The sequence below is a fragment of the Orbicella faveolata genome, unplaced genomic scaffold (assembly GCF_042242905.1).
Source record: "Orbicella faveolata isolate gen_17 unplaced genomic scaffold, um_ofav_v1 contig_3, whole genome shotgun sequence".
In the NCBI taxonomy this organism is placed as follows: Eukaryota; Metazoa; Cnidaria; class Anthozoa; order Scleractinia; family Merulinidae; genus Orbicella; species Orbicella faveolata.
The window spans coordinates 8827953-8887500 of NW_028301558.1; the positions used below are offsets into that span (position 1 = coordinate 8827953).

The following is a 59548-nucleotide window of genomic DNA, read 5'->3' on the forward strand; positions in this document are numbered from 1 at the left end:
AAGATCTAGATCAAGAACTATGGTCACAAAAATAGCTCATTCATGAGAGAATTCAATGAAATGTCTTAGATTTTAACGGATGTTACATTGCTGAAAATTACATTCCCTGGGGCAAGTCAAAGAAGCAAGGATTTAACTGTTTAAGAAAAATAATTGTGGAATAATTTTTTACCGCTCGTTTCGTCATCAAACTATAACCCAGAAGCGTGAATTCAGTGAATGGTGTGAACTGGTGCCACGCCCCTCCCCTATTTTTTCGTGTGCCATGTTTCGCGCTTTGCCTTAGCTACATGAACTGAACCGCGCGATAATTGTTCCACCACAAAATCACTGTCTGTGCCATCATAAAAAGAAGGACAATAAGGTGAAATGTCTCCATTTTCGGTAACAACGTAGGCATGCAAAATAACTTGTTCTCTAACAGAAACTGAATGTGCGAAAAACACGCGCGTTAACAAATGGGAACGCATAAGAAATTAAATTACACATTATTGTCCTGGCGCTATCGATACCGAAAGAACGAAATCTGGAATGACATGATTGCCTTCTGGTCTTTTCTCACCTTTGACATGGCAAGTCTTTGTATTCCCTTTTTAAATCCCAAAGTACAGCACAATTAGCATTGAACTAGATCAATCAGGTGTGTTGGTCAACAGCTCTTTCAGGGCAAATTTTCGGCGATATCAAAAGGCAGCAATAGGTAATCAACCTTCAGTTATATAAAGAACACGATCGCACTTCAGTAAAGAAACCGATGGAAACAATACTTTCTTACACCGGGAAAAAATAATCATTTCAATATCTCGTCAGTTTGTCCAAGACGCGGCAAATGTGTTTCAATAGCTCATGTTTTAACGTTCGACGCGTTAAAAAGCGGTCATCATCCACTGCAGCACCGGGATCGGATTTTACTGGTCATTAAAATTACACAATTGAAATTACACTTGGAAGTAGGATCACTGTGGATGAATGCACTGACAATTTCGAAAACCCTTCCAAGTTCTGAGACATATTAGGCCTTTTCTCGCTTTCACTGTCTTCACTGAAGCTGCACTTTCCGTTGGGTTTGAAATACAATACAGTGGCGAAAACAGTTTGAAAACCTGCGCCGGCTTTTCCCGCACGCATTGCTTAAACATTATCACTGAATATTAAATGTATAGGCTGATTCAGCTAGTTCAACTCCAAAGTAGTTCTTACCTGAACCTTTGAATTTATGAGTGGAGTCCTCAGAGTTCTCTGGCTGCCAAACCCTCAAACAACTGGTCGGCAAAATCTGATCGCGCTTGAAACCGACCGTTGGACACAAAATTATACGGGAACAATGTTTTAGTTACAAAATATTACGAGGTTACCGCAGTCTCACCGGGCCTCAGGCAAAAATGTGAAAAGACTGCACGAACCAACAAACGTCATCACCAGATAACCAGTTGTCTCAAGGTAGAACATGAAAGCAGAGCAGACGATGATTTTCCGCGACCGGATCAACGGTGATGAAACATGCAACTGAACGTGGGAAAAAGGAGCGTCAAGGGAAAAGAAAACGATCTAATTTCACACTATAAATGACAGCAGAACAGACTTCTATTGTTTGCTGGTAAATAAAACTTTAATAAACAACTAACATTATATTGTAAGCATGTTTTTAAACAAAAGGTCAAGCAGTCAGAGAGTGTCAATTGACACACTTCAGTCAGTGATCGCATCCGGAATGTAATTTCCAGCCAGAACTGATTAGTAAAACCACAATGTAAGCTATTTTAACACCAAAAAAAATTTTCCAGCTAGCTAGCTCTCGATAAGCTAAATTCTCAGCAAGATTCTGTTTAAATGTTAAAATTCCCAGCCAGCTCAACTTTAGTCTGCAGAGCGGATATTTTGCGGAGCGGATCCGACCCCTTACCAAACCTAACACTATTTTAAATGTATTTAAATACTATTTTTAAAAACTGTTTTAAACCTATTTTATGAAATAGATTAAAAACAGGGCGAAAAGTGTATTTTTAACGTAGTTTTCGACTGCTTTTAATGGTGTTTAAACCTGTTTAAAACACTATTGAAACAAAGTTTGAAATGTATTTTGGAAAGCTTTTAAAAATATAGTTAAAATTCCAAAACTCGAAATCCTTTGCTAAGTTTAAAAATATAATTAAAATAGTCTGTAACTACTTTAAAAATCTCTCGAGGAACACAGCATTCGGAATAAAAACAGGGCACAAATCGTTTTAAAAACAGCTTTTAATCTGCAAGACTATTTTTAAACTAGTTTAAATGACAATTTTAAAAGTATTTTGTACAAAATAGGTTTAAAATAGGTGCAAAATTATATTTTTAACATATTTTTCGACTGATTTTAAAGGTGTTAAAACCTGTTTAAAACACTATTGAAATCCACTGTCTCAAAACATATTTCAATAGTACTTTAAACAGTTTAAAAATTAAAGAGGATCATACATGAAAAAAAATATGTCAAATACAGTATAAATATATGAAAATAGCTTTAAAATAGTCTAGAAATGGCATACAGTAATATAGTATAAAACAGCATAAAAATAGCACAAAATAGTATAAAAACAGTATGAAAATACTGTAAAAATAGTATAAAAATAGTATTAAAATAGTTCAAAAATAGTGTCAAAACAGCATAACAATAGTGTCAAAAAATCTTAAACTTACATGTAACTTTGCTCTAGCTGTGAACAACACATGACATGCTAGAAGTAAGTGTAGGGCAAACTCAAGCTTGATGGGGGTGCTTGGCTCTACTTCTTTCTTTACTTGTATAATCAATGTATGTAGCTCTACACTTACTGTATCTGTATATGAAAAGCTGTAATAACACTTGAACCTGCGATAATATTTTTTTTGTCTACTGTACATGTATAAAAGGCTAAAAGTTACTACAGTTTTAAAAACCAAAACATTTTTGAGTGTACGGCCATCATCAGTGGTACATAGTTTCTTTGTTAAGAAGAATTGCAAACAATGTAAAGGAGTCAAAGGAACATGCATGTATCAATACCAATTGAGAACTTGAGGCTAAGGGTCCATTACTTAGTATAAAACATCTTCTATATCACTCATTTTAAGACTAAATACAGGTTATTTACTTGTACTGGTATGCTATGTGTGCAGGGCTGTCATTAAGGGTTGTAAGCCGTAACACCTGTTATGGCTGAGTATGCTTGATTTTCCCTTGATGCTACAGGCGAAATTCCCTATTGTTTAGAGAAATCACCCACAAAGTAACAAATTTGCTATGGGTGTGGAGAATAAGGCTACAGGTGACTAAAAAATTAATGACAACCCTGGTCTGTACATGGGAACTATATACATTGTAAACGTACATGCAGTACATGCATCAATCACTTCTAATCAAGGGAACCCTTAGGCCAATTTAGAGGGTACAACTCATTATGTGTGACTTTTGTAAATTTAGTAGGTGATGATCATGTTGTGCAAAGGTTTTGTTCATCTTACATCACTGAGCAATGTCTGAGGCTGCAACTAAATCCTGCATCATTTATGTGGTCCATGTTACAGTTCCAAGCAAGTTGTGGGTTTGATTTTGAGTCATGGACTTGTTTTATGTACATGTACAAGTGCATGTAGCAATTAAAGCTGTACCATCTTATTGGGCCTACAGATATTCAGACTATGAGTAGTCCCGGTCTCTTTCACTTAGTCTATTGTGTGTGATGCAAATGAAAACAGCGAGAAAAATATGTTGATTTTCTTTTGTGTCACGCATGATACATAGACTAAGGGCCTCTTCGTATGAGCGAGGTAACTGGCCAAGTGCTGTGTTGCAAAAGTGAAGCTATTTTGCCTAAAAAGTTTCGTCCTGGTTACCAGGGCTGGAGCGTTCATATGGGAAAATTTTCATCCTGGTCACTGAGATCTTGGACGCAAAAACTGAGATCTCAGTAACCGGGCCAGCCTGGCTTCTCATACATATATGAACACATCAAAATTTTTACGAAGGAAAGAGTGGCCAGGTGAGATCTCAGAAAATGAGCCAGGCTGGTTGACCGGGCTCATATGAAGAGGCCCTAAGCCAAAGAGGGAATACTCGTAGTCTTAGCAAGCAGGGCAGGGAAAAACCACATCCCATTGCCTGGGGCAAGTAAATTTTGCTCTTGGGCAAGTGAAAATGGAAGTTTGGAGGTCTGGTCAGGTGGGCAAGTAAAATTAGCCTCAGCATATATAATCTTGTGAATGATAATTTCCAATCAAAGCCTATTTCAAAACTTAAGACTGCAAGATGCGCAAAACAGTGAGTTGAAAGCATGGATTAATTTAAAATCCAAGCATACTTTGTATCTGACACAACAATTGTCACTGTTGGTAGTTTCTTTCACCTAGTTTCATAGTGCCAGTAAACTCATTTTGTTATAGTCTATCACTGAATATAGACAGCAACTAGTAAATGATGTAGTTGATAAGGCATGAACCCTACATGCCCATTGGGCATTAGTAATATTTTAGTGGAGCCAACTGAAAACTAAAATATACTGGCCCACTGGGCAGCTAGATTTCATTTTTTTTTTCTGGCCCTGGCAAGATGAAGCTTAAAAAACCAAAACCACTTGCAGTAAGTTATAGGGAACCCAAGCTGTCACAAGTCAAGGTCATGTGCAATTTGAGGTAAAGTTTTACAAAGACCACAGTATTCAATCATGAAAGAATTAATTAATGCATACCATGTTCCCCTTGAAATAAACTTTGTAGCCGCAGTGTATGTAATATATGATCGATAATATTATTATTTACAAGTTAACAAAAATTATCCCATCAAGTTGTAAGGTTCATTCATTTCCAACAAGAAACAACTGTACTTTCACTGATGTGGCATGACTGTAGTAGCTACATATAGCTTCCTTTCTAACCCTAAATTTAGTTATTTCCTCCTTTAAAAATTTACCAACGATTGCAGAATTGCAGCAATAACTTTGTAACCAGAAGGGAGTTGAAAGACCCCTATCAAACTCACAGAGACTTTGGCCCTAACAGGGCAGCACCACTCTCCATCTCCTGTTTCTCAAAGCTGAAAATAAAAACAAAATTATTTACTGCATTGTTTAGTTATTGCAGGGTTTAATATTTTAGCCTCCATGTATGTTTTGTTATCATGTTAAGTCTATAAAGTTGCCTTTCCACTTGAAGAAAAACAAACTGTTTGATTCAACTTCCACAGCTCGCACTTTAATTTCCCTATGAAGAGATCGATCAGTTTATGCCATGTCAAGATAGTAAAATGATCACAATGGATGAGTAATTTACGGCTGCGCAAAAATGGCATACACAGTTGCAAACATATAACTGCCATATAACCGATCATACATGTATATAGAACAGTACCTAATTATGTAGACTGGACGAAGAACAATTCAAAATTCAGATCTATGTTTCACAGGCAATCATCTAATTCGATAAAACAGCTGATGTGGTTACAGATATGTTACATGTATTTACATGTGCATGCATCTTTTCGAATGAAAGACACACCAAGACAGAAGATGGTCGGCTTACCTCCATTTCCTTGAGACATTACCAAGTTGAAGTCTATCAGAAAGATAAATCATGGTCGCTGCACCCACGAGTCATATGATTCGGTTCGGTCCCTTAACTTTTCGTCCAGTAAAAGATAAAAAAACAAACAAATGAACTGTTGCACTGGTTTTAAACGACTGGAACGAAACCTCCGTTTTACACAGCAATTTTGAAATGGAAACAAGTCACGTGGTCATTGACATGATGTTTCATGCAATCACAGCTGACCAAAATGCTCGCATCAGAGTATTGCACCGGCGGGTCAGCGGAAAATCGACCGAAAAATCCGTTTGCGCCAAAAGTTACGACCGCCAAAACGAAGCAAGAGGATCGCATCGATCGCCACATTGGATATAGTTCTTAGCCCAGGATTTTTAACGGTACGGTATCTGTTTATTTTATCTGCTTAAACTTCATTTTTTTGTTTACAACCCTCGTAACTTTTTCAAGCGTATTTTCAGGTATTTTACATTGAGACATACGCGGGTAATGCTTGGCGATTTCTTGGTTGGATGCGCCAAATGTTTATTCATAAAAGAACCTTTCTCTTAGATGCATGGCTTTGCTCCAGACGTAACTAATCACGTACCAAATGGAACGTTCGATTAAACGAACTTTATCGAAATCAATCGAACTGAATCGAACGATTGGGTCCGAACACTCGAAGAACAAAATTGGGACATTCGAATGAATGGAATCGCACTTTGTTGTCGTGCAAGAATGTGTTGTACACATGTTCATGTATTGAGTAATTGCATGCTATAACACATGAAATCCAAGCCTGCCATGGACAGTCGAATCCTTGCATTTTGGTTGCGACTTTAGGTGTCACTCAACCTGTATTCGTCCTATTGTTTCTATCGTTAATTTTACTTTAATTATTTTCATTCTTCTCTATTATGGGTGTAGATTTCTTGGCAAAAATGATATTCACACAAAGGGGCTCTGGAAAATGGTTGAAGGGCCTAGTGATAGGGACTTCTCCCCATGCACATGTTAGTTTTGACCTTCAGTGGGGGATAGACAAGCATTCAGTGTAGTTCAAATTCAACAAATTTTTGATTAGATGAATGCACTTTATTTATGTGGCAGGTTGATATATTTCCAAAAAATATGGCTAAGCACAACCAAGGTTCAGGAAGAAGAAATTACCTGGCAAGAAGAAGAAAAAATAATGAAAGACAAGAGGACAAAGTAATAAGAGAAGGATGAAAACACAGAAAACTACATGTAGCTGAAGTATTTCATTCTTTGCAAGAAACTGAAGCAGATGAAACAATTAAGTTGGGAAAGATTTGCGGAACCAGTGTGATTTACCACCAAGGCATTTTTATGTGGTCCAGTGAGGGTTCTTTATTCGCTTTTGCTTGTAACATTTTCAAGAAACAGAGTAAATTTAACCAGTTACAGAATAGCCCACTAGGACATGAATGAATGGGTAAGTGGATAATGCAGTTGATTCATGTACATAATTAATAATGAAATGTTCCAAGTCTTGGTTTGGTAGTTGTTGTTCGCGAGATCTTGAAGCTTGTGCTCTAGTTTGCAAGATGGCATCCAAGCAAATGTGCAAAGGCCTCTAGGTGTTCTGAAATGTTATTGTTGACAACTGAAAAATAAAACTTTTTATCATTCGGTGCATTTTGTCTTCCTTTTCATTGGCTGAGAACCCACCAAGTGACGTGTAAATAACTGCCTGCAAATAATGATCTGCTCATGCATAGTGCTGTGTAAATGTGTTTGCTGCAAATAATATTGAATTTTCCTCTCATGCGTAATTGAAACCAAGCTCTCAGGTGAAATAATTTAAATGGCAGATCGCTTCGCTGAGCTGTCAGAGAGTGATTTAAATGTGAAACCAAACTGGGTGGTCACAGATCAATTATTTGCCTCAGCCTTCAGCTTCGGGAAATAATTGATCTGCTTGCCACAGACAAATCATGATATTTTGCTCAACCTCATCCAATAATAATTATTATTCACAGTTATTGTGGAACCGGCGCTTTTTGCCAGCTTGCTGTGATGTTGGTAGTGAATGCCTCTTGTTAACAGATCAGAGCACAGACTCTCATAATATTAGCCTGGTCACAGCATCTGTCATTGAAACCAACCACTAAATTCAACATAAGTCTGCCCATAACAGACTGGAACAACAACTTTTATCATTAACAACTGTTTAGACAAAAAAAAATGGATTTCCTACATTGTTAACAATAATGACTAAACTGTTGTACACAAATAGTAGTTCAAACCACTTTTGACTTCAAAATTAAATGACTGTCAAATCTGGAAAACTTTAACTGCTCATATGGGAAACAGGAAAAAAAGAATTGTTTGAGAGAACAAAAAAAAAAAGGAATTTGGTTGTGAGATCTTGATTTTGGTGTACTTTGTGAGTGACAGCACTTTTGCAAGATCTTGAAGTATGTATACCATGATGAGGGACCACAATAAATAACTGGCTGATTACTACAAGCAATTTTCTTTTTCATATTCAGTGGTTGTCATTTCTTGTGATTTGTTTTGAGATCTTTCACATGCACACTGTGAGTGGGACACTTTCTGCCAAAATTACATGTATGTAAATTATGTAATCTTGAAGCACGTACATGATGACTGACCACAATCAATAATTTGCTAATTACTGCAAGCTAGTTACATGTACCTTGAAATTTTCTTTTTAATATTGAGTAGATGTGATTTTTTTGTGATTTGATTGTGAGATCTTAATTCTGGTCTACTTTGTGAGTGATGGCATGTTTTGCCATTAGGAGTAGCCCCAATCAGTAATAAGTAATGTCAACCAATTACTTGGATCAATTTTCCTTGAGTTATTAGTTGCTGCTTTCAGAGATTTGATTACTCCTGGTAAATTTTTAAAGTGATGACACTTTTGATAGAACTTATATATTGTGCATGTACATGCGGCTTAGCACATGCTCTCAACCTGAACCTCACTTGTGAACAAACATGGCATCTGTGACCATGTCCTTTTAGAGAAGACTGGGATTTACTTTAACGCCTGTCGAAAAACTCCTCTGGGAAGTCCTGGAGTTGTTCAGTCTTTGCCTGCCATTTTGGTTATAAACAGTGCTTGATACTTCGAAAAAAAAGAAAGACAGGAATACATGTACATACAGGGCGGCAAGAGAGTGCTATTTTGCGAAAAGGTTTGTTTGTCCACAGATTCATGTTTTTGGCTTGGCTAAATTTTTGATTGATTTTGATATTGAGAGAGTCTTAAAAGCTTACACACTAAAGCAGTTTTCAAAAAGGGGATGCAAATTATGTTGATTGAATTATAAATTTCCATTGGGCTAGATTTATAAATAGTGCAAAAATAGTGTATTTAAAATCTGTTTTTAAGATAGACATTATTGTCATTATTTAAAACTACTATTTAAATAGTATACTCGCCTGATTAAAACTTAAAATATGTTTAAAACAGACTGTTTTGGCTGTATTTTAAAGCTTATAATATGAATTGCTATCTCAAATAGGTTTTAAACTTCCTATTTAAAACATATTTTATGTTCTTGGCATGTCAACTACATTTTAAATATCCTATTTAAAGACTATTTTAACACTGAAAATTTGTAAAATACTTTTTAAACCTACGGCCATTGCCAACATAACTTTCAAAACAGGGTTTAACTAGAATTTTTAAACTGTTTGAACGAAATTTTTGTGGCCGTAGTATTAAAATAGATTTTAAATCCCCTAGTTAAACCCTGTTTTGAGCTCAAACTACGTTAAAAACAGAGTGAAAATCATTCCAATATCATGAAGTAGGTTTTAACTTTACTTGAAATACATTACAAACAAGACGCAAAAGTTTGAATTTTGTACAAAATAGCACAAAAATACCCTATAGTGACTTCAAAATACTGTTTAAATCGTCAAAATACGTTCAAAACAGTTTAAAATCAGTTTAAAAATACAGCTGTTTTGGTAAGGGAGCTGTTAGTTAACAAGTGCTTGGTCGGAGAAGTTCCTCTATACTTTAAAGACTATTTCCTGTTACGCTGCCAGAGCGACAACCAACATGTTTTTAACAGATGCACTAGATCGTCAATCACTGACATTATACTTCCCAAATTTCATTTCATTTCGCTAAAAAGTCTTTTTATTATCATGGTGCATGCACATTTAATAGCCTTCCAACGAACATAAAGATTTTGCCACCTAAGGAACGTTTCAAGGTTATCTCCGATTTTTTTTCTTAGGTTATTTTTTAGAACATTTTCAATTCGATATCCAGTTTTTATGAGAACGCTATTACCTTTTTAAGCTTTTTAATTTTTTAAACATTTCAGCGTATCTTTTAAAGTAGTTAGTTTTTTTTATAGATATATATTATTTATACATGCTCTTTTTATTTTACGTTATACAGGGCCCCCGTTGATACCAGTCCTGCGACTGAAGGGGTCACCCTGTTTAAATATTGATTATTATTATTATTATTAATGTACGTAATTAAATATTCTATGAAACTTGTGAGTCTACAGAAACTGGCGGCGTCACGCAACGTATCAACAAATCGTGACCTCTTCACTAGCATGGACTTTGACACTATGCATGTCTCACCGGTAAAACCTCGGTTGCTGCTGAAAAATGTTGATTTTAGCAATAGACAAAGGTTGAAAGTCAGCTAGTGAAATCGTTCATTTAAGGTATTTATATTAAAGTGAGGGCGTCGAACGCACTTTCATAATCTCTGATTACTATTAGTTTACAGAAATATTTTCACGGACGAGTACTATCCATCCGGGTTTTGTCCTCGGACGGGTACTGTGGGCTGATAGTGTCTCTCCGCGGATGAACACTATCGCGTCACGTGATCAATTTAAACCAAAAAGAATCGGAGAAAATTTAGTGGTGAACTATAATAGCTGATAGTATGTACGAGTACCTCAGCCAATCAGATTGCAGCATTTGCATTGGTATACTAGTAAAATTCTACTAACGGCCAATAGTTTACCATAGCTTAGCCAATCAGATTGAAGTATTTACATTATTTACGACGTATTCTAGTAGAAGTCTACCAAAACTCGATAGAAACACAAAAATGTTGCTCATGAAGATAACGTAAGGTTCTTGTGATTTAAAAACAGTCGAATTAAACATTCTCCAGTAGCTCGATGCTGCACAAGAGTGTTTGGAACAAAATTACACTTATCATAAAGAGTCTCAACAAATGGCATAACAAACCCTGTATGGCCCACTGCTTTTACACCGCATTTATCTGCAAGCATTCCAACATACACATCGTCCATTCTATACGGCTTAATCACATCAAATAAAGGAACCAGACTCTCGACAACATCATATGACATAACAAAGCCAGCACCACTACAGAAATCTGGATAGTGTGTACCATTGTACTCTTCATAACTGACACGCCATTTTCCACTTCGTTGTACAAACGGATTGTGATGAAGTTTACCCATATAAAGGCCTTTCTTGGGTGTTGTTTTTAACTGTAAGACATCTATTAAACGTTTAGGGTTGACGAACACGTCGTCGTCTGCTTTGAGAAGGTAAGAAAACCCACAATATCTGGCTGCCCATTCGAAGGCCATCTGTATCTTCAAACTCTGGTTCCAGTAATGTTCATAATAATCCGCACGAATCATGTCGCCATAGACGCTATCTTCTTTTTTGAGTAAATCTGAATGTGTTTGATCCCTTGTCTGACCAAGGAGAAAGTATGTCTTCCAGTGAGGAACATTGTTGTTATCGGCACCCCATGTTTGACGAATCAAATATCTTCTCTCAAAATTTGCTGGTGAAGACGAGACCAGGATAAGGAGAGGGTAGTGCCGTGTACACACAGTCTTGGTTATCAAAGTTGTTTTGTGCTGGAGCGTTGTTTTCCACAATTTAAACTCAGGATGAATTGCAGGCTGCGCGGTGGAGGGTTTGGGCTTTAAACGGCCTGAAGCCCATTCTAGAGTAGGCAGCACATTCGATAGAGAGGGAGCGCCACTGCCTGAAGATGGCTTGTCGTCAAAACGCCTGAAAGTCGTGCCCAGGTTAAGAGCTTTAATAAGTCGTGAGCGTGTTTCATGATGATAGAAGGACGTCATGTGAAAGCCACTTAAATACGTTATTAAAGCAACTGCCGTTACCGTAACAAGAGAGAGCTGGATTATCTTGAACTTTATCGAGCCATGTTGTCTCCTTCTGAGTAAACACAACCAATTCCAAGGAAACAACAGACAGTGTTGTCGTCGATGAAGCATGTTCCCAGTGGGTGAATTGAAATGACTTCACTCCAAGTGCGAGCCCCTTCTACAAAGGAACAAAATTGTGCTGGTTTGATTAAAGATTTAAAACATCGTAAAAATTTTTATTTATTTTTTTTTATATTGATATTGTATTTGATTGAGGAGGATAAAGAAAAAAATGTAAAAGAAATATACATATGGGTTATTGACCAAGTGTGAGGTCAAGATGGCTGGATATTGGCCAAGTTCTTTTTTTGCCAGTTTATGGACCTCGACTCCGTCTCGGTCCATAAACTCGCAAAAAAAAACGAGGCCAATATCCAGCCATCTTGACCGAACAAGCTTGGTCAATAAAGGATTTATTATATGGCTTTCGGGGACATTTTTCTCGCGGGACACGGCGGGTAGTCCCGAGCGGGCAAGATAGCCCCATCTTGCCCGCTCGGGTAGCCAATCACAGCGCAGGATTTGATTCATCTTGCCCGCTCGCGGAGCTTGCCATATAATAACCTCCATTAACGCCTTCGGCGCCAAAGACTCTAGCCACTAGGGAGGTTTGGGGCACGCCCGATAGAATTAGGGGCAGGGAAATGTCAAAAAGTATTGGGGCTGGGGGCGCGGAGCATTTGAAAGTGTGGTGGATAGAAAACACATGACCCAGCCTTTCCATTTGGTACCAAACTGATTGACCCACCCGGCCCCTCATCGAAGGTTGAAAATTTCATGACCCACCCCTAATAAAACATGACACTTTTGTTGCATAATCCAACAAAATTACATTTTGTATATGAACTAGCTTGTGGTGTTATTGACGTTTTAGGTTTATTTCTTAACAATAGTACAACCGTATCTAAATATAATATTGTTTCCCTTTACTCTAGAAACTTTAAGTCATGGCCGCAACGTATAAACTCTTGTTTTTAGGTCCTCGTAGCTTGATTAAAGATATACCCCAAACAGCAGTGATAAACATTTATTTCAATGCATTTTAATACATAACTTGATGTTTCGTACGCTAGTCAACATACATTTTCAAAAGTGGCTGTTACGAATTTTCGAAAGCTATTTATATCATAAACATTAGAGGTCTGGAACGTAGATTGAAAATTTGATATGCAGCAGTATGTTAACCTCTCTGGACGTCATGAAAAGTAACAGATAGTACGTAAAGCAACAACTGCTCACTATTATGACTCTGACATTTAGTGAAGGCTTAAGCTCTTGAATGAATAATCTCCTTAATGCTGCAATAGAAGTCAGTTTTGATAAAATGCTAAAACGCTAAGATGTCAAAATGATCCCATTTAATGTCGTGACCACTGGTTTTTACATGATTAGCAACGGCTGATGAATGGCCTTAACTGTAAGGGCCTTGAATTGTTGATTTTTTCTGTCATGGAGTCTTCGTTTTGTTTTTTCAACGTAAAATTCGTTACAGTCCCAACAAACGGCCTTATGTCGACTAGCACATGAAACGTCAAGTACTGTTTTTTTTTATAAAAAAAACTGCGTTGGAAGACAATGCTTATCACAGGTGTTTGTGTTGTATTTCTTTTTTTCCAGTGTTGTTCCTGTGGAACAGCGATCCATTTAGAAAAAAGCTGTAGTGAGTCCTGGGACTCGCACAGCCAGCAAATTCAAGAGTGTGAGTCCCAGACCCATGAACACGAGTCCCGTACCCTTGCCGATAAATAGCATGTAGACATAAGTTCGCTAAAAATTCAACAAAATTCATTGTGGTTGCCTTTACCACATGGCACAATACAGCAATGAAGTACAACACGAAAAAAATCTCGTGCATGTATTATAAGTTAAGTTTCATATAAAGACACAAAAGAGGTCTAAGAGTTATTTGTTAATACGTACAAAATTTTAATGCATGTGTGGCCAACTGTTTTAGTAGTTCAAGACTGATTATTTGTTACAAAATAGGATGACCCACCCTCCATGAGTAGCTGAAAACTGAATGACCCACTCCTTACCGAAGGCTTAAAAACTGATGACCCACCCCTCCATAATACTTTTTGACCTTTTCCTTAGTAGCTTATATTGTTTACATGTCAATGTTCGGGATAACTGTTAGTAAGTTAAATAGAAGAGTCTACAGACTGTCAAGCCAACCGAAATGTTTTTTCTCGATTTTCGGAGCCGGTTGGCACATGCGTGTATGGTCGCTACGGGCCTGATTTTAACACGAACAGTGATCCGTACGCGACATTTGTGAGGGGTATAATTTAAACCCTTAAGGACTTGGAATTCACGAGAGCAATCGCTTGGAAAGGAAAAGAACAGCGTGCAAAACAGAGCATAACCTTTTAAACCCTTGACGGTGACAATGGTTTTCACAAACTGTTTTAAAATAACAGTTACCAAACATAAATTATATCTTGCATGACAGCCTTGGGGATAATTGTCAGTAGGTTAAATAGGAGAGTCTACGGACTGTAAAGCCAGCTGCTTTGTTTATTAAAGGCGCTTTTCCATAGTAAAACGAAATATATGTTATTTGCCGGCGGAGAGGTCCGTATGGTGAAAAACTGTGACTGAGGTCTTGAAAATGGTCACTGAGGACGTAGCATTTCTATAGACTGTCAATCTAGCCCATTTGTTTATTAAAGACACTTTCAACCAGTAAATAAACCGGTTGGTACGTGCGTATATGGTCGCTACTGTCCTGATTTTAACGCGAGCAGTTCAATCCGTGGTCGTTACTGTTGGTGAGAAATAATCTTTACCCTTAAAGAATTCGCGACACCAATAGTTCGGACAGGAAAAGAACTGCGTGCAAAATAGAGCGTAACCTTTTCTTTCACCTTTTCTTTGTAGACACTTGGCTGCAGGTTGGTTTTCTGTGAGTCAAAATATATTACACTGCACAAAATGGTCCGTACAAGGACCCTTCCTTAGGTCGTAGACATTCAGCGTATCTATCCGTATAAGACAAATATAAGGATGAGGCAGAATGTATAAGGTCCGCATAATGATAAGTATATTTCAGGGTTGGCCAAGGAAAATACCAGGATCTTCCACACTTGTGGCAGGATTCCTTATATGTCAGCATACATGCCAGTATACGTGATGTATATTGAGTAAAAAAGGACTACTGGAAGGTCTGTGGACGGTGTGTATACGGAATCTTACAGTTGTGGTAGGGTCCCTTCTAGTTCAGGCCGCATGTCAGTATAGTGTGTGTATACTGGGAGAATGAAGGGGTATACTGAATGTGGTGTCGAAGGAATATGTGCTGATTTCGTATATTTCGTGGATAATGACCCTGGTTTTTAGCTAGAATGAAATTTGTTTGCGGGACTCTCAGTGGCAGTGGCAACATTTTTATCGTTTTCTTCTCTGCTATTTTTTGCTTTCATCATTTACAAATTAAAATCTGCTTGATTTCTATCTTAAACTCAACCCAGTGGAAGTTGTCTCGTGCTTCTCTAACACGTACTTTCCAAATGGAGTACGTAAATAAAATTTACGTAAAATGTCCTCTGACGGCATCCGTCTAATAGAAACACAAGGTTAACATGCGGGTTAAGAGTTCCCTTTTCCTTCGCCTCCGTAGCCACGAGTACTTGAAGTTTCTTGACTTGAAATGACTCTCTTCACAAGTTGTCCTGAGAACAGCATTTTGCAGACTGCAATTTAAGTCCTTTGGGATAAAATGTACTTTCAGTTAAGCACGTTTAGAGCACATTTCTGTGTAATCTCTTATACTAAAAACGGTTTGAGGATGTGTATAATTTCAGCAAGGTTTAATGATTTCGAGAGCATGCTGTTGGAAGTAGATAAAAACATCAAGATTATCAAGAGCTTATCTTGCTTACATGAAACTAAGGCTACAGCTTACCTGGACATGGTTAACGTTTTCAGAAGTCATGATTTCTTCTATTGTATAGACCAAAGAGGAAGACTATCCATCTCCCTGTGACTGAGAAACGTTCTTTGTGGCACGATGCCGTGTTCAGTTCCAAGGTGAGTTCCAAAGGAAAGCGAAGACGACTCGATCGATTGCCGCACATAGTGTTCGCTAAATGGAGTTTCCTTCGTCTTATTTTTCTTCAAATTCCACTTCTCACCGTTTGCTGAATTACCGAATTAAGATCCCTTGCCTCAAAAATTAAGGTAAGTTCTAACCGACAACGAAATAAAAAAGTAAACCGTCTTCAACGAATCTGCACGCCTTTCAAATGTGGCGGTAAACCGGCAAAATCAAAGAAATTGGGTCACGTACGTCATGCATGGGTACACATTTGGTCTTCCCTTGGCAAAGCCGCTGACACTCATTGTGCTGTGAACCCAAACCCAACCAGAATCAGAAACTGATCAAGCATATCATATTTAGGTCTCCGGTCTCATTAGTAATCATGGGCTGCACGTAATCGCTCTGGCACTTCATCCTGTCGATTCCTGGGCCTGTTTTTTTTTTTTTTACGAACGCGTTTTACGTCGATACATAGAGATGAGATCAAAAGAAGCATTATTCAGATTATTGATCGATACCTTCAGGTGATCTTAAATACCGTTGAGAAATTAAAGAAGCGTAAATGAAAGATGCGTGATTAAGTCTGTAAAGAGGCGTTGTGTTAGCGTCATACCCGGTTACAAACTATAATAATACCTTATAAAGCAATCCATAAAGAATACTGATATCTTTACGCAACGTGTAAAGGAGTGTACAGATGAGTTAATGATACCTTAACGCGATTCATAAAGAGGCGTAAAGAAGCCTTATTGATATCTTTACGCGCAAAGGATCGTACAGATGCGTTATGGATATCTTTACACAATACGTAAAGAAGCGTATAAATGTGTTATCGCTATCTTTCGTTAATGATACCTGTGCGAAATCCGCAAGGAAGGGTAAAAATGCGTTAATACTGATACCACCGGCGTTTATAACTGTTTATCTAACTTAAAGCTTACTTTACAAGCCCTTTACACGCCGATAAGTTCGCTAAGTAAGTTCTTCTGTACGAAGCACTCATTATCACGGGGTATGATTTTTCACAACAGCACTATTTTCAGCAGCGGAGGCTTTCGTTTCCTTCATTTATGATACAAAATAACAAACGATTTGAATTTACTTTGTCAACTCATATAAGGTTCCCTTACACTAGGTATAAGGTAATCTCCACAAGACAGTATACATTAGTATAAGGATACAGACGTATACTGATAATTACACGGACCTTACACGTATACTTCAGTATACATCAGTATACCTTTCAGTACACATTATATATACGGGTCCATTATACCTCCTTATACATGCCATTTCGTGCAGTGCATGCACAAGGTAGTCTTAATGCTTGAATTTCGCGAATCAAACAGGCTTCTGGGCTGAATTATTCTCTGCCACTCGCTTGGTGCTACTCCAGAGAAATTAAGACAGTAATCAGTTACAGGGGTGGCGAATGGTCCTTCAAAATCTCTGGGTCTCGCAAAATTTTAGTCGAATTTCACGGGTCTCGCTGTCTTGTTTTTTAGCGGTTTTGTGCGTCTCGCATTCTCGCAGTCTCGAGTTTTCGATATTATTCGATATTATTATTGATATTAGAAATGACGTGTTCTCGTCACTTGATATTGAATTTCAATGAAGCAACAGTTTCAACCAGGTCGAAGAAGCACGCTAGAAGGCTGTACAAGCTCATTCTAGCTCTCAACTAAATCTGGGGCTGGAATTTTAAGAGCCTGAACGTCTCGCGCCCGCACTTAAAACACTTTGAAGTCTCGGTTTCTCAACCTAAAAAAACCAAAATGTCTCGGGCTCTCAGAGAAAAACGCTTGTCTCGCCGTCTCGCAAAGTCTCTTACCGTAAGTGTTAGCATTGTAAATTCGTGTGGTTAAAAAAGCGACTTACCGTGCTTGGAGTTTCCTTTAGTAATATTTCTTCGAAAACAATCTAAGCTTCGGTAGTCTCCTCCGCAGCCGTTTTTTGGGATGTGACGCAACACTCCCCCAAAGAAACGGCTGCTCACATCCGAACCACATTCTTTTCCTTTTGTGTTTGTGGTTTGTTTGCGCTCTGTTGAACAGAGCAATCACATAATAGCAAAGTGTGAATGACGTAAGCTTTCGCGCGAAAAGGTCTGCGGTGCGAACACGCGAGGGATTTCTGGCTTTTGTTTCACGCCGCACGTCGCCAAAAATAGGCGGTGTTCGCAGGTTACGATCATGACGGACGAAAAAAATTGTAAATGAAAGTCCTAAGTACAAGTGTTTCATGTGCTCATCGCTATGTTCAGCTATAAATGAGACAATATATATTTTCTCGAAATGACAAATTGTAAGCGTCAATCAAGGGCCAAACGCTTCCTACAGATTGTAATCAGGCCGGAAAGAGCGGCATTCAGAACTCGATGTCAACAAATCGAGCGAAGCTACTTGATTTCCTGGTTCCTTTATTAAGTTAAAATAGATATCTTCCTTCTCGACTGTAATTTTTTGAGTTGAAAGCTTCTAATAATTAACTTGAACTTTGAAGAGTCTTCAGCTACATAGAAAGTTGGTGCAAGCGTCGCCGGTATTTTTCGGCGTCCCTAAACAAAAGCCGGAAATCTGTATGTTTATTTGTGACATCTCCCACGACGGGATACAAAGATAAAAAACATTCCCTGATTGGACAAGTTTCAAAGGGCGAATTTGGCGCGAAAACGTCCTTGAAAATGGAACGGAAACGGTGATTGGCTAATTTCGTGAAAGGAATGTTGTTCGGATGTGAGCAGCCGTTTCTTTGGGGGGAGCGTTGCGTGACATCCCAAAAAACGGCTGCGGAGGAGACTAAAGCTTCGGCGGATAACAGAGTTATTGGTGGGTTTGACGTCCCTTAAATGGGTTTTCAATACTCAAACAATGTTCTTAAAGAATAGCCGTACAGGGGAGTCGTTTTCAGTCCGGAATATCGCGATATATTAGGACAGCTGTGATGCCACGAAACTCACGTTTCAACCAATGAGAGTGCGTGTTTTGGTTGGAGTGTTGTGTTTCACAACAAACCAAAAGATTCAAGATGGCGGACAAAGATAGTCGCGAGTACTTTCCAATGCCATGAATGCGGGCCTTCAGGAGGTATATATTTATCTCGAATTGAGTCAATAGTGTCCAAATTATAAAATAAAAGGAAAAATTGTGTTCGCCTTCCATGTCACAGACAATTCTGCCCAGATAATGATTATCCTCAGACTGAAGGAAGCACTTCGGAACGCAATGCGGGCCAAGTTTGACGAGCTGCAGTTATCATTCTTTGGAAAGAGACCGTACAATCGGTAAGCATCTTTATTCTACATTTTTCTAATCACAGAAATGATCGATATGAGAATTGAGGCTTTCCTCTTATCTGGGGATTATCGAGCCGAAATTGACAGCAGACGCGTGTTCTTATATGCCAGCAAAGATAAATTGATTTTGTCCAAAATGTTATACGAATTTTTGGCTAAATCGAAGAAATGAAATCATTATTAAAACAGAATTTTCAATAACGCATACGACTGAGAAATCCTTGTTCTGTTATACAAAATAAACTGTCATAACAAGTTTTAGTACAATATTTAGAAGATTTGTTTGTTTAAGTTCAAGCACGTTTTTAGTAATTATATTGCTTCGCGCGCAGAAATTTGCGTTGGGTGTTATAGCCACATCCAGTGACGAATATTAAATAGAGATGACTCAGCTTAAAGCAATCAATTGTTAGTGGTTTTAGGATCAGTGTAATCGGATTATACTTGGTAATTATCAAAGAATAATTGTAGCCCACGCTAAGGAAATTCGTATCAACCACAAGCGTTACGCGTTAGGAGATTAGAAAAGACCGCAGAGAAACAATAGTGAGCCTTAGCCAACTTAGGTTTGCGGCCGGACATACGTAGCCAAGGCTTTTACGTCAGTGATAATAAAATGTAGTGAATATTGTAATTTTAAGTCAGAACGATTAGAGCGATAAGATTGATCAGAACGAATGTACGAAAGAAGCTGCAATAAAGTGGAGAAAACGACAGATACAGTCCTAAGTATTTGTTGAACCAGCCACGGCGGGAGATTCCGCAAAATAAACTAAACTAGAAAAATGTATCCAGAATTTTAGTGTCACGGTTGTCAGATGCATGGATAGTCCGTATCAAGAAAACCGGCTCAACATTGATAACAATAGGCATTGTTATAAGACCTAAAATTGGTCTTATATGGTCATTTTGAACAATGGCGGTATAAGCTTCTAAATGCCCGCGGGAGTTTTTGAAATTTCCGATTACCATACGAGCGCGAAATTTAAACGATCGGAAAGACTGAATGGAAGACAAATTCTCCCGAGGGGAGATGGTATTGGTATAATCCTGTCGGTACAAATAGTTGCGGTGGGGTGGCTGGTAGGGTGACGGCAGTACACATGTATTTAAAAGTGAAAGTAAAAGCTGCCGACAAGTAAGGCATCTTTTTGCTTTAAAATTGCTCTAACCTGATAAACTCACCACGCGTGGGAGTGAAAGTGAAGTTCGCATTTGGCTAGATTGCGAACACGCTCTCTTTCGCTCTAAAACCCATAAGATCAGTGTAGGATGAACGCGAAAATAGCGAGCGCGATAATCGAGCGGCAAAGCTGCTCGCTTCGCGCTCCCGCTGTTTCCGCGTTCGACCCACGGATTGAAAAGCAGGAGGAGAGACTGCTTTCAGTCGAGCATTCGGCCACAGATTAATAGCTCTTAACAGCGCTTTGCCCACCCCCAAGTGCAGCTTAATTGTTCTGCCGAAAGTTTTCCGAATAACGGCGACGATTTTGGTTTGGCTTCGGACGAAGTCCCTCAGGGTTACCAAGAACAAAAGGCTATTCATTTTTGGTTAACGTGTGATGTTGAGCCGGAACAATAGACCATTTCTTGATAAGCAAAACTTCTGTTACTTTGTAAATCTGAAATTTCTCCATGTTGGTATTTATTTCAAATACTTTTTGTATCTACTTGTTGCTGTGCTAGTAAGAAGATACCTCTGATTTCTGATTTCCACATTCAAATTATGAAAACTTACATATAATTGCTGACTTTCACAAGTTATTTACCCAAAAATATCAAAATATAATTCCTGGACAGGTTGACAAGGGAGCATTTACAATCCATCCACATGTCCCAAGGTTTTATTATATATTTATTTAAAGTATACAAAGCAAATTCAGTCTTGAAAGTAAAATCCATTTTATTTTATTCACTCTTTAGGTACTCTCAAACTTGAATTTGCCTCTTAGCAGAATGCAGGACCTGAAACAAATCACAAGCACTTAGAGGATTATTACATTGCTTACAGATGTCAGTATTATTACAAATGTATTTTTCGTTTTAACATATGAATTTATTTTGAACGTAGTTACCACATTAGTCTCACTAAATAAGAGATTGCCCTCAAGTGGTCTGATAACTCTTATGTTTTCTATTTTTTATTACATATTCCTAACCAAACTGATATGTTTCCTGTTCACAACCAATTAATGTTTTGCATTAGTTTCACAATTAGTAATGTTCAACACTTGACACTACATTCCAAACTCTTGTACCTTTTCAGTCTTTGCGTTCATAAAAATTATTTTGCAAAAACATTACTTTCTGGTACATGCAAGCTTCATGGGGAGGTGAAAAGAATCATCATCTACTAGGAACAGCTACAGTGTGTATAGTTTTTAAAAAAATGCCAAAAAAAAAAAAAGAGTACAATGCCCCCTACAAACCTTAACTTACATGTTTGCATGGCCCTCAACGTCTGGTAAATGGGCACAAACAATCTTTCTACCCTTTGTGCCATTCCTTGGGATACTGACGGCGTCCATTTACAGGGAATCACTGCACTATCCCTGGCCTGTCTGTTTCGCTGCCACTTCTGTGCCGTAGGTGGTTTTCAACAGGCTGCTGGCTCTCCAGTGATAAAACTGGCGTGCGCATTCGGTGAATCACCACCAAAACAGAGACCTCCCAAATTTGTTTAAGCAGTTTCGTCCGCATACTTAGCGACGTCTTCTTTCCTCTCTTTTCCCTTTGTTTTTTCCCCAAAAATTCGGCAAAGTGCCTCGAGCAGTCGAGTATGCCCTTCCATGTACTTAAGCCGAGAGAGAAATTGAAAACAACTGTCATAAAAATGAAGGAACGATGCATTACTCAAGCCTTACAACAATAGCGGTTCAGATACACTTGTAACGCCTCAAATTCAAAGAGAGTTTACAAAATATCGGCGTTGTTTACAACCGTGTAATTTGGCATGATGAAACTTTAACAACACTAGAACCAGTAAAAAATATACACAGCTCAATGAAAAATACGTGAATACTAGAAAATAACGCGTACTCTTTACTAACCTTAATATTTGGCCACAAAATCGCGTCAACATAGTCGCTTGATACCAAAAAAACTCATTGATTAGAAGACAGTCAACATTCTCCCACTACCAAAATGGCCGCTTATTCTCCTTCTCAACGTTTGGTCGCAAAAAGTCCTGGACAATGCTGACCAGACTCTATGCGAGACTGGAAACAACATATTTTCTTTGTCCGCGTAGAAGGTCCGCCATTTTCCCTGCTAACAATAGCTTCATGACGTCACGACCGTTCTAATTTATCGGGATATTCCGGACTGGTTTTGTGCGGAGTAATGCGTAGTTTGCTGACTCGTGCTGTCGAAGCGTGGATCGTGTTGCTTCAGCTTAAGAATTGTCAAAAACAACAATGGGTATCCAGGCAAAGCACAAGATTGGTTCTGTATGAACCTTTTGCAAGGGGTTTAAAGACTGGTTGGATTTAAAGTGTAATTTGAATGAAATGGTAGAGGTGCATGTAAGTCGGGACCGTTTTAGTCACACTCACTTTGCGCCAACATGTGGCGCTTGTTAACTTTAGATTATAATTCGCAACGCGTCAGAGTAACTTTAGTAAATGGTTTGAGCCCATGAGTATCAGTAGTTCGTATAGTGTGATCGTCCGGTTGAGTGTAGTTCTAAAAAGAACTGTTGTTGGTGACTGACGTATAAGTACTTATAGCGGATCGATCGTGTTTTCGATGGACATGAGAACGTCGCTCTCACCAAGCGCGATCATAGATATGTTGGGAAGCGTACGAAGTCTCTGGTTTCTGTACACGGCGTAACAAGTTAGAAGATTGTCAAAGAAGGCCTCAATATTAATAACGGCATGTTTTCACAATGTGAAAGAGGCGAACTACTTCATGTAAGAACCCCTGACGAGTATATAGGTTATTAATTATTTTTAGTACCAGCCGTTTTCCAGTTATAATTAAATTTCAACCTGCGACCTGCAAAATATACCTGCTGCTTCAGCCCGCACTTCTGCTTAACATCAAAACTTACCTGTTTAAGATCTCCGAGCTTTTGTTCACGTTAAACACGTAAGACATACGTCGCAACGTAATGTTTACCCACGCACGAAATGTCATTTCAACTACTGTTCCTTCGATAACAATAAAGTAGGGATTCAAACAGAAACTCGCGGACTCTCTCTTAATCTCCTAATTGCCCACACTTCTGCTTAAAAGGCGAAGAAATCAAAACCTTTTTAAGAAAAGCGTTGGTTAATTTTCAATCATTAGATTCGTATGTAACCTTCTGACAACAACCCGCAATGTCTACACCCTGCTCGTTCGATTATTCGGTTTAAAGCTACGATCGCGTTTGGCGAAAATACGTATTTATCTCGTGATTTTTAGCCATTTAAGACGTCGTATTTGGGAAAGTGCTTACTTAAATGTTTACATCAACCAATACGGGACTGCGGACCGCGGTAGCAGTAGTTTACAATACTTATCTAATTTCAAAGTCAACCACTACGGGACTGCAGACCGCGGTAGTACGTCAGCTCTTCACATACCCTGTGTTTCGCGGGAAAAAAATTAAAAACCCAGCGCGCGTCAAAAATTATAGCGGAGCTCCGGCGGAGCCCCATACCCATATAGGGGAGAAAAGGAAACCCATGAATTGATTTTCTCATGGTTATCATGGCTAGCGGTATTGCTCGTGGGCGCGTACGCACGACGGCGACGACGACGACGACGACGGAGTCGCGCAAGATGGCGGCCATACTCCAGCTAATAGGTTGACAGAGACATGCACCCTCAGTTGGTAGCGGGTGAATGCCATTTTTCTTGGCGGGATTTTTAAAGAAAAACGATAGCGGAGGTTGATTTAATATTTTTAAGACAGGGTTGCGCTGAAGCAAAAGACAGAAAGCAAGAATTAACAGGCAAAGAAGTAGCGAAGAATATCGCGAAAAAGACTGAGCGGGCCAGCGCTGGGGAAGGAGGCGAAACAGTACTGAACAATGCCGTGAATTATAGCTAGTCAAGGGCTAGAGAAAGGAGGTGAAATAATACCGAACAATGCCGTGAACCAAAGCTAACGAGGGCTATAGAAAGGAGGCGAAAGTACCCGACAAATTGATTCAGAAGACTGCCGAACTCCCCATGGCCAAGTTCAAAATTCGCGCGAACGTGATGCTGTGCAGCCGTGCAAGAAAATTCAAAAGTCACCTGATTTGGTCAGGTGATGAACATTAGAGAAATCAAACGTACCCGAGTGTTTTAGAGAAATTGCAAAACACTAAACGTAGCGGAAAGAAGTGGTTGATTCGTTGATCTATCGAAAATATAACTTCAGTTTAGTCTTCACAACTTTTGCTGCAAGTTTCTGCCTGGAAGATTTACACTGGCCGAACTGAATTGCCAACTTGCGGTAAGTGACTTTTGTTGTTGCGTTTGGTATGAAAATTAACAAGTTTCCTCGGTGATATAAGCTTATTTTCAATTGGAATCCATTAAAAGTCTTCCTTATTTGAAGCCATGCTGTAAGAGATTTTAAAAATTGCATCGTTTTAATTTCGCTCGTCTCTAAACAATAACACGTGGGTCGCTTTGGAGGTTGCTGTAAGTTGTAAACAAATTATGTTTTCTATCGATTTTCGTCGTCAATTTAAGCTTATAACCTCACATCTAAAAATAAGCTTAACCAAAATCGTACTTGTAAACACGGCCGGGCGAGTTTTGAAGTTTTCTCTGATTTAGTTAGCACTGCCGCTTCGTAGACTGCTAAAATTTGTTCTTCTGTTGTTGAAAACTGAACCAAGAAAGGTCTACAAACCATTTTAAGCCGAAACGAACAGGATTTGCTAAATTTACCTTTGTTCCTATGTGAATATTTGCATATTGTGATTACAAAGTATGGAGATTTCCTCGTTTTGTTAGTTCAATTTATTCGGTTTGGCGAAATGCTTTTGTGAATTCCGAGGTTAAATTGGTTGAAGACTGGTAAAGCTACTGCCAATGAAATGACTGCATAGCTAAATTAAGCCGTCGGCAAAAATACAGACTCTCAGTAATATTCAAATTTAAGCGTGAATAATTTTGCAACTTTAACACCGCAAGCTTAAACGAATTTTCTTTACCCTCTCTTTTATTCGGTCACCGTTCATTGAAAAGGGATTTGCTGTTGATACTCGAGCTCAGATGTAGACGATTATGCATGGCAATCCTGTCTGCAAATGAAGCTCTGCTTTGATTTTGATTGGCTATTTCATGTTATTTGTGCCATTGCTTTTGGTTGGGGGTACATGGACCGTATTTTGTTAATAAGAGGTTATTCCCCAATGTGGTATTTACACTTAATATGGAAATGTTCCAAAAAAGTGAGATAGTACTAATTGACTCGGTAAATTGAACAGTGTAATAGAAGTTCTTGCCCTGACCATTTCTCAGTAATAAGAAGAACTTTTACATACATATATACACAATTTAGTTGGAGAGAGTGCTCTCCTATCTCCACTCTCTCTCTCTCTTTACTCTCTTCTTCACACTAATTTTTTATTTACTAACTTATTAAATGAATGTCACTGACTGTTTTCTTTGTTGTGCATGCATACTTTTTTGCTGGTCGAAGAAAGTTTCAGTTTCTTCCTGGCTGTACAGTTTCCTTTCTCCTGTCCTGTACCAATTTGTTTGTGATATAACTTCGTGAATTCTCTATTCTCCTTAAATTTTATCTCATCAGGTTGATAGAATGCACTCTCAGAGTGTTCCATCATTGTCTTCAGTCGCTACAATTTTCCGGAAAAAAGCAATAGTTTTCTTAATTTCCTTTTACTTTGTGTTAGGACTTTTTAGCCTGCCTGTAATTGGCCTATGGGCATTACGGGAGAATAATTTTCAAGTAAAGAATTACATTCGTTTTAGTGTTGAGTATTTTAAATTGTTATGAATTAGGCATTTCTTTTTATTTTTTATATTTTTTATTTTAGTCCCACGCAATGTTTTATGGTTTTACCGAGGTATACCATGTAAATGTAAATAATGCACTGGAATTGGCAAATCAGAGTGTGCATTATATCGGCTTTAAACACAAACCACATCTTATAGATGACTCATGTAAATGATATTTTTATTACAGAGAACTGGACAGGGCAAGAACTTCTCCTTCTTTTGTGAATTTATATATTAATTCCTCTCAGTGCTGTCAAAATGTCTCAGGAACCTTCATTTCTGATAATCTATTATTTTCCACCATACCTACAGCACAGAAGCTCACCAAATCCTAACTGATAACTAACATGTGTGTATCTCTAGCCTTTGCTGTGTGCTACATGTATATTCTGTTATCCTGCCTTAACTGCTAGGAAAAATTTTGGCAGAGCTGTTTCAACAGTTTCACTTAAATTGATTTCCAGTAACAGCGCTACATGTAGCAGTGTTATTGAGTGTGAACTTTATGGGGGATTTTAAATTTTTATTTTTTTATGATTACAGACGACAACAAAATATACATGTGTATACATAACCTGATGTTGGTGTTGGTTACAAACTGTAGTTCATAATAGTCATCCTATTACAGGTAAGGGGGAAAAGTTCAGAGAGTTTAGAACATTTCTTCCCCCAGCACACCTTCTGTCTATAGGTGCAATAATTGAGAGGTTATATATATGTACGAAGAGTAGTGTAAAGTTACTGTATAAACTTAGCATTAAAATCTGACATTTGAATGCCTCCTTTGCTAAAATTAGTCATGATTTAATTGTTATCACTCCCTGTGAATTCATAGAGATTCCAGAGGCAATTATAACCTAATGTGGAAGTCCTGTCTTCAAGTGAGGGAAAATGACACAAAAGAGTTACAATGAAAGTAAAGAGAATTGTGAATGTTGATATGGTGTACATTATACATCTTGTAAAGGCATTTGGTGAGTGCCAAAGGCATAACATTTCATGTATTGCTTTTTCAGGACAAATTATATAACAGTGACGTTTTAAAAGGTGTGATCAGAAAAATAATGAGTACATTGTCCAGGCAGCATCAGTTTATGGACAGCATATGCAGACGGTAAGAGGAACTGTAAGCACTACCATGTAAGTTAGTTTTATGCTTATGACTTCTTGTTCTTAAATTTTGTGTCATTTCATCACAAGAATAGGTAACGAAAGATGCAATAGTTGTTGCAATATATTTTTGAAGGAAAACTTATAAGTCTGCCTATGCTGGATAACAGCCATGTGTAAACTGAATGTGAAGCAAACAATATGTTAAATATGGGGCAACCCTAAAACCCAGAAACCGGAATCCGGAATCTGGAACCAAAAACTGGAATCCAGAAACTGGAAACCGGAATCCGCAAATCAAAGAAAATAAGTTCTTCAAGTACGCGAAAATTGTTTTGCTTAGCTTTTCGACTGTAAAAAGTAAGCTACCAAGTAAAAAGGACCTCAAACTTAACCTTTTTTGAAACAAAAATTCCCTGTCTGTTGAAATTGTGCAACCGTTATTTTTAGTGAGGGCTATGATTATGAGAATCTCAGTAAAGTGCATCTTAATTTTATTCCAAGCACCTTGAGAGTGTCTAAAATAAGCTTGCTGGTAATTGCCATTTTGTTTAATAAGTGATCTTCAATTTACCGGAAGTATAAATTTATCCTTTATGTCTAGTACATACTGAACAAGATAGAAAATGTCATAGAGAACAGGATATCCATCAGTGGCAGCCCCCTGTACATTGATGGTCACGCCCCCCAATTTCGAAGTCCAAGGGCTAACCCGTCTGGTCTAAATATGAAATTTGATTTTTCCAACAGATACGAGACCAATTCCAGATTAACACAATTTCCACACATACTGTGACAAATCAGCATTTCATATTCTTGGCGGCCATCATATTAAAACAATTTGTAGAAATGTTGCACACTTACTTCCGTCTGCTTCTCACTTGCTGACAGATCAGACCACATGCTGTTCAAAGATGCTAAAAGACTGCCAGAAACTCACTGCAATAGCCTATAATAGCTTGTTGTTAATGTGCTGCTCACCAGTCTTCTCAGAGCAATTTGATCTAGACAAGAACCGGGCTCTCACCAGGGCCAGCTTGAACAAAAGATGGGTAACTTAGCCTATGAGCAGGCTCTCGTGTTTGGGCTGGGGGTGTGATTGGCAAAGCCGCATGAAGGCTCTTGGTGACATGCCAATGCAGAAAAACACTAGACACCTATTTAGCCTGCTCAGACAATAGAGACAGATACTAGAGCCTGCTTGCAGGCTATGAGTAACTCTATCCACCCAAAAAATCAGTAACCCTGACTGGATAGTGATGTACCGAATGAATAGCTTTATGCAGCTTTTGAACAACGGGGCCAGATATATAGCTAAGGGTTGTTCAGAACTAGTCAATAATTTTTTAGCAATTACAGTCTGTGGCTGAAGTAAAGCCAAGAAAATAAATAACAACAAAATGATTTTTGCTCATATTTATTTATTAGACATTGCTGAAGTGAATTATTTCTATCATCATTCATAATATCTGGATTCCAGATTCTGGTTTTTGGTTCCGGATTCTGGATTCCAGATTCTGGATTCCGGATTTCGGTTTCCAAATTCAGTGTTTTAGGGTTGCCCCAGATGATGTATGTGCATATGTTAATCTTGAATAATCTGAAATTTCAGAGAGTTTAAAAATATCATATCATATCTGTGATGGTTCTGAGGTGGAGGGCTGTTACATGTACATGCAAATGTCTCATGCACGATTTTTCACTCATTATGATTCAGGTGCAAATAGTTTCTGTATCTGTTCATGTGCAACAATCTACACCAATATTTCAACCTAATAATGTACAGTGTATATTAATTAACCAAATTATGCTGTTTGTTTTTAGTTGGCCAGTGCTACTACATAGTAATGTGATGTTGAAGTGCACAAATTTACAAACATGCCCAGTGTCAACTTGTCAAATACATGTATATGAACTGGCCAGACAGTGTAGATTACAAAATTCTCTGAAAGGTAAGATGTTTCTTAAACATTATTTTGTAATTAATGATTTCTCAGACATTGTTTTCTTCAAGAAAAGATTCATACCCCACATGGAGGTTTTTTCTCTATTAGAGCTCTTGATTCCTGATACTTTAATTTGGAATTTCTAAAGACTGGCCGTGAATGGGTGTTGGGTGTGAATATCTTCTGGAACTGCACATTCATTCATTGAGTAGGCAAGAACATCAGTATTTATCCTGACAAACTCTGATTTTCTTCTGGAAGCTGAACTCATATACAGTTGTACAGTTATATGTACAACCAAACAGCCTGGATGACCCTGTGATTGGGACTGTGCACATTGTTGTAACCCTCAATGTTCCAGTTGCTTGTTTGAAGCAAATTGCATTTGCTCTCGAAAGCAAGTGGCGAAGTTCATAACAGTTATGTAAGTTTGCTTTGTATCTCAGGGCAGAGCCTGCCACAGTGAAAGTTGGAGTACCAACCCCTAGCATTTGATTCACTACTAACACTCAGTAAACAGCTAACAATGAAGTACACTGTATATCAAAGAAAGGAATTACATGCCTGTTCCTGTCAGTCAATATATGAACAGGTTACAGATGGGGAGCCTGTATTAAAACATCAAAGATTTTCAAAGCAACCATGGCCTGGTGAGATATTTCTGAGGTAATATAAATTTAAGGTCCTTATGATTGCTTATAGGCATTGATTTTTATTGTAAACAATATCTTACTGAGTGTATTTTTCTTGTGTGCTAATTGTTGGAGAACACAGAGGTCACTGTTATGACAGAGATATTAATTTGTGAAAAGTTCTATAAACAAATGCATCTGGGAACAAATTAATTTATCATGGATGCAGCTTCTGAGAGATCCCCAATATTAATGGAACATACACTGTTCATACAGTACATGTAAAAGAGTTTAGTAATTCATTACTTATGATTGTAATGCTTTGTTTGGTTTCTCTGTATTTACAGACAACTTGATGGGATTATAAATTCTGCACCAAGTTCATTGAATAAACTGACTTGGAGGTTCAGTTCTGCAACCCATCCTGTGTGTAGTAATATCATAGCTGCAACATTGTGACAGATACACTGCATTACATTATTAAGAAACACATATTAACTAATTATTTTTAAGTGCCTGTTAATTTAATCAGTTTTTCTTAGAGATAATTTACTCATGGTTTATTTAAATAATTGGCTTTTTGGCTTTAAAATGATATTTATTGAGCTTTTAAATCAATTTTGTGATAATCTGCATTGGACATGGCATAAATTGATATTTTGCCAACACGAAATGGAGAACTGGGTCTTAAGCAAAGTTGCAGGATTAGCATTTTTGTAGAAAGAAAGGGTTGAGAAATTTGTGACATTCTACAGACAGCCTTGCCATTCGCAATGTCCGATAAGGTTAATTTGTTCCATTCTGTTGTAGAAATAGTGTTCTCTAATTTATAAATTATTTCAATCTGTTGTTTAAACGATTGCCTTATAACCCCATGTCTGGCTTTGGTGCATGTAGGATATTGATGTATTTTTTATCCATTTTGCTGTAAATTATCTTAATTGATGTGTCAATCAAAACATATCTTGGATATGCTGGGCTCTTCTGACAAATGTACCTATGCCTCATAACCTTTGAGTGCATTTGGTTGTGTAGTGCAGACAAAATACATGTACATAGTATAACTTCCTCTTAGCTCACTGATAATTCTTGGTATAATTTAATCATAGCAAAATTAATCAATGGAACCCAATCGCAGCTTTTGTAGTCCACAATGCCAGTCGAGAAAAAGAACAAATCACATTGAAATTGAATAATAAAATTATTATTAGAAGCCTATGCAAGTATTCATGATCAGCAAAAAAAAAATATCGTAATTACCATTCATGCGAGGGTGATTTTGCTTATTGCAAACCCTTCCAGCAGGAGGAGACTCCATACAATAGTGAAGATGGCTAAATGTATCTTTGGGGACAAGTTAGAAAACAAAACTTTCCAACTTTTCACATATGTATACTGTTTTGGTATTTTTGTGAGATTTCATTTGGTAGAGATTCAGGGACTGAGTATATTGTAACCACTGCATTTCAATCAGTCCCCACAACAAAAAAATGTGTAAACTTCTTTTGTGTGGGAGTCCCCATGTTAACTAAGGAAGAATATAATGATTAATGACAATGCCTTGTCTTTCTGAATAAGGTAGGAAAGAACAAGAAATGCCACCAAAAAGCACAAAAGACAGTTCTGTTATGTGATCAAGATTTTTGGTAGCTTCCCAGAAATCCTTGAAATCGTGGCTCTATATTTCATAATCACACCATCTTACACCTCGATCTGCTGAAGTAATACTAGTTCCGGCTGAAACTATTAAATCATTCGCAATTTACCTAATACATGTTGGATTATTTTCATTAGTAACAACATTCCGAAAAATAACTGAGGAGCTCCGCTTTTAGGCTGGCCTAAATCTATATATTATTTTTTCACCAGAAAGTTAGCTCGGGACATATACATATTTATATTCGTTTGAATCGTCGATGAAATGACCTTTTTGGGGATATTTTTTCCTTTGGGGTCAACAAAATCCTCCGATTACAAAATCACGCCGAACCCACACGTTGCAAAAAAAATCTCTTCAAAACCCTGACTTCGAAGCGATATCTCACTTTAGTGTTAATAGCTACCACACATCGGTACAACGTGAATCTATTCCTTAACAATCCAGCTTTATCGTGTTAAAATTTCAGCGAAATCGAACAAAACCAGAATTAATTAGAATTTTTTTGCGACCTCACTTCCCAGACTTGACCTAACAAAGGACGCTACGGTCGCCCATAGCAACCGAAAAACACGGACATAACAAAGCCGACGTTTCGGCCAAAAAAACTCCAGAATTATCGCCTGAGAGCTTAAACTTGAATGGCAACATCTTTTTCGAACTTTTTTCAACTCATTTAGACGAAAGAATGGCCTCGGCAGGCTTCAAAAAAGACCAAGAGAAAAAACAGAACAGGACAGCATAACAAGCCGATAATATTTCACCGCGTGGCTTTCGGCACGAAAACGAAAATTCAGTTTACTTCTGGATAAATTCAGCCTTAGAAGCCAGCAACTGGTCCCAAATTACGTTCTGTATCCTTACAAATGTCCTGACTTCCATCTCCGAAAGATTTTGCCCCAATTTTGAGCAAATAAACATTTCGCCGAGAGCGACCGCCATTACGTTGGCTTGCATACTTAATTAACTAACTTGACAAAACTCTCCCGAGGGGGGGATATGACGAAAAGAGCTGAAAAATGGCCTGTTATTGGCTAATGATGAGATCATCCCACTGTCCAAATTTGGTGAGAATCGAAAGTAACGCCAATTTTCTGTCACGTTTTAATCTTTAATCTTTAATAAGTATACTCCTTAAACAGTGGAACTATACTAGGAGTTTAAAATAACATAATAAAAGCACGTAATAAATAATTACAATATGTATATATACAATAAAAATTATAAGTTAGTAAAAGATAAGATAAAATAGATTAAGTATAATCTCGTCGAGACAAGTTAGGAGGTCTGGATATACATTATACAAAAAGATTTAATGGCTGCAAGAGCAATAGTCTTAAAATTATTTATATCAACATCTTCATAAATAGGTAAATTGTTCCATGCTACTATTGTCCTTGGATAAAAGGAAAACTTATAGACATCATTTGATACACGGATTTGTTGGAAAGGACGACTGTTCAGTAATCTGGTGGCCCTTGTTATTTCGCGGACTTCACGAGGAAAGCTAATACCAACATGTCCCATCAAGATCTTGTAGAACATAGTAGTTTGAAAGAGGAGTCGACGATCTTCAAGGGAGTCCCAACCAAGATGTTCGATCATTGGAGTAACATGACTAAATCTTGAATAGTCATTTAATACAAATCTTGCTGCTCGGCGTTGAACCATCTCTATTTGAGTGATGTTCTGTTTGGTGAAAGGATTCCAAGCGCAACACGCATATTCGAGTTTTGGGCGGACTAGCGTGCGATACGCCGTATCTTTGACTTTAGTATCACAACCACTTAGAATACGACGCAGTAGCCCAAGAGTAGAATTTGCCTTTTTACAGATCTGATTGATGTGCTCGTTCCAGGACAGATTGTCTGTCACGGTGACTCCAAGGTACTGGGCTGAGGAAACTCTAGAAATGGGCTGGCCAGCCAATGAATATTGGAACATAGTTGGAATTTTCTTACGCGTTATACCAAGTTGATAACACTTCTTGACGTTAAAGTTAAGTTGCCAGGTGTTTGACCAGAGTGACAATTGTTCAAGATCATCCTGCAGAGCCCAACAGTCCTGTACTTCACGGATTTCACTATAGAGGATGCAATCATCTGCAAAAAGGCGTAGACGTGACTTTACAGAAGAAGAGATGTCATTTATATACAGTAAAAATAATACAGGGCCCAAAATTGAGCCTTGCGGGACCCCGGAGAGCACTGGTTTGGAAGAAGACTGAATGCCATTTACTGAAACTGATTGGGAGCGGTTTGACAGAAAAGCTTTAATCCACATAAGCATGTTCCCACGAATACCGTAGAAGTCGAGCTTCATTAGAAGTCTTTGGTGGGGGACAGAATCAAATGCTTTAGAGAAATCAAGCAGTATGACGTCGGTTTGGCTGCAAGTGTTGATTGACTTGGCCCAATCGTGTATAGCTGATATCAGTTGAGTTTCACAAGAAAACCGCTGTCTGAAACCATGTTGCTCGTTTATCAAAATGTTGTTACTAGATAAGTGTTTAGCCATATGACTAAGAACAATGTGTTCCATTACTTTACAGCAGATAGAAGTCAGCGAAATTGAGCGATAGTTGGATGGATCTGATTTATTTTCTTTCTTAAAGACTGCAGTAATGAGGGCTTTGGACCAATCTGATGGGACGACATTAAGATCAAATGATTGTTGAAAGATGAAAGCGAGCCACGTAGAGGCTGTTTGTGAGATCTCTTTGAGTACTCTTGCAGGTAGTTTGTCTGGCCCACAAGCTTTGTGAGGATTCAGCTGGGCTAGCTGTTTTGCAACTCCATCAGGCGAGAAAAGCAAATCTTCAATCGAGGTGAATGGTGACAGGCCAATTTGAGGAAGAGGCTTCTGCTCATGGGTAAAAACCGAAAAGAAATGGGAGTTCAAAGTTTCTGCTTTGTCTTTGTCTGTAATACTCACCCCATTTTCGGTTTTGAGTGGGGGGATTCCAAGGCTTTCAGATTTGCTATGTTTAACATACGACCAGAACTTTTTGGGGTTTTCGGTCAGGTTATCACCAATAACTTCGTTTAAATAGCGATTGTGAGATTCTTTGACCAGTTTTGCCACTCGATTTCGTTGATACTTGAAAGCTTTCCAATGTTGCTGGTTTTTAGAGCGAATAGCTTTTTTGTGGAGGCGATCCTTTTTGCGCATCTCTCTTTTAATATCAGTAGTAATCCATGGCAGCTTGTACTTTGGCATGGACAATTTTTGTGGAACATACTGGGAAATACCTTTAATTACAGCATTTTTGAATGCATTCCAGTTATGCTCCACAGAGTTTTCCCATGGGTTTGATGCGAAGAATTCAGCCGATGACTTTGCTATAAATTCGTTCAGGCCATCAAAGTTCGCTTTCTTGTACAGGTAGACTCTATGAGGAGACTTGGAAAAGCGCGTTGCTTTCAGGTTGATCTCGAAACTTACAATGTCGTGGTCACTTAACCCAGAAGAAGTAGACACGCCAGAAATAGAGTTAGGATAAGTAGACAATAATAAATCCAAAGTTTTCTCTGAAACAGGTCTCGTTGGAGCTTTGACGTGTTGGATTAACGAAAAATCGTCCATCAAGTGCAAGAATTTATTGTGTTGTGAAGCAGTGGTAGGGTTGTTAGCAATTGGGATCTCGCGACTCCAGTCAATATCACCCAGGTTGAAATCACCTCCGATGACAATATTTGGATGATTTGATACTTTGGTAAACACTTGATTTATAGAATCGCCTAGATGGTCAAGGATCTCGGTAGAAGAATTTGGTGGCCTGTAAAACGACGATAAATACAAAGTTTTGCAATTTGCCATTTTAATAGAAGACCAGAGGATTTCACAGGTGTTTCCATTTAATTCATCTTCTTCTATGCAAGCCAGGTCAGATTTGATTGCATGAAAAACTCCTCCGCCGTAGGCATTTCTGTCCTTTCTGAAGACAGTGTATGTAGGTGGGAAGATAGAATAAGTAGGGACACCAGGGTGAAGCTTAGATTCGGTTCCCAGGACGAAGTCCGGATTATGTAACTCAAGCAGTGCTTTAAATTCAGTAGAATGTTTGGAGCTCTTTAAACCATTGCAATTTATAATCATACCTCTCAATTTATTCCTTTTCGATGACTTGTTTTGTTTCAATGTATTTCCATGGTTCGATGCGTTTGCCGCTGAGTTATTTAAAGAACTGATCCTGGAAATTGGCAATGTTTGAGTGTTTTCCACTGATAAGATATTAAAAGAATTCGACAAGTCCAAAGAGTTTCCAGACAATTCCAAGGAAGTGGTTTTAAAATTTGGAAAGTTGCAATTTGGACAAATCCAAGTACATGAAGAATTTGCGAGGGTTTCGTACTCATCAATATTCATTTCCAAGCAGCGAACATGTAGCCAAGAGTCACACGAGTCACATTGAATGCCGAGTTGGTTACATTTCACGGGCTTCTTGCAATGACCACAAGGAAATTTCCAAGCAGGACCTGGGTTAACGTTGATATCTCCACACAGTAGTAGTAGATTCAGCACAAGACATGACTTGGTCCCTCGTGCAAAGGTAGCAGCTCGTCTTTGGCAGCTTTGTGATGTCAAGAAGGCTTCAAAACCAAACAAGCCAACAGACTGTGGTTTTGTAGAAGATCCATCCGTAGGGTTTAGGTTAATAATAGATTCCTTAGACCTTGGAAGCAAATTAAAACGAATAAATAGGCCAAGAAACAGAATTGCCATCGGAGCACGAAAGATTACGTCCGCCATCGTCGCCAATCTATGGTCACTGGAGTTACCAAAATCGAGACTATGGTCTGGATTGAACACCGAGTCATTACATATTGACTCACTAGCCGAGTACGGACCAAGGACCACGGGAGCAGTAGATTTAAGGAGGGCGTGTGTGGCAGGGTATTCTGAAGGTGCTCCCGGAGTACGAAATATTTTTAATGAATCTTCGGATTGTTTTAAAGTACACTGATTGCTGTAATTTAAAATTGAAAGCGACATTATGTGTTTACGTTCTGTTATGCCGGTCGCTGGCGCCGCTTGTTGAAACTACAAGGGAAAAAATACTTTTACAGTAAAGCAGTAAGCCGGCTAAGGAAACTGGTCGATTCTATCGGAAACGTTTGACGACCAGAAGCAAGAAGGCGAAAGACTAAATTGTATCGCAGTGCAGTCCAGGACGGTAAATGTTACACGGTAGATGTTTTGTTTTCATTACACGCACTTTGAATATTTCGTTCTCATTACAGGCACTTAATGAGTTCCGGTTGAACGACTGCGTGTAACTTTACGCGCAATATCACGTCTACTACAGGCGTGTAATCCTCCGTAGGAAAAAAGATGGCGGTTGTACATTTTACCACAATACCATGCGAGCCCAATACAGCCTGTGAAGTACAAGGAAAGCCAGATTTTTGCGGTTTTTCATCCCTGTGCTATCGACATGCGTATGTTATGTTTGAGGGTTTTAAGCCTGGTTTTTATATGTCGGGAAAATCCCAGACGGTCTGGGATTTTACTGTTTCCCGACCGTCCCAGATTTTGCCTGGAGCCCGCTCCTGATTTTGCCGACTAATGAAAACTCGAAATCGTAGATATCCCCGATCGCCTGCTGATGAACGAGGACAAATCTGGAGAATCGGGGGCGTTTCTATTTTCCCGACGCGTCCCAGATTTCTGCGATGCTCGGCGATCATTCCCGACAAATGAAAACTCAAATTTGTACCGTCGGGGAAGTCGGCGTCCGTCGGCGATGGATTTCGCTCATTACCAATCCCCTAAATTGCTGGGCTCCAGTCCCACTATCACGTTTGTGTTCAAGTTTCGATTTTCGCCGCACTTTCCATTTCCCGCCAAATTCATAATCGGGAAAATCTGGGACAGACCTGTGGCGAATATCCGATATATCGGCAAAATCTGGGATGGTCGGCAAAAAGTAAAATCCCCGATCGTCTGGGATCTTTCCGACATATGATAACCAGGCTTTAAAACGTACCTGTATGTTTTTGTGAGCGTTGTTTAAGTTTTCGTGCGCTAAGAATTATGGGTGAGTGTAGCAGTCGCCATATTTTTTCTTACGGCGGATTACACGCATATTTGCGTGTAAGGTACGTGGACACTGCGTGTAATGTGCGTGTAGTATAAGCGCTTTACGCGCGTGTAATGCTGCAATGCCTTTGAGCGGTACTGTAAAAGTAATATGTAAACTTAACAAATTGACGTCAGTTTCAGTTTTTATGCGTCTGTCCTCTTATTGATGATAATATTGTCGAAGTGGTCATAACATTGTCAAAGTGGCTGTGGAACCACGAGCCGCAGGCGAGTGGTTCTGCAGTAGACTTTGACAATGTTATGACCTAATTTATCATCAATAAGAGGACAGACGCATAAAAAACTGACGTCAATTTGTTTTTTATAACAACAAGACCCCAAAATGGTCAAATGGCGGGAATAAATGAGGGGAAATGACGCCGTAAACTTGCCGTAACAATGATAAGTTAATTCTATTCAAAATGACGTGAACATTGTCAATAGCTTTTCTCGCTTTTTGATTGCCTACTTGAAAAAGTCCATAAAATCTTGTTGCTTGAAAAGTTGACAGTTTGACAGCTGAAAGATGAACTTCAAAGCTTGCATAAATTAAAATTTTATCCGTCCGTACTCTTACTGATGATAAAAATGAGCCAATCAGCGCGCGAGAAATTAGACAGTTGTTGTAAAAGGTTATTTAGAAAGTTATACAGGATGTGCTCATAAATTATCTGAGTGGCCTTATAATTCGGTAATACCGAGTGGGGACATGATGACGGTGTTACTTACGCGAGTGCACCCAATCGAACAACTGGACAGACACGAGCACGTTTTCTCATTTTCCCAACGAATTTAATCTAAATGCCGTTTACATACCGATTCATATGGTTCAAGCTCACCAGCTCTACAAACTTGAGAGGTTGATGTCCTCAGAATACCGCTAAAGCCACACAAAGGCTGCCTAGTTTTAGCCTTAGCGCACAACAAGAACGTAAATTGCCACTAACTCGCCGCTTGCGAGCATAAACTCTCACGAAACAGCAACAATTTCACACCGTGTGCAAGTTCAGTTTGGCTTTGGCACAATATATGATATTACCTGAGAACTATCCAACAAATGAGCGGAGTTCAAAAGTTAAGTTTACAGTGTGCGTTCTAAGTTTTGTATCTTTTTCACTGTCGACAAGACTCGCAGCGAGTTGCCGGCATTTTATAGTTTTGCTAAGGTGTACCGCTGAGATACTGTATCGCGCCCCAAAAATCGTATTTCCGCGGTGCTTACGAAATATGCGTCGTCATTACGCGACATTTGCCCTATCCAAACATTTGCCACAGATTTAAATAGTAATTTATGCTCACTGCATGCCCCATTACCACATCGTGGTAAACTGAACAGCAACATAGCCAACGTGTCTTTAATCCAAACTCTCCTCCCATCGCTCAGCAATCCCTTCATTCCTAAACACACAACATTATAAAATGGACAACCCTAATTGAAATATGAGAGTTGATGGGAGAGCTAATGAGGACGATAACAAACTGAAATTTAAGTCATTCAAATATTACAAGTGGCCTGGAGGTTTTCAGGGTAGGAGGCTGGGATCCTGACCAAGTCGACAGCACTAGGAACATTGTCCCACTCTGCCACCCTATGTACTGCGCGTGTACAACATCCTGTTGAGAACAACCCGACAATCTCAAAGTATCAGACAAGCCCATCCGAAAACTGTGGGGACGGTTTCCGGCGCTATCGCGAGGCTTAGCCTCTACGAGGTACCCACGAAGCTGGTGATTTACCGCCGAGCCGACAAAGGGCCCGGAACCAACATCCTTATTGCAGTCAGACGCCCTAAAGAAAAACCTGGAGCTAAGCGGACGTTAAATAAATCACACACAGAAAGGTAATAGGTTGTCCAAATAACCGGACACACAAATCCGATTTGCAAAAGGGAATTTTATAACGTCGTCTGCCGAACGAGACGATATAGTCTTAGGCGGGGAAACCGACGAGAGGAACGTGGACAATTGCTGCTCCAGAGCCGACTTCTGACGCTGATAGAGCTTGCAGCCAACAGAATTCTTACAGTTTTGGAAACGTTCCAGAATCGCCTTCTCATCCACAGGATCTCGTCCTTGCTGTACAGCTGGTTTAACAGGCGCGGTGGCTACTCAACACGCCTGGCAAAAGTTAGAGTCCACATCATTCGGATATAAACATGAACCGCAGCGACGGGCGGGTTTGCAGGGCCGCGGAATCTAGGAAAAGACCATAATAAACGGAGAAAAGTTAAAAAAAACTCAGCAGTAAGCCCATAACTCCCACTACAAGTTGCGCGCTGTTTCTGTTTGGTTGGGTTGGTTGGGTTTTTACGCGTTCTATTGAGGGAAAACCGTTTTAATTCGGTTAGTTTGTTTCATCAACTTTTGCAACCGGCCTAAACGGCTGAAAAAGCATTTGTGCGATTATGTGGCGTGAGTGTAGCTTGCGTAAGGACTTGTCCCAGGAGTGATCTATTCATAATTATCCCAAAAAGGTTGGAAAATTGTGCTATTGAGAGACGTCAACCCATCAACCCAAACCGATTGGAGTTGAAACGGTTGATCCCAATACAACACGACCTTAATATGATAATATAATAATAATAATAATAATAATAATAATAATAATAATAATAATAATAATAATAACAATAATATTGTCGCGGCTAATCGCCGTCGCAAAGTACAGCAACGACGCAGCTTAAAGTTTCTAGTCCAGAGGAATCCGGCTGCATTGTGGCTCATGAAAACGTTCAATTTTCCAATGGAAATTACGAAACAAAGAGCTCAAAGCTTGCGGATGAAAATGCGAAATGCTGAGCTGTATTCATGTGAAAGGAGCTACAGTTCTTTACGGCTTACAACAAGATTGCCCAAACTAGCGTCAAAGTTGGAAAGACTAAACTGCTCCCACTGGTTCTACTCCGTGTACAGGGAGAATATCACAGCAAGGTTTAAACTGATCACTCGTCGGTTGAGCTGAGCGTTGTCGTAATTGCCGAGTTTCACTTCGCTGAGATGACCGGAGATCGCTTTATTAAGCGAACGAGCGTTACTAAGCTCCATGTCGGGGTCATTTGAGCATTTTTCCAAAAATAAAGCTTCTCATCATAAACGAAGACAGCTCAATTGGTGTACTCTGTCCTTGTTTTACCTCTTAAGTAAAATTTCTGCCTTCCTAGCAAATATAATGTCATTTATCGAAGCATTCGCTAGGTTGAGAATTTGTGCATTTCGCTACGTGATTAAGCTTACCGGTTTGTTGGAAAATCTTGTTATTTTGGTACACGTTACACTTCTGTTGTTAACAATGACCTCCAGGCAGCTATGTTTCCATTGCGTTTCCATTGCGTTCGTCTGAGTCACAGGGAACGTTTAATTAGAGTCACATGTTTCGAAATTCCAAATCAAAAATTTGAAATTCAGCTTGCCGTGCATCTGTTCTATGATAAAGCACGCTGTATCAACCAATCAGAGCGTATGTCATATGGAAACTTCATTATAAGATATATGTGTTGTATTGCATTGTATTGCATGCCATAATAGCCATTCCATATTCCCTTTTTGAGACGCGCCAGCAGGGAATCATGGTAGTTGTATTGATCATCTTCGATTGCATATTTGTTTTGATGAATACAACTACCATGGTTCCCTGCAAGCGCATCTCATTAAGGGAATAGAACATGGTAAGTTATTGTATTGTATTGTACATGGATAAAACAAACATGCAATGGTGTACGACGTTTGCAGACCGCAAACTACATTTAGGCCTAAATAGTGTTTTGGTGAGCCTAAAAATCACTCTGATTAGCCTAAATTTCACTATGGCTACCCTGACTATCGATTAATCAGCCTAGCTTGAATAGCGCTCAGGGTAGCCTGTTTACTGTTAGCTCTCGGTAATGGCAATAAAAATGCGATAATGAATAAAACGTCACAGTCTGCTAATGTCATAGACCCCCCTGCAAATATTTGTCGGTACAGAATATCTTGAAGAGCCATATAGGTTATTTCCAATAATCAAATTCAGAATGAAATAAGTTTTCAAACTGGTATATTCTATTTGATGACACAACTCAACACATTGCTTACCAGCATTTTCACCAAAGAGAATTCATTCCCTTGATTTTTAGTCCACAGACACAGTGGTCACTGGGCCAATCATATCAAACATTGTAGGGCCTGGACTTTCCTCCACATCATTCAGTTTGCCATACAAACAATCAGATGTATTAGTAGAATATCAGATCATTTGTGAAAACCAAAACATTATTCGATTCCGGTTTATCATGGTGTACATAAGCTTAATTTGCTGCGATGCTGGCAAGTAAAACACAGTTAAATAAAAATCGTAAGCATGAAATTTCAGCATCCTCGTTGAAGACGTGATGAGCCAGCCGATCATATTCGCAGACTCAGTCATATTTTCACTGATATAGTTAACAAACAGCTCCAGTAAGTTCAACAATTCGACTGCAATCAGATCACTGCTCAATGTGACTAGCCATGCCTGGATAACATTTTAATGGCTTGCGTCACCAAAGCAACTCCTGTCAGCTGTCCTGTATCGCCGAGGAGACGCGGGTAGCAGCACCTGAACGAAATAACAACGATTAAACAAGGCATTTGTTGGTATGTATGCTTACATTCTCGAGGGCTGTGGAGTTAACTTTCGAAGCATGAAAGTAAACAACAGATCGACTGAGAATTGGAAAATACCTTAAGGTTACCTTGAAAATTGGAAACCAACTGGCGACGGAAAGGTGCGCAAATTATTCGAAACAGAGAGAAAAAAAAACAAAAAAAAACGGCGGTAACAACACAACATGCAACGATACGCCCAGCAAGTTGTAGCAATATGCATACATGTTCATACATACATTTCCGTCGTTTATTAAAGTGTCTCGTCGTTCAAGCGCCATTACGGTACTAAGATACAATATCATTAACATTTATTTCAAAAATTAAAACGAAAAAACTTAAAGATTCATCCCTCCCACATCCCTCTAACACAGCTGACATATCCTTTCAAAAACTGAAACTAAATATCTTTAAGACTCATAACTTACAATATGTTTTAAGACTACCTAAAATACAGAATTATTTATATTATGAATATATTTTCCTATACAATGAGAACTAAGTTGAACATAATTTACAATCTCTCCCACATCCCTCTAACACAGCTGACACATCCTTTTCAAAAATTAAAACTTAAAAACACTAAGATTCATAACTAACAGCATTATTTTAAAACTAACTAAAATACAGAATTAGTATTTACATTATGAATATACTTCTTATACAGTGAGAACTAAGTTGAACAAAATTTGAAAATCTCTCCCACATCGCTCTTACGCAGCTGACATATCCTTTCAAAAACTGAAGATTCAAAACTTACAGCATTTTTTTCTTAAAAAAAAGCTACCTAAAGTACAGAATTATCTAATTATAAATATATTCCTTATACAGTGAGAGCTACGTTAAACATAATTTACAATCTCTCCCGTATCCCTCGAACAGAGCTGACATAACCTTTTTGCGTACTGATGGCTTTAAAAGCTGACAAAGATTTGATGGTCGTTGCCTTTTTAGTTAGTTTCGCCCATAGCGATGGCGATGGCTGTAAGTGTATGACCGCCTTTACTCAAACGCTCAAAACAACAAGTTAAACGAACTCTGCTTCCCATGTACACGAACGACGTGAACCTAGGACGCCATTGCGCCCGTGTTTTTGGTGTTCGGCCTTCCCGATTTAATACGATGACATTACCAAATATAAATAGAACTCGTGACGATTCATTTCTTCGGCAAATCCCGTGGGACCGCCGAAGTTTTACACTCGGAATGATTTAACACGGAACCGTTTTTCAACAGAGATGTTGATGTGCGTTAAACACAAAAATAGAAGTTTCAATTTGTCATTGAAAGAGCATTAAACTGTTTCAACGAGGTTTCCAGTTGTTTCTCTCCATATTAAGTAGTGCTTGACATTAGACTTTAGTATAACTCCCGGTCGGATTGAATTCTCAGAAACGTTTAACAACAACAACCTTCTCAGTTTCTTAGGGCCTGTTTACAAGGAGAGAGGGTTACCCTAGAAGGCGGGTTACCCTAGCAAGCGGGTTTCCATAGCACTCACACATTTCCTCTTTTTTTCTTCATCGTGTTTACAAGGCAGCTAGGGTTACCCAAGTGGGCGGGTTACCCTATCTGCGTGCTAGGGTTACCCTTACAGGCGGGTTATTTTTTTCCCTTGTAAACACTCCAGGCCGGGTTTACCTGCCTACCCGGGTTAACTTTCTAATTGTTTCCAGACCCTTTGAGTGTAGCCGCGCATTAAGTTGTCCCGGGTTGTAAGGTTACCCTACCTGTAAAATTTTCCTTGTAAACCCGGGCTATCTTTTGCCCTCCAGCTAGGGTTAACCCGCTTGCTAGGGTAACCGCCCCTCCTTGTAAAACAGACCCTTATTATTCCTTTGTATTTACAGCCGCTTTCACGCGCTCATGAGTTTCTTTGAAAAATTCGAGGTTTCAAAGTCGAATATCGGTCAAAGTAATTTCCTTTCTCTGGCGTTCTTGGAAATTGATTTATCCTGTAATATTTCTAAATCATCCTCCATCACAAGAACCTTACGTTATCTTCATGAGCAACATTTTTCGTGTTTCTATCGAGTTTTGGTAGACTTCTACTAGAATACGTCGTAAATAATGCGAATACTTCAATCTGATTGGCTAAGCTATGGTAAACTATTGGCCATTAGTAGAATTTTACTAGTATACCAATGCAAATGCTGCAATCTGATTAGCTAAGGTACTCGTACATACTATCAGCTATTATAGTTCACCACTAAATTTTCTCCGATTCTTATTGGTTTGAATTGATCACGTGACGCGATAGTGTTCATCCGCGGAGAGACACTATCAGCCCGCAGCACCCGTCCGAGGACAAAACCCGGATGGATAGTACTCGTCCGTGAAAATATTTCTGTAAACTAATAGTAATCAGAGATTATGAAAGTGCGTTCGACGCCCTCACTTTAATATAAATACCTTAAATGAACGATTTCACTAGCTGACTTTCAGTCGAATTAAACATTCTCCAGTAGCTCGATGCTGCACAAGAGTGTTTGGAACAAAATTACACTTATCATAAAGAGTCTCAAAAACTGGCATAACAAACCCTGTGTGGTCCACTGCTTTTACACCGCGTTTATCTGCAAGCATTCCAACATACACATCGTCCAGTCTATACGGCTTAATCACATCAAATAAAGGAACCAGACTCTCGACAACATCATACGACATAACAAAGCCAGCACCACTACAGAAATCTGGATAGTGTGTACCATTGTACTCTTCATAACTGACACGCCATTTTCCACGTCGTAGTACAAACGGATTGTGATGAAGTTTACCCATATAAAGGCCTTTCTTAGGTGTTGTTTTTAACTGTAAGACATCTATTAAACGTTTAGGGTTGACGAACACATCGTCGTCTGCTTTGAGAAGGTAAGAAAACCCACAATATCTGGCTGCCCATTCGAAGGCCATCTGTATCTTCAAACTCTGGTTCCAGTAATGTTCATAATAATCCGCACGAATCATGTCGCCATAGACGCTATCTTCTTTTTTGAGTAAATCTGAATGTGTTTGATTCCTTGTCTGACCAAGGAGAAAGTATGTCTTCCACTGAGGAACATTGTTGTTATCGGCACCCCATGTTTGACGAATCAAATATCTTCTCTCAAAATTTGCTGGTGTAGACGAGACCAGGATAAGGAGAGGGTAGTGCCGTCTACACACAGTCTTGGTTATCAAAGTTGTTTTGTGCTGGAGCGTTGTTTTCCACAATTTAAACTCAGGATGAATTGCAGGCTGCGCGGAGGAGGGTTTGGGCTTTAAACGGCCTGAAGCCCATTCTAGAGTAGGCACCACATTAGATAGAGAGGGAGCGCCACTGCCTGAAGATGGCTTGTCGTCAAAACGCCTGAAAGTCGTGCCCAGGTTAAGAGCTTTAATAAGTCGTGAGCGTGTTTCATGATGATAGAAGGACGTCATGTGAAAGCCACTTAAATACGTTATTAAAGCAACTGCCGTTACCGTAACAAGAGAGAGCTGGATTATCTTGAACTTTATCGAGCCATGTTGTCTCCTTCTGAGTAAACACAACCAATTCCAAGGAAACAACAGACAGTGTTGTCGTCGATGAAGCATGTTCCCAGTGGGTGAATTGAAATGACTTCACTCCAAGCGCGAGCTCCTTCTACAAAGGAACAAAATTGTGCTGGTTTGATTAAAGATTTAAAACATCGTAAAAATTTTTATTTATTTTTTTTTATATTGATATTGTATTTGATTGAGGAGGATAAAGAAAAAAATGTAAAAGAAATATACATATGGGTTATTGACCAAGTGTGAGGTCAAGATGGCTGGATATTGGCCAAGTTCTTTTTTTTGCGAGTTTATGGACCGAGACGGAGTCGAGGTCCATAAACTCGCAAAAAAAGAACGAGGCCAATATCCAGCCATCTTGACCGAACAAGCTTGGTCAATAAAGGATTTATTATATGGCTTTCGGGGACATTTTTCTCGCGGGACACGGCGGGTAGTCCCGAGCGGGCAAGATAGCCCCATCTTGCCCGCTCGGGTAGCCAATCACAGCGCAGGATTTGATTCATCTTGCCCGCTCGCGGAGCTTGCCATATAATAACCTCCATTAACGCCTTCGGCGCCAAAGGCTCAAGCCACTAAGGAGGTTTGGGGCACGCCCGATAGAATTAGGGGCAGGGAAATGTCAAAAGGTATTGGGGCCGGGGGCGCGGAGCATTTGAAAGTGTGGTGGATAGAAAACACATGACCCAGCCTTTCCATCTGGCACCAAACTGAGTGACCCACCCGGCCCCTAATCGAAGGTTGAAAATTTCATGACCCACCCCTAATAAAACATGACACTTTTGTTGCATAATCCAACAAAATTACATTTTGTATATGAACTAGCTTGTGGTGTTATTGACGTTTTAGGTTTATTTCTTAACAATAGTACAACCGTATCTAAATATAATATTGTTTCCCTTTACTCTAGAAACTTTAAGTCATGTCCGCAACGTATAAACTCTTGTTTTTAGATCCTCGTAGCTTGATTAAAGATATACCCCAAACAGCAGTGATAAACATTTATTTCAATGGATTTTGATACATAACTTGATGTTTCGTATGCTAGTCAACATACATTTTCAAAAGTGGCTGTTACGAATTTTCGAAAGCTATTTATATCATAAATATTAGAGGTCTGGAACCTAGATTGAAAATATGATATGCAGCAGTATGTTAACCTGTCTAGACGTCATGAAAAGTAACAGATAGTACGTAAAACAACAACTGCTCACTATTATGACTCTGACATTTAGTGAAGGCTTAAGCTCTTGAATGAATAATCTCCTTAATGCTGCAATAGAAGTCAGTTTTGCTAAAATGCTAAAACGCTAAGATGTCAAAATGATCCCATTTAATGTCGTGATCACTGGTTTTTACATGATTAGCAACGGCTGATGAATGGCCTTAACTGTAAGGGCCTTGAATTGTTGATTTTTTCTGTCATGGAGTCTTCGTTTTGTTTTTTCAACGTAAAATTCGTTACAGTCCCAACAACCGGCTTTATGTCGACTAGGACATGAAACGTCAAGTACTGTTTTTTTTTTTTATAAAAAAACTGCGTTGGAAGACAATGCTTATCACAGGTGTTTGTGTTGTATTTCTTTTTTTCCAGTGTTGTTCCTGTGGAACAGTGATCCATTTAGAAAAAAGCTGTAGTGAGTCCTGGGACTCACACAGCCAGCAAATTCAAGAGTGTGAGTCCCAGACCCATGAACACGAGTCCCGTACCCTTGCGGATAAATAGCATGTAGACATAAGTTGGCTAAAATTCAACAAAATTCATTGTGGTTGCCTTTACCACATGGTACAATACAGCAATGAAGTAAAACACGAAAAAAATCTCGTGCATGTATTATAAGTTAAGTTTCATATAAAGACACAAAAGAGGGCTAACAGTTATTTGTTAATACGTACAAAATTTTAATGCATGTGTGGCCAACTGTTTTAGTAGTCCCCATGAGTAGCTGAAAACTGTATGACCCACTCCTTACCGAAGGCTTAAAAACTGATGACTCACCCCTCCATAATACTTTTTGACCTTTTCCTTAGTAGCTTATATTGTTTACATGTCAATGTTCGGGATAATTGTTAGTAAGTTAAATAGAGGAGTCTACAGACTGTCAAGCCAACCGAAATTTTTTTTCTCGATTTTCGGAGCCGGTTGGCACATGCGTGTATGGTCGCTACGTCCCTGATTTTAACACGAACAGTGATCCGTACGCGACATTTGTGAGGGGAATAATTTAAACCCTTAAGGACTCGGAGTTCACGAGAGCAATCGCTTGGAAAGAAAAAGAACAGCATGCAAAACAGAGCATAACCTTTTAAACCTTTGACGGTGACAATGGTTTTCACAAACTGTTTTAAAATAACAGTTACCAAACATAAATTATATCTTGCATGACAGCCTTGGGGATAATTGTCAATAGGTTAAATAGCAGAGTCTACAGGCTGTACAGCCAGCTGCTTTGTTTATTAAAGGCACTTTTCTATAGTAAAAAAATGTATGTTATTTGCCGGCCGAGAGGTACGTATATTGAAACACTGTGACCGAGGTTTTGAAAATGCTCACCGAGGACGTAGCATTTATATACACTGTCAATCTAGCCCATTTATTTGTTTATTAAACACGCTTTTCACCTGTAGATAAACCGGTTGGTACGTGCGTATATGGTCGCTGATTTTAACGAGAACAGTTCAATCCGTGGGCGTTACTGTTGGTGAAAGGAATAATTTTTACCCTGAAAGAATTCGCGACACCAATCGTTCGGACAGGAAAAGAACTGCGTGCAAAATAGAGCGTAACCTTTTCTTTCACCTTTTCTTTGTAGACACTTTGGTTGCAGGTTGGTTTTCTGTGTCAAACTATATTATCACTGAATAAAATGGTCCGTAGACAGTCAGTATATCTATCCGTATAAGAAAAATGTAAGGATGAGGCAGGATGTATAAGGTCCGCATAATGATAAGTATATTTCAGGGTTGGCCAAGGAAAATACCAGGATCTTACACACTTGTGGCAGGATTCCTTATATGTCAGCATACATGCCAGTATACGTGATGTATACTGAGTAAAAAAGGACTACTGGAAGGTCTGTGGACGGTGTGTATAGGGAATCTTACAGTTGTGGCAGGGCTCCTTCTAGTTCAGGCCACATGTCAGTATAGTGTGTGTATACTGGGAGAATGAAGGGGTATACTGAATGTGGTGTGGAAGGAGTATGTGCTGATTTCGTATATTTCGTGGATAATGACCCTGGTTTTTAGCTAAAATGAAATTTGTCTGCGGGACTCTCAGTGGCAGTGGCAACATTTTTATCGTTTTCTTCTCTGCTATTTTTTGCTTTCATCATTTACAAATTAAAACCTGCTTGATTTCTATCTTAAACTCAACCCAGTGGAAGTTGTCTCGTGCTTCTCTAACACGTACTTTCCAAATGGTGTACGTAAATAAAATTTACGTAAAATGTCCTCTGACGGCATCCGTCTAATAGAAACACAAGGTTAACATGCGGGTTAAGAGTTCCCTTTTCCTTCGCCTCCGTAGCCACGAGTACTTGAAGTTTCTTGACTTGAAATGACTCTCTTCACAAGTTGTCCTGAGAACAGCATTTTGCAGACTGCAATTTAAGTCCTTTGGGATAAAATGTACTTTCAGTTAAGCACGTTTAGAGCACATTTCTGTGTAATCTCCTATACTAAAAACGGTTTGAGGATGTGTATAATTTCAGCAAGGTTTAATGATTTCGAGAGCATGCTCTTGCAAGTAGATAAAAACATCAAGATTATCAAGAGCTTATCTTGCTTACAAGAAACTAAGGCTACAGCTTACCTGGACATGGTTAACGTTTTCAGAAGTCATGATTTCTTCTATTGTATAGACCAAAGAGGAAGACTATCCATCTCCCTGTGACTGAGAAACGTTCTTTGTGGCACGATGCCGTGTTCAGTTCCAAGGTGAGTTCCAAAGGAAAGCGAAGACGACTCGATCGATTGCCGCACATAGTGTTCGCTAAATGGAGTTTCCTTCGTCTTATTTTTCTTCAAATTCCACTTCTCACCGTTTGCTGAATTACCGAATTAAGATCCCTTGCCTCAAAAACTAAGGTAAGTTCTAACCGACAACGAAATAAAAAAGTAAACCGTCTTCAACGAATCTGCACGCCTTTCAAATGTGGCGCTAAACCGGCAAAATCAAAGAAATTGGGTCACGTACGTCATGCATGGGTACACATTTGGTCTTCCCTTGGCAAAGCCGCTGACACTCATTGTGCTGTGAACCCAAACCCAACCAGAATCAGAAACTGATCAAGCATATCATATTTAGGTCTCCGGTCTCATTAGTAATCATGGGCTGCACGTAATCGCTCTGGCACTTCATCCTGTCGATTCCTGGGCCTGTTTTTTTTTTTTTACGAACGCGTTTTACGTCGATACATAGAGATGAGATCAAAAGAAGCATTATTCAGATTATTGATCGATACCTTCAGGTGATCTTAAATACCGTTGAGAAATTAAAGAAGCGTAAATGAAAGATGCGTGATTAAGTCTGTAAAGAGGCGTTGTGTTAGCGTCATACCCGGTTACAAACTATAATAATACCTTATAAAGCAATCCATAAAGAATACTGATATCTTTACGCAACGTGTAAAGGAGTGTACAGATGAGTTAATGATACCTTAACGCGATGCATAAAGAGGCGTAAAGAAGCCTTATTGATATCTTTACGCGCAAAGGATCGTACAGATGCGTTATGGATATCTTTACACAATGCGTAAAGAAGCGTATAAATGTGTTATCGCTATCTTTCGTTAATGATACCTGTGCGAAATCCGCAAGGAAGGGTAAAAATGCGTTAATACTGATACCACCGGCGTTTATAACTGTTTATCTAACTTAAAGCTTACTTTACACGCCCTTTACACGCCGATAAGTTCGCCAAGTAAGTTCTTCTGTACGAAGCACTCATTATCACCGGGTATGATTTTTCACAACAGCACTATTTTCAACAGCGGAGGCTTTCGTTTCCTTCATTTATGATACAAAATAACAAACGATTTGAATTTACTTTGTCAACTCATATAAGGTTCCCTTACACTAGGTATAAGGTAATCTCCACAAGACAGTATACATTAGTATAAGGATACAGACGTATACTGATAATTACACGGACCTTACACGTATACTTCAGTATACATCAGTATACCTTTCAGTACACATTATATATACGGGTCCATTATACCTCCTTATACATGCCATTTCGTGCAGTGCATGCACAAGGTAGTCTTAATGCTTGAATTTCGCGAATCAAACAGGCTTCTGGGCTGAATTATTCTCTGCCACTCGCTTGGTGCTACTCCAGAGAAATTAAGACAGTAATCAGTTACAGGGGTGGCGAATGGTCCTTCAAAATCTCTGGGTCTCGCAAAATTTTAGTCGAATTTCACGGGTCTCGCTGTCTTGTTTTTTAGCGGTTTTGTGCGTCTCGCATTCTCGCAGTCTCGAGTTTTCGATATTATTCGATATTATTATTGATATTAGAAATGACGTGTTCTCGTCACTTGATATTGAATTTCAATGAAGCAACAGTTTCAACCAGGTCGAAGAAGCACGCTAGAAGGCTGTACAAGCTCATTCTAGCTCTCAACTAAATCTGGGGCTGGAATTTTAAGAGCCTGAACGTCTCGCGCCCGCACTTAAGAGCAGCTTTGTCTAAATATCAACTAGACTTGGAAATAGCGAAAAAATCGAATTTCTTCAAACTCGCCCAGAATGAAGCCCTACGGGCACTAGTTACAAAAATATCGTTTTAAGTTCGATAAATCAAAAATTATTTTTTTTCCGCAATTTTTTCGTTTCGGTACCCTAAATCGGTCAAAATCCATCGAAAATGAGCGGCATGTTCAGAGGCTCGTAAACTCAAAAGCAAAAATCTTCATTACAAACTGATTGCACGTCGTATTTGTACTTCCTTTCTTGTCTATTTAGAGCTAAATAGATCGTGATTTGATTAGCACTTAAATATTTGACGAATTTTTTAAGTTAACGACCCAAGACAGCTTTACAAGAGGTCTACATTTAGCCTATTTTCAAATGCTAAAAAGGCGTTCTGGTACACGGCTTTTCCCAAAACGACTAGTTTGGTCTGAAAGAGCATTGTTTCTTCTTCAAATTAGTGAAATAAAATTTTTGGGTAAATAAAATCGCGAGCGCTGAGATAGCGAACTAAATGCAGCACTTCGTCCTGAAAACGTGACCTTTGACCCGAGGGTAACGAAACCGATTACTGCAAGAAAACCCGGAAGAAAAGCAAACGCTTCGTTATTTTGAAACAATTTCTAGTGATATCTCTCCGAAACCATGATTGCAAGAAACTATTCCCAGATATGAAATCTTGCAGGGTCAAAGACGGGGCTAAAGGGCGCATTTTGACACAATAACTTTGTTTGCTAAGGATTGAATTGCAGTCAATTCCAGTGAAATTTGCAAACTCGACGCATGTTAGCCGATACTTACCTGAATATTTATATTTATAGAAGAGTCGTCTTCTTGGATTAACCTTCAAAAGAAGCTGGATCCAGATTTGGAAACCTCTAAAAGAAGAAATGTTTAATGTTCCGTGACCTGCCCGCTGCTATAAATTAGCTTAAATTCCATGCACATGCCGACCGCATGTTTGTCGTAAAACTCACTTAACCCCACTGACAGTTTCCATGGGTAACCCCAAAATAAACAATCCCCAAAAATGTAAAGTGAAATTGGCTGTCTTCATGAACAGTTAAAAGTTAGAGTCAAGTTCCATTACCCTTTAAAAGTGCTTGATTCTACTTTGTTCACTCAGTAGTTACTGTCACGTTCGAATACCGCGTAGTATCGGTCATGCCAAAACACTGCAGACCGTACAGACTGAGTAAGTTTCCCATACAAAGTCTTGTACGCGTTTGTCTATTGAATCAAAAGTCAAATACTGCGCTTGTGCAGCCTGTGGATAAATGACAAACTTTCAGATATATTTAACACTATTTTGTAACTAGACCCAAAAAAAGGAGTCACAATGAAAAGCCCAAACAAGTGTCTGCAGTCTGCACGGTCTGCACCGTTTTGGCGTGACCGATTCGCGGCATTCGAACGTGAGAGTAGTGAACAAAGTCGACGCAAACAAATAAAATCAAGCACTTTTTAAAGGTAATGGAACTTGACTCTAGCTTCTAACTGTTCATCAAGACAGCCAATTTCACTTTACATTTTTGGGGATTGTTTATTTTGGGGTTGCCCATTGAAACTGTCAGTGGAGTTCAGTTGATTTTACGACAAACATGCGGTTGGCATGTGCATGGAATCTATAGCATCGGGTAAGTCACGGAATATTACACATTTCTTCTTTTAGAGGTTTCCCAATCGGGGTCCAGCTTCTTTTGAAGGTTAATCCTAGAAGACGACTCTTCTATAAATATAAATATTCAGGTAAGTATCGGCTAACATACTTCAAGTTTGCAAATTTCACTGGAATTCGTTAACGGTCATTGACTTCAATTCTCAGCAAACAAAGTTATTGTGTCAAAATGCGCCCTTTAACCCCGTCTTTGACCCTGCAAGATTTCATATCTGGAAACAGTTTCTTGTACTCATGGTTTCGGAGAGATATCGCTAGAAATTGTTTCAAAATAACGAAGCGTTTGCTTTTCTTCCGGGTTTTCTTGCAGTAATCGGTTTCGTTACCCTCGGGTCAAAGGTCACGTTTTCAGGACGAAGTGCGGCATTTAGTTCGCTATCTCAGCGCTCGCGATTTTATTTACCCAAAAATTTTATTTCACTAATTTGAAGAAGAAACAATGCTCTTTCAGACCAAACTAGTCGTTTTGGGAAAAGCCGTGTACCAGAACGCCTTTTTAGCATTTGAAAATAGGCTAAATGTAGACCTCTTGTAAAGCTGTCTTGGGTCGTTAACTTAAAAAATTCGTCAAATATTTAAGTGCTAATCAAATCACGATCTATTTAGCTCTAAATAGACAAGAAAGGAAGTACAAATACGACGTGCAATCAGTTTGTAATGAAGATTTTTGCTTTTGAGTTTACGAGCCTCCGAATATGCCGCTCATTTTCGATGGATTTTGGCCGATTTGGGGCACCGAAACGAAAAAATTGCGGAAAAAAAATAATTTTTGATTTATCGAACTTAAAACGATATTTTTGTAACTAGTGCCCGTAGGGCTTCATTCTGGGCGAGTTTGAAGAAATTCGATTTTTTCGCTATTTCCAAGTCTAGTTGATATTTAGGCGAAGCTGCTCTTAAAACACTTTGAAGTCTCGGTTTCTCAACCTAAAAAAACCAAAATGTCTCGGGCTCTCAGAGAAAAACGCTTGTCTCGCCGTCTCGCAAAGTCTCTTACCGTAAGTGTTAGCATTGTAAATTCGTGTGGTTAAAAAAGCGACTTACCGTGCTTGGAGTTTCCTTTAGTAATATTTCTTCGAAAACAATCTAAGCTTCGGCGGATAACAGAGTTATTGGTGAGTTTGACGTCCCTTAAATGGGTTTTCAATACTCAAACAATGTTCTTAAAGAATAGCCGTACAGGGGAGTCGTTTTCAGTCCGGAATATCCCGATATATTAGGACAGCTGTGATGCCCCGAAACTCACGTTTCAACCAATGAGAGTGCGTGTTTTGGTTGGAGTGTTGTGTTTCACAACAAACCAAAAGATTCAAGATGGCGGACAAAGATAGTCGCGAGTACTTTCCAATGCCATGAATGCGGGCCTTCAGGAGGTATATATTTATCTCGAATTGAGTCAATAGTGTCCAAATTATATAAAAAAAAGGAAAAATTGTGTTCGCCTTCCATGTCACAGACAATTCTGCCCAGATAATGATTATCCTCAGACTGAAGGAAGCACTTCGGAACGCAATGCGGGCCAAGTTTGACGAGCTGCAGTTATCATTCTTTGGAAAGAGACCGTACAATCGGTAAGCATCTTTATTCTACATTTTTCTAATCACAGAAATGATCGATATGAGAATTGAGGCTTTCCTCTTATCTGGGGATTATCGAGCCGAAATTGACAGCAGACGCGTGTTCTTATATGCCAGCAAAGATAAATTGATTTTGTCCAAAATGTTATACGAATTTTTGGCTAAGTCGAAGAAATGAAATCATTATTAAAACAGAATTTTCAATGACGCATACGAGTGAGAAATCCTTGTTCTGTTATACAAAATAAACTGTCATAACAAGTTTTAGTACAATATTTAGAAGATTTGTTTGTTTGACTCAGCTTAAAGCAATCAATTGTTAGTGGTTTTAGGATCAGTGTAATCGGATTATACTCGGTAATTATCAAAGAATAATTGTAGCCCACGCTAAGGAAATTCGTATCAACCACAAGCGTTACGCGTTAGGAGATTAGAAAAGACCGCAGAGAAACAATAATGAGCCTTAGCCAACTTAGGTTTGCGGACATACGTAGCCAAGGCTTTTACGTCAGTGATAATAAAATGGCATGTGCTAAAACCCAGACGGTGGACTCTGGACGATAGACGATAGACGATGGACGATGGACGATGGACGATGGACGATGGACGATGGACGATGGACAATATCTCTGACATTCATTTATTTCTCTCAGACAAAGTATAAAATTGTCACACAATCTTTTGCTTTTGTCACGCGATGTTAAAATATTGAACAGCGAAAATTCGAGGACAAAGTTGTGATTGCGAATTGTTCGTCACGCAATTTCACGCATTCCTTCTTTTATCACGCGATGTCACTATGGAATTTTGAAATAGTGCACAGCGAAAAATCGTGCCCGCTCCGCTCCCCACCAAGAAAAAAAAAACAAACTTATTTTCACTGGACAAATTTTGACCGCGGATTTTATGTCACGCAATGTCAGTTTTTCATTTATTAAATTCTGACAACAAAGTATAAATTTGTCACACAATCTTTTTCTTTCGTCCCGCAATCGATTGCTTTTTCACATGAATTATTCCAGACTGCATACAGAAATGACGCAGGAGAATCGTAGCCCATACGGCAAGCGCGTGATATGTTTTTGCATGAGTTGTCGTGGGGTGGGTGGGGGGGGGGGGGGAGAGGAGATAAGCGCCTCACCTTAGTTTTTAAGCTGTTTTGGTGAAGCTTTCCACAAGCGGTCTGCCAGGATTATCGGTGCTTCCCATTACCATTTCTCCTTTCCTTTCCTTACGGGTTTCAATTTCATTTTCGCCAGCTCTGAAGTTTTAATTGCAAGTATTTCAAATCTCCATGGTGACATCGCGTGACAAAAGCAAAAGATTGTGTGGAAAATTTATTCATGTTTATGTACTTTGGCCGAGAGAAATAAATGAATGCGCGACATTGCGTGACGAAAAATCCGCGATCAGAACTTCGCGATAATTTGTCCAGTCCAAATAAGTTATATTTTTGCTCGGGGGAGGGAAGGGGGGAGGGCACGAATTTTCGCTGTTCAATAGTTTAATATCGACAAATAAATGAATGTCAGAGATATCGTCCATCGTCCATCGTCCATCGTCCATCGTCCATCGTCCATCGTCCATCGTCCATCGTCCATCGTCCATCGTCCATCGTCCAAACTTTGGATTTTTGATGGTTGAGCTGACGTATGTACCCTTGCCATGGCAACATGAATAACAAGAAGATCTTTAAGATCTTACAACCGCGCTTTTTTAAAACCAAAACAGCTAACTTTTAAAAAAGTTAACTGTTTTGGTAGCATGAGTGACCCGAAGAAAAAAAAAAACGAAAAAAAAATATCGGTTTTGAACCTATTTCCAGCAAATTTGGCACACTGGAAGCTGAGAAAATTACTCTATTTCCGGTCATCATTTTTCAGCTCTTTTCGTCATATCCCCCCCTCGGGAGGGTTTTGTAAGGTTAGCGAATTAGTTGCAAGCCACCGTAATGGTGATTGCCGTCGGCGAAATGTTTATTTGCTAAAAAATTGCGGCCAAATCTTTCGGAGATGGAAGTCAGGACATTTGTAAGGATACAGAAAGTAATTTGGGACCAGTTGCTGACTTGTAAGGCTGAAATTATCCAGAAGTAAGGTTTTTTTAACGTGAACGTAACGAAGGCCACGCGGTGAATAAATTATCGGCTCTTCTCACTGTCTCGTTCTGTTTTTTGTTTCGTTCTCTTTTGGAGTCCGCCGAGGTCATTTTTTCGTCTAAATAACTTGAGAAAAGTTCGAAAAAGATGTTCCTCTTGAATTTTCAGCTTTCAGACAATAATCCTGGATTTTTTTTTACCGAAACGTAGGTTCACTGGTTATGTTAATGTGTTTCGGTGGGCGACCGTCGCTTCCTTTGTCGACTCACGCAATGAAGCTAGGTTACAAAAAAAATCTAATAATATTTAGTTCTGGTTTTGTTCGATTTCGTTGAAATTTTAATATGATGAAGCTGGATTGTCAACGAATAGATTTTAACACTGCCGATATGAGGTAGCTATTAACGCTAAAGTGATATATCGCTTCGATGTCAGGGTTTTGAAGAGATTTTTTTGCAACGTGTAGGTTCGGCGTGATTTTGTAATCTGAGATTTTTGTTGACCCTGAAGAAACAAGGTTTGGCGAGTAAACATTACAGATTGCGTAATTCAAAGTTGGCCGAGTGGACATCTGCGTCTGGTCTCCGACAAAAAAAAAAATTAAAAAAAATAAACCAAGGGTAGAACATGAACCGCGCTCGGCCCATGGCCGCGCGGTTAAAAATAAACAGGCCTTTAAGATCGGTTTCGTTTATTTGTAGAAAATCTAGTCATTAGATTTTCTTTATAATTTGCGTGCAACAAGCCTGTAACTATTCTCACAAGTTAACACCATTTTGCTAATAATGTAATATCAATTTTCGCTCTATTATCTGTCGAGTGCCACGGGAGGTTAAAAACATGAGAAAATTTCAAGTTGACAGCTGGCGATGTACATCGGATGTACACCTTGTGTAAACAAAAGCAAACTTCTGCTTTATGTGCCACGAATGGTGAGAGAAACACGTCAAATCGGCTTTGGACCTGCCTTTTACAGCAAATAAGGTTAGAACATTTCGAAATTATCAGCTCTGTGTCTATTCCAACTTATTATAGGTCTAGTCGTGTGGCACATGCTAAAATATACACTAAGGTTGGTAACGCGTCTAAGCCGTAAATTGAAATTCGATGACGGATGGTCAAATATTTGCATTTTTGACGTACTTTGAAAAGCTCTCGCGTCGCTCACAATCATTTGCCAAAGAAATTTTTACAGGAATCTGTAGACCATCCTTCTGCGATTCAACCACCAGAAGCTTGATCCATTTGAAGGTTTCGCACATGGTGAAAATTAATTATATTCACAAAGTACTTTTAAGTGAATGAAATACATGTCTTCGAAATTTAATTATTTTGCACCCAAAAAGACAACGCAACATTCCCTAAAATCAACCCAGTACACATTTAAACATTGCACAAAAATATTTGAGTGTTTTAAAGACGGAAGAATGATGTGGTTTTGCATGCGAGGCTCTCAAACTTGTGTAATAAAATGGTGCGTTAAATAACGATTTTAACGGAATATGGTAATTTGCATATTTCTTTGAAATAAAAGGATATTTTGCCAAAAAAACCATCCAGTAGTTTTTGTCATACCCTAGCCTATCTACCATGAAAATATGAGCGAAATCGAATTTTCGACCCTTGCCGAGTTATTTTTCATTTTTATGGACAGGGACTCTTAAATGCAAAATTCCTTGAACTATAATACCCCTTCTGAAATCTTAAGTCCACAAATCAGGCGCGTTTCCGTGGAAAAAAAGAACGAAACGCATTTTAGCGATCGTTACAATTCCTCCTCGTGGCATCGCCGTTCTTGGCGCTTGCTCGCGCGCTCTGCCCCAACTAAACCGCCAGCTACAGAGACTACTACTCAAATATAGACAAGGAAACGCACCTTTCACGACCAAGCGATCGTTTTGTCCGTTCGTAAACCAAGTAGATGGGGTCCTAGAATTGACACCTTTTCTTTGTAGACACTTGGTTGCAGATTGGCTTTCTGTGTGTCAAAATATAGTATAAGGAAGTCTTAAAGCTTGAATTGAGCGAATATCAAAGGAACAGGCTTCAGGGCCGAATTATTCTCTACCACTCGCTTGGCGCTAGTCTAGGGAATGGAGGACAGTAATATTACCGTAAATGTTAGCGTTGTAAATTCGCGTGGTTACAAGTAAAGCGACTTACCTTATAAGAAGTTTCTCTTTTCCAATATTTTTCCTCGAAATTAGCCTAAGCTTCGGTAACTAGATCACGAGTAATAGCTTTTTCGCTTCGGTCTGGCTCGTAAATAAACTGAAAACACCCGATCCGCTAGTAATCTACCGCATATAAGCGGATTTAATTAACATCTAATTACCGCATGCAAGCGGGTAAAGTAGGCCCTATTTACCTATCGAACTGAGAGGTTTTAAATAAGGCCAGGTTTCTAAGTCAGTGGTAGGTCTACATGAAATTTGTTCCGTCGCCATTATGCTTCCTCGACGAGATTTTCGAGCTAAAAAAAAGGTAACTGTTGTGCAATTTAAAGGAGGTAAGGCAGTTAAAAAGTCAAAGCGAAGTGTTCCGCTTCGTTATGCAGTTCAACAGGCCTCGACGTCGTTGGTTTCTAGCTTAGGTGAAGTCGAAGTCGAAGAGAATGTTATGGACGATACTGACGATATTCATGAGATCGAGGAAACCACCCAGAGGAAACCTAGAATTCGTAGAATTCGTCTGAAAAAAACGCTGCAGGCCTACCGTGAGAGAAAGGCAAGACTTGCTGCTTCCTGGGTGGATATTAGGCAAGGACTTGTGTCTGCCCTTCTATATCGGCAGGCATTGCAAGAAGGACAGAAATGTGTCATTCCTTCCTGTGGAAAGGATGCTTTCGGGAGATGCCTCCACTGTGGCCCTGGACAGTTTTTGTGTGAAGAACGCATAGAA

The 59548-nt window shown here is 39.0% G+C and overlaps 3 protein-coding genes and 1 long non-coding RNA gene across 10 annotated transcripts in view; 2 read left to right on the plus strand and 2 right to left on the minus strand.

The window, feature by feature from the left end:
- Positions 1–2220: 2220 nt before the first annotated feature.
- LOC149106268 (beta-1,3-galactosyltransferase 5-like) lies at positions 2221–17831 on the minus strand. Its single transcript, XM_089297982.1, has 3 exons — positions 17647–17831; positions 5533–11847; positions 2221–5047 (listed from the first exon to the last, which is right to left on the minus strand). The coding sequence occupies exon 2, from the start codon at positions 11796–11798 to the stop codon at positions 10629–10631; it is 1170 nt and encodes a 389-aa protein (XP_089154108.1). The 5' UTR covers positions 11799–11847; positions 17647–17831; the 3' UTR covers positions 2221–5047; positions 5533–10628.
- Positions 17832–18015: 184 nt separating this feature from the next.
- LOC149106269 (uncharacterized) lies at positions 18016–31472 on the plus strand. Of its 7 annotated transcripts, none has more exons than XR_016209780.1 (7): positions 18016–18854; positions 18937–19051; positions 20987–24494; positions 26558–26642; positions 27031–27128; positions 28949–29736; positions 30050–31472. It is a non-coding gene; the product is annotated as an uncharacterized LOC149106269 (long non-coding RNA). The 7 variants fall into 7 exon arrangements; XR_016209784.1 differs by having other exon boundaries at positions 28949–29720; XR_016209781.1 differs by lacking the exon at positions 30050–31472 and adding an exon at positions 26850–26930 and having other exon boundaries at positions 28949–29696.
- Positions 31473–42295: 10823 nt separating this feature from the next.
- LOC149106270 (beta-1,3-galactosyltransferase 5-like) lies at positions 42296–58979 on the minus strand. Its single transcript, XM_089297983.1, has 3 exons — positions 58811–58979; positions 58524–58625; positions 42296–45688 (listed from the first exon to the last, which is right to left on the minus strand). The coding sequence occupies exon 3, from the start codon at positions 45637–45639 to the stop codon at positions 44494–44496; it is 1146 nt and encodes a 381-aa protein (XP_089154109.1). The 5' UTR covers positions 45640–45688; positions 58524–58625; positions 58811–58979; the 3' UTR covers positions 42296–44493.
- A 68-nt stretch (positions 58980–59047) lies between these two features.
- Positions 59048–59548, plus strand: part of LOC149106271 (uncharacterized) — a 946-nt gene continuing 445 nt past the window's right edge. The window contains exon 1 of the mRNA XM_089298269.1: positions 59048–59548. This exon is cut by the window's right edge and continues 48 nt beyond it. Within this exon, the coding sequence (XP_089154395.1) occupies positions 59096–59548 (453 nt within the window). The 5' untranslated portion in view covers positions 59048–59095.

Excerpts from the sequence above, each read along its gene's own strand:
- LOC149106268 (XM_089297982.1), bottom strand. The coding sequence starts at position 11,798 with ATGCTTCATCGACGACAACACTGTCTGTTGTTTCCTTGGAATTGGTTG.
- LOC149106270 (XM_089297983.1), bottom strand. The coding sequence starts at position 45,639 with ATGCTTCATCGACGACAACACTGTCTGTTGTTTCCTTGGAATTGGTTG.